This window comes from Pelophylax lessonae, assembly GCF_965119305.1.
Source record: "Pelophylax lessonae genome assembly, chromosome: 9".
Lineage (NCBI taxonomy): Eukaryota > Metazoa > Chordata > Amphibia > Anura > Ranidae > Pelophylax > Pelophylax lessonae.
The window spans coordinates 210,625,278-210,697,366 of record NC_138776.1 but is presented as its reverse complement, the minus strand read 5'-3'; positions in this window follow the sequence as shown (position 1 = coordinate 210,697,366).

Sequence of the window (72,089 nt, the reverse complement as noted above, 5' to 3'; positions counted from 1 at the left end):
TCCCCGCTATTCATGATCCCTGTGATGGGGATCATGGTGCTCTGGTAAGAGGCTCATTTTATCTTCATGTTGGTGACTATTCTGACATCTTGCTTGGAGTGGTGGATTACTTATATGATCACTATTGGGACTGCATGCTCTGAGGAATCTACTCAGCATTATGATTATATGCCAATCTTTTGGACTGGATTAATTTAGGGACTGACGGACAATCTGTCTATATTGTGTTTTTATAGCGCTACATCATCCATTACTATTGTCTGTTTGATCTGATTTTCTAATTCAGGGTCAGATGTCACTTGCTGTATAAATCGATCTTAGTCAGTCAAGTGTATGACACATGCAATGCGCAGCAAGTCTCTGTATATATTAACTGTAAAACTTGGGATTTCCCTTTTGGGTTTTTTTTACTCTTCACTTTGTGTCCAGGTAGGTGTTTTTTATCCCCAAATAAGGAACAGAGAATCTGCAGAGGTCTGCAGAGGTGCCCGTGTAAGAAACAAATGGAAATATGTGAAGTCACCAGCAATCAAAATGAATATGTTTTATATGTTTATTGTGAAGACATCAGTTTTCTATGACTTATGTGAGGCTGTCTTAACAATAAACGTGTAAAATGCATTTATTTAGAGCGCTAGTGACTTTTGTATCTTTGCATATGGTTCTGGCACGGCACCATCCCTGGCCTTCTCTTTGAACACAAATCATTACAAGGTGAAGTACTGTGAGCAATGCAGCTACTATGCAGACTTTATAGACTATGCGTTAGAAACAATATGTTTGGGCAATGTTTTCTTTAGAAGGTATTTATTGGTCAAGGAAATTAAAAATATACCATTGATGCACTTAGTGAAGCTAAGAATAGATACTTCGTCAGAATTGGCATGAAAGAAAAAATAACGAAATAAAAAGCAGCAATAGATATATACTTTAGTTTAAATGCACATTTAAATTGTACAATCCTAAGGTTTTCTTTATCAGAAACAGTAATTGCTTTAAAAGCAGTCCATTAGAAATAACAAAAAAAAGAACCTTAAATAAACCTTAACCTACCAGAACAGTCAAAATGGTATTTCATCTCATAAGTAGTGTTGAGCGAACACGGACTGTATTATTCGTGTTCGTACCGAATAATTGGATTTTTTTTACCCGAACACGGACACGGACACTTTACTGTATGTTCGGGTAAAAATCCGTGTTCGGTCGTTTTATTTCCGGGTTTTGCATGCTTTGGCGCTCTTTTCATGGCGGGCTTTCAACAGCCAATCAACAATCGTTTAACTGGTGTGCCTTAAGCCATCCCAGCCATGCCTGCAAATGTCTTAGTAGCTGTGATTGGCCGTCTGAAGCATGTGACCAAGTCTTTATAAGTTCGAGGCAGCCGCCGCAGCAGCGTCATTCTGCTGCTTAGCTAAGGGACAGAGCACACATCAATGTGCTGGCTGCTGATTAGGGAAAGATAGGCAGGAAAAAACCATTTGTGTCCGGATAGAATTGAGGGACAGGTCGGAGTGTTTAGGCAGGGCGAGTTGTAGGCATTTTAGGGATAGAGTCTGCTGAATTATAGGGTCAGTGTCTTCTACAAACTACAATCGATATTGCTGTGTGGGGGGTGGGGTGAATCTGCACTCAATCCTGATCTACGATCTCTTCTCAATCCTGTTAGGGACAGAGTCTGCTGAATTTTAGGGAAACTGTGTTCTACAAACTACAATCGATATTGCTGTGTGGTGTGGGATTGGAGATAGGCAGGTGTCAGTGATCCACATCCATTTTTCTGTGTGTGAGCTGCAGTGAACACAATCTTTTTGGGCTGCAGTGAACACAATCTTTTTGGGCTGCAGTGAACACAATCTTTTTGGGGTGCAGTGAACAAAATCTTTTTGGGGTGCAGTGAACACAATCCTTTTTGGTGTGCAGTGAACACAATCTTTGTGGGGTGCAGTGAACAAAATCCTTTGTGGGGTGCAGTGAACACAATCTTTTTGGGGTGCAGTGAACAAAATCCTTTTTGGGGTGCAGTGAACAACATCCTTTTTGGGGTGCAGTGAACACAATCTTTTTGGGCTGCAGTGAACACAATCTTTTTGGGGTGCAGTGAACAAAATATTTTTGGGGTGCAGTGAACACAATCCTTTTTGGTGTGCAGTGAACACAATCTTTGTGGGGTGCAGTGAACAAAATCCTTTGTGGGGTGCAGTGAACACAATCTTTTTGGGGTGCAGTGAACAAAATCCTTTTTGGGGTGCAGTGAACAACATCCTTTTTGGGGTGCAGTGAACACAATCTTTTTGGGGTGCAGTGAACAAAATCCTTTGTGGGGTGCAGTGAACACAATCTTTTTGGGGTGCAGTGAACACAATCTTTTTGGGGTGGAGTGAACAACATCCTTTTTGGGGTGCAGTGAACAAAATCCTTTTTGGGGTGCAGTGAACAAAATCATTTTTGGGGTGCAGTGAACACAATCTTTTTGGGGTGCAGTGAACACAATCTTTGTGGGGTGCAGTGAACACAATCTTTTTGGGGTGGAGTGAACAACATCCTTTTTGGGGTGCAGTGAACAACATCCTTTTTGGGGTGCAGTGAACACAATCTTTTTGGGGTGCAGTGAACACAATCTTTGTGGGGTACAGTGAACAGAATCTTTGTGGGGTGCAGTGAACACAATCTTTGGGGGGTACAGTGAACACAATCTTTTTGGGGTGCAGTGAACACAATCTTTGTGGGGTGCAGTGAACACAATCTTTTTGGGGTGGAGTGAACAAAATCATTTTTGGGGTGCAGTGAACAACATCCTTTTTGGGGTGCAGTGATCAAAATCCTTTTTGGGGTGCAGTGAACACAATCTTTTTGGGGTGCAGTGAACAAAATCCTTTGTGGGGTGCAGTGAACAGAATCTTTGTGGGGTGCAGTGAACAGAATCTTTGTGGGGTGCAGTGAACACAATCTTTGGGGGGGTACAGTGAACACAATCTTTTTGGGGTGCAGTGAACAGAATCTTTGTGGGGTGCAGTGAACACAATCTTTGGGGGGTACAGTGAACACAATCTTTTTGGGGTGCAGTGAACACAATCTTTGGGGGGTACAGTGAACACAATCTTTTTGGGGTGCAGTGAACACAATCTTTGTGGGGTGCAGTGAACACAATCTTTGGGGGGGTACAGTGAACACAATCTTTTTGGGGTGCAGTGAACAACATCCTTTTAGGGTGCAGTGAACACAATCTTTGTGGGGTGCAGTGAACAACATCCTTTTAGGGTGCAGTGAACACAATCTTTGTGGGGTACAGTGAACAGAATCTTTGTGGGGTGCAGTGAACACAATCTTTGGGGGGTACAGTGAACACAATCTTTGTGAGGTGCAGTGAACACAATCTTTGTGGGGTGCAGTGAACACAATCATTGTGGGGTGCAGTGAACTCAATCTTTGTGGGGTACAGTGAACACAATCTCATACTTCTGAAGATTTGAGGGTGCTGCCTGTTCCATACTCCCCCTACTCCTCATCTAGCCTTTTAGGGGTACAAACAATAGTAATTGGGGCCTAGTGTGGTTGTGTACGTGTGATATACATACACTTTTTTTGGATCATATTTTCTATTCCGCTATTTAATCAAAAACCTTTGGGGATCAGTTAAATTGGGGGATAGTCTGTGTTGGTACGTGTGAGAGAGATCCACCTTTCCAAGTTGTTGGGGTTCATCTCATACTTCTGAAGGTTTGAGGGTGCTGCCTGTTCCATACTCCCCCTACTCCTAGCCTTTTAGGGGTACAAACAATAGTAATTGGGGCCTAGTGTGGTTGTGTACGTGTGATATACATACACTTTTTTTGGATCATATTTTCTATTCCGCTATTTAATCAAAAACCTTTGGGGATCAGTTAAATTGGGGGATAGTCTGTGTTGGTACGTGTGAGAGAGATCCACCTTTCCAAGTTGTTGGGGTTCATCTCATACTTCTGAAGGTTTGAGGGTGCTGCCTGTTCCATACCCCCCCTACTCCTCATCTAGCCTTTTAGGGGTACAAACAATAGTAATTGGGGCCTAGTGTGGTTGTGTACGTGTGATATACATACACTTTTTTTGGATCATATTTTCTATTCCGCTATTTAATCAAAAACCTTTGGGGATCAGTTAAATTGGGGGATAGTCTGTGTTGGTACGTGTGAGAGAGATCCACCTTTCCAAGTTGTTGGGGTTCATCTCATACTTCTGAAGGTTTGAGGGTGCTGCCTGTTCCATACTCCCCCTACTCCTAGCCTTTTAGGGGTACAAACAATAGTAATTGGGGCCTAGTGTGGTTGTGTACGTGTGATATACATACACTTTTTTTGGATCATATTTTCTATTCCGCTATTTAATCAAAAACCTTTGGGGATCAGTTAAATTGGGGGATAGTCTGTGTTGGTACGTGTGAGAGAGATCCACCTTTCCAAGTTGTTGGGGTTCATCTCATACTTCTGAAGGTTTGAGGGTGCTGCCTGTTCCATACTCCCCCTACTCCTAGCCTTTTAGGGGTACAAACAATAGTAATTGGGGCCTAGTGTGGTTGTGTACGTGTGATATACATACACTTTTTTTGGATCATATTTTCTATTCCGCTATTTAATCAAAAACCTTTGGGGATCAGTTAAATTGGGGGATAGTCTGTGTTGGTACGTGTGAGAGAGATCCACCTTTCCAAGTTGTTGGGGTTCATCTCATACTTCTGAAGGTTTGAGGGTGCTGCCTGTTCCATACTCCCCCTACTCCTAGCCTTTTAGGGGTACAAACAATAGTAATTGGGGCCTAGTGTGGTTGTGTACGTGTGATATACATACACTTTTTTTGGATCATATTTTCTATTCCGCTATTTAATCAAAAACCTTTGGGGATCAGTTAAATTGGGGGATAGTCTGTGTTGGTACGTGTGAGAGAGATCCACCTTTCCAAGTTGTTGGGGTTCATCTCATACTTCTGAAGGTTTGAGGGTGCTGCCTGTTCCATACTCCCCCTACTCCTCATCTAGCCTTTTAGGGGTACAAACAATAGTAATTGGGGCCTAGTGTGGTTGTGTACGTGTGATATACATACACTTTTTTTGGATCATATTTTCTATTCCGCTATTTAATCAAAAACCTTTGGGGATCAGTTAAATTGGGGGATAGTCTGTGTTGGTACGTGTGAGAGAGATCCACCTTTCCAAGTTGTTGGGGTTCATCTCATACTTCTGAAGGTTTGAGGGTGCTGCCTGTTCCATACTCCCCCTACTCCTAGCCTTTTAGGGGTACAAACAATAGTAATTGGGGCCTAGTGTGGTTGTGTACGTGTGATATACATACACTTTTTTTGGATCATATTTTCTATTCCGCTATTTAATCAAAAACCTTTGGGGATCAGTTAAATTGGGGGATAGTCTGTGTTGGTACGTGTGAGAGAGATCCACCTTTCCAAGTTGTTGGGGTTCATCTCATACTTCTGAAGGTCTGAGGGTGCTGCCTGTTCCATACTCCCCCTACTCCTAGCCTTTTAGGGGTACAAACAATAGTAATTGGGGCCTAGTGTGGTTGTGTACGTGTGATATACATACACTTTTTTTGGATCATATTTTCTATTCCGCTATTTAATCAAAAACCTTTGGGGATCAGTTAAATTGGGGGATAGTCTGTGTTGGTACGTGTGAGAGAGATCCACCTTTCCAAGTTGTTGGGGTTCATCTCATACTTCTGAAGGTTTGAGGGTGCTGCCTGTTCCATACTCCCCCTACTCCTAGCCTTTTAGGGGTACAAACAATAGTAATTGGGGCCTAGTGTGGTTGTGTACGTGTGATATACATACACTTTTTTTGGATCATATTTTCTATTCCGCTATTTAATCAAAAACCTTTGGGGATCAGTTAAATTGGGGGATAGTCTGTGTTGGTACGTGTGAGAGAGATCCACCTTTCCAAGTTGTTGGGGTTCATCTCATACTTCTGAAGGTTTGAGGGTGCTGCCTGTTCCATACTCCCCCTACTCCTCATCTAGCCTTTTAGGGGTACAAACAATAGTAATTGGGGCCCAGTGTGGTTGTGTACGTGTGATATACATACACTTTTTTTGGATCATATTTTCTATTCCGCTATTTAATCAAAAACCTTTGGGGATCAGTTAAATTGGGGGATAGTCTGTGTTGGTACGTGTGAGAGAGATCCACCTTTCCAAGTTGTTGGGGTTCATCTCATACTTCTGAAGGTTTGAGGGTGCTGCCTGTTCCATACCCCCCCTACTCCTCATCTAGCCTTTTAGGGGTACAAACAATAGTAATTGGGGCCTAGTGTGGTTGTGTACGTGTGATATACATACACTTTTTTTGGATCATATTTTCTATTCCGCTATTTAATCAAAAACCTTTGGGGATCAGTTAAATTGGGGGATAGTCTGTGTTGGTACGTGTGAGAGAGATCCACCTTTCCAAGTTGTTGGGGTTCATCTCATACTTCTGAAGGTTTGAGGGTGCTGCCTGTTCCATACTCCCCCTACTCCTAGCCTTTTAGGGGTACAAACAATAGTAATTGGGGCCTAGTGTGGTTGTGTACGTGTGATATACATACACTTTTTTTGGATCATATTTTCTATTCCGCTATTTAATCAAAAACCTTTGGGGATCAGTTAAATTGGGGGATAGTCTGTGTTGGTACGTGTGAGAGAGATCCACCTTTCCAAGTTGTTGGGGTTCATCTCATACTTCTGAAGGTCTGAGGGTGCTGCCTGTTCCATACTCCCCCTACTCCTAGCCTTTTAGGGGTACAAACAATAGTAATTGGGGCCTAGTGTGGTTGTGTACGTGTGATATACATACACTTTTTTTGGATCATATTTTCTATTCCGCTATTTAATCAAAAACCTTTGGGGATCAGTTAAATTGGGGGATAGTCCGTTTGTGCGCACTTTCGGCGTTCTCACCCTGCTGCTGCTCGCCTGGCAGCGCTGCAGCGTAACTTCGGCCTTCCCGCTCACCACCTCATATGTGACGTGCCCACAAGGTGGAACTCCACCTTGCACATGCTGGAAAGACTGTGCGAGCAGCAGCAGGCCATAGTGGAGTTTCAGCTGCAGCACGCACGCGTGAGTCGCTCTGCGGAACAGCACCACTTCACCACCAATAACTGGGCCTCCATGCGAGACCTGTGTGCCTTGTTGCGCTGTTTTGAGTACTCCACCAACATGGCCAGTGGCAATGACGCCGTTCTCAGCTTAACTATCCCACTTCTATGCCTCCTTGAAAAAACAATTCGGGCGATGATGGAAGAGGATGTGGCACAGGATGAGGAGGAGGATGAAGAGGTAACATTTCCAAGGCTTTCAGGGCAGTCATTCGCAAGGGGCTCCGAGGGTGGGTTCCTGCACACGCAAACGCCAGGGACGCAATTGTCCAGCAGGGGCACAGTTCTGGAGGATGAGGAGGATGAGGAGGAGGAGGAGCTGGAGGAGGAGATGGAACCATGTTCACAGCAGGGTGGCACCCAGGCCAGCTCATGGCCATCACTGGTGCGTGGCTGGGGGGATACAGAGGACACGGACGATACACCTCCCACAGAGGACAGCCTTTCGTTGCCTCTGGGCAGCCTGGCACACATGAGCGATTACATGCTGCAGTGTCTCCACAACGACCGCCGAGTTGCCCACATTCTAACTTGTGCTGATTACTGGGTGGCCACGCTGCTGGATCCCCGTTACAAGGACAACGTACCGTCCTTAATTCACTCACTGGAGCGCGATCGCAAGATGCGCGAGTACAAGCGCACGCTGGTAGACGCCATGCTGCTGGCATTCCCATCTGACAGCGGGGCCACAGTGGAAGCACAAGGCAGAGGAGGAGGAGGTCGCCAACGCAACCAGGGCACCGCCAGCACCTCAGAAGGCAGGGTTAGCATGGCCGAAATGTGGAAAAGCTTTGTCAGCACGCCACAACAAACAGCAGCACCAGCAGCTCAGATGGAACGTCTTAGCAGGAGGCAGCATTTTACCAACATGGTGGAGCAGTATGTGTGCACACGCCTACATGTAGTGAATGACGGGTCTGCCCCCTTCAACTTCTGGGTCTCCAAATTGGGCACATGGCCTGAGCTTGCCCTTTACGCCTTGGAGGTGCTGGCGTGCCCTGCAGCCAGTGTATTATCTGAACGGGTATTTAGCACGGCTGGGGGCGTTATAACAGACAAGCGCAGCCGCCTGTCCAGAGACAATGTGGACAAGCTCACGTTCATTAAAATGAACCAGGCATGGATCCCACGGGACTTTTCCGTACCTTATGCAGAATAGCAATGGATACCGACCTTACCCACCCATTGTTCCATTTTTGCTCTTTCTCACTCTTTTGGGGTGTACCCTCATTTAAAATTTTTGAAAAGAAGCAGTGTTGGCTACCTCGTCCTCCTCCTCAGGGCCAGATTAATGTAGGGGCTATTGGAGCTGCAGCTCCAGGCCCCTACCTTTTATATAGGCCCCGGGTTGGCCATATTCACTGTTACCGCTCTTCTGTCACTTGTAAACACAGAAGTCTGGCTTCTATGCTCGCTTCCCCAGGCAGCACCCTCAGAACCTCCCCACACAGCGTGAAGGCCGGACAAGGAGGGACAGTTGGCGATGCATGGATGTGTTTATGGGCTTCAGAGACAGCATCCCATGTTGAATTAGGCATGCATGGCTGCACCCTTCCTCCTCTGGGTGCATGGCAAGGCACGGCCCTTAAGGCCCTTCAAAATCCTCAGCACCAAGCCCATGATGCTGTTAATCCGGCCCTGGTCCTCCTCCACCGCCGCTTCCACCTACACCGCCCATAGGTGTGCGCAGCCTATTGCATTAAGGTGTGCACCCCAAAGTTGAAATACACATGCATGTGTTTGCCAGCAGGGAGAGTAATGTATCGGGGCCATGTACCTGTAGGCAAGGAGAAATAGAGCAGAGCAGGTCCCAGGGAGATCTTTCCCATCTCCTCACTGGCAATGCTATGTGCCCTAGGTGATTAGGGTGTGCCCAGGCACACCCAGCACACCCTGTGCGCACGCCTATGTCACCGCCACATCCACCACCACCTCAACCTCCCTCCTACTCCATATGGGCCTCGTCCTTCAGAGATGAAGAAGAACATTGTTTTATTTTTCTGTTTTTTTTTGTTGTTTTAAGTTATTTCCCTATCCACATTTGTTTGCAGAGCACTTGCCATGCTCTTAATTACGTTTTGCTGCCATTTGCAGCACTCTAGCCCTTTCCTTTGGTGTTTTAGAGCCATTTTAGTGCCTTAAAGTTCGGGTCCCCATTGACTTCAATGGGGTTCGGTGTCCGGGAAAAGTTCGGTAAAAGTCCGGGACACGGACCCGGACTTTTTTTTAAAGTTCGGCCGAACCCGTCGAACGCGGACATCTAGGTGTCCGCTCAACCCTACTCATAAGTCATCTTTTTTAATGTTTGAATCTGAATGGCCAAATAACCGTCTGTCAAAGTCCCCATTTTTTTGTCCCATACTCCTTTGTGAGAAAACAAGATAGAATATGATTGGTTGTTTTGGGCAAATTAGATTGTCTAAAGTAACTGTGTAAAGTACATTTTCCCCTTGTTTCTTGCAAGCCTGCCAGGAAGCAGTCACCTGTACAGGATAATTATCTGTGACTGGGGCATTCTGTGTCCTGCAGCTGCATGTATACAGTACATGTCTCTTGTATATATATGTGTTGCTGTGGGGCTGGTAGTCTGAACACTCCCAAGCTCATCACTAGTCTTAAAAAAAAAAATTAAACAACATTTTTAAATTTATATGCAGTAAATTACATCTATATGCCTGTTTACCCAAGTGCGTACATAAAGGGATACAGGCATATAGACATAAATAAGAGTGCTGGCTGAATGGGGTTCCCTCTCACTGCCTCCTGTGCTTTTAGGAAGGGGGTTTGGAAAGGGGGGGTGATCACAGGGGGGGTTGGTTCCAATAATTGTGTCACTCACTCCCTTCTAGCACTTTGGTTACCCCCGCTTCAGTTTTTAACCCCCTCCCTTACCCCCGCTTCAGTTTTTAACCCCCTCCCCCTTGAAGCTCTGATCCCATTGTATGCACCCCCCACCACCCCTGTAGTGCTTTCAGCTTCCTTCCTCTCCTCTCCCACTGGTGGCTGTGGGGAACAGGAGGAAAGGATTGGATTCAGGATGTAGAGCAGGGGGCAGGTAATATGTGATATTTACTGGCCCCGTCCTTTCCAGAATGAACACAGTGAGTGATCAGGACCGATTGCTCCTGTGTCCATTCATAATGGAAGCAGAGTAAACAGTGTTTACTGTGTTTCAGTTTGTGAATGAATGGTACAGAGCTCTGTACAGATCACTTCCCATTCATTTACTGTCTAGTGCAGCTCAGGCAGCAAAGAAAGGACTTGAAGCATCTCTGTCCTTAATTCCTTTTTCTGTCTAAAATGTGAGAATTCAGGGTTGCTTAGATCCCTGATATTTCACCAAAGCCCAGCCTCCCACCCAATGAAAAAAATGTAAAAAATAAAATGTAAAAAAAAAGTATTAAACAACATAATTAAAGTGGAACTTTTGGTCCTCTTCACACAGGCAATCCGATCAGGTCTGAATGTCAGTTTTTCAGATTGTCCATTGACCCCTATGGCCTGCTGAAGACTAAAGAGGCTGGGATCCATCCTCTTCCATCTAGGCTGATTGGATCTGAGGGCAGGCTGGTGTAAATGGACATCAGAGTTTGTTTACTCCCAGCCATCCGTAGCAGTGCAGGCTCTGTCCTTGTTGGTTATGCATAAACTGAGGGACACAGATGCCTCATCTGCCTGCTTTTCTTTGATCAGCAAGGGCTCTGTCTGGTGATCTCTATCAAGAGCAGGGAGCATCAACATGCAAGGAAAAGGGCAATAATAATATATTGATTTGAATAATATTATAAAATATGCAAAATAGAACACTTTGAGAGCCAGAAGAAAAAATGACTTGTGTATATGCATACACATCTTTATGCAAAGTCTTTGCACATGGTTTTTTACTTTTTTACTGTCAACAAGATCCTGAGTATAAAACATATTTAGGATGTCCATGTGCAAGGGGCCTAAAAGGCAGATTTAAGTTTGGTACACATGTTTTTTTTTACTATCGGCCCTCTGGGTTGAATGTAACAACAATTCCTGTGTGTACCTAGCTTTACTTTCAGGTGATAAGCTTGTACACACTATCTTTACTTTCAGGTGATAAGCTTGTACACACAAGTGTTAAGTGATTGTTTTATGTAGAAAGTCAATACAGCCTTACAAATCTTTAGTCTTTTTTTTTTTTTTTAAGAGATCAACCACATCAAATTGACATCAATGTCAACCTTCAGCCTTGAAGGTAATCAAACAATTCTAAGTTAAACAATTCCTGGTTAGCATTGTTTTCATATTATCTTCCATATAGAATAAATTGCAGAGTATACTGTGGCATTAGATCAAATTCAATATTTAAACACGTTATTCCAAATCCTTCAGAAGTTATTAGCAAACCTATAGCAAACGTTAAAGACAAATGCATTTTATGTTATCCTATTAAATGAGCTGGGAGGCCCATTCACTGAAAACAGTCCAAGGCACCAAGTACAAGGGTTGCTTGACTTACCGGTTGTGTTTGGATGACTCACAGTGCTTGCATACAATATGATGAGCTGTGTGCTTCATGTAAGATTCTATCGTCGTCTATCATTCTATCGTGTAAGATTTGATTCCTCGTCAGGGACATGGTAACCAAGCCCCAGACGACGTCAACCTATGACTAAACGCGTCAGACGGTGCCAGACGTGATGACACCACGCCCCCTTTGCCGGCTTCTTAATGGTTTTATGCATGCGGGATGCCGCCGTTTCTGCCTATATCAGCAATTCATAGCGTTTGGGTATGCCTGATTGACCTTCTAATATGTGAGTGCATCTGTTTCAATAAACTTGTTCATCATTTTATTCAGTATCACGCTATGTGTTTCTATTATCCCTTTTTACCCATATGGCTTTCATGCATCCTTATATGAGTATATTGCACCTGATTCCCTGAGGATTGGCACCTGGAGTTCCTATATACTCCTGTGTCAAGCGCTTTGTGGCCTTTCCATTAGGTTGGATGGCCATGGGTCTCTGGTAAGCTGCCAATTGGTGTGTTTTTCATCCCGCGGGTGATCTCCTTTCCATCTACTGTGTGAAGAGTTTGGACAATTTTCTACATGCTGGAACTTGTGGTTCCTCCAATATTTACACACTTTTCCTGTGTATTCCTTTCTGATTTAAGGACTATTATATGGACTTTTTTTTATTCATTGTTATGCACATTATACTGGTTTCAGATATTTTATTGTTAGCGCTACAGGTATTATGCACAAATAATTTACTTTTGTTCTAATTCAGGACAAATTATCGCACAACTTTGTTATTTAATGTAACTTTTTTCCAGATTTTATTTTAAAGAGGCTGTGTAGAAAAATGGTAGATCTTTAAGTATCAGTTCCATGAATAGAGATGTGTGTTTTTTTTTAAATTATTAATGCCTATGTTTACCTTCTTCAATCACCATCACTTACTGGTCCCAAATTTACTTTACCTTGTCACCAAGAATTATACATTGTAATGCAATCACAAGGCAGGAACAAAGAAGGCTGCACTGGACATTTACAGTAGATGTAAACTTTACATCTATGGACATTTGTTAAAACACTGTATATAATAAAGAATAACCTTTTTTCAAGTAAAAAAACTTGATTTCACCTTTTTCTCAGTGCTGTTGATCTGCTGTCGCCCTTCCTGTGTACATGCATGCAGTTCAGTGATGGCTACATGGCGTTTCTTCATTATCTCTGGGGGGTGGTAACAGTGGACCATGCCTGCATAATGTGGGCTGAATGACCACTTGTAATTTCAGTCAAACGGCCATGTAACAGGGTGCCAACAAAGGAGCAAAAATTAGAGACAGGACTGCACAAAGACCTTTATGGCACGATGAGCAGGAATTTTTTCAATGAAAATTATATTTACAAATAATAAAAATTAATTTTGAAGTTGCTTTACAATGTGAAGTCCATATGAGATTTTGGTTAATGGGTAACATCTACTTTAAAAAAATGAAGTGACGAGGATCAGCACATGCAGTCTGTTCATTTTAACTTTGCCTCGCAATCAGAGAAATTCTGAAAATTGCAGTTGTAGCAGTGCCTTGAGGACCCTTTCTGGGTCCCTCTGGATTACCCTTAGCAACTGCATGCCCCCTTGAGGACTGCTGAATTCTTAACCTTTCTGGGTCCCTCTGGGTTACCGTTAGCAACTGCATGCAGAAACTTAACACTTTACTTTCCGGCTTAGTCAATGAACAGTCTAGGGGTTTTGGTTGTTTTTATTGTTTTATTATAAATAGGGATGGGAGAAGGGATAGAGTGGGATACTCCAGAACTGAACAATTCACAGTTGATGAAGACTCCTGTTTGAGGATGCAGCAAAGCTGCTGATTCACCTTGCTACTAGATGAATTTAAGGTAAAGTCTCTGTCATGAAACTTAATTGAGCAACTATCTTCAGGGTACTCGCCTAGCACTCCCTTTCATTCCACCAACTGACATCCGTTCTCTGACTACTCTACTCCGGGGTGGCCCCCTCACAGGTCAGGCCCTTAGACATGATCCCCTGTACTCATAATACTGTTTTTCCAGGTTCTCCAATGTCTCAACCCCTCTAGTCAGCTCTCCTGGACCTCTGGGTTCAGCTCCTTCCTTCTGGTTCACCAGGCTGACTGCCTGTGACCACATGCCACCAATGCAGAGGAGGAGACAGCCATAGCCCTCCCTCCGGGACTCTGCTCACCAGAGAAAGACCCCGAGCACATGTGTTCCTGGCTTTTATACCACATCCCAAAATGCACCGAGACAACCAGTCTGTGCAAATCACTGAGGCTGTTTCAAAGCCTGTGTACCCATTGGTCAGGTTTTCTCCACTGTCCAATATGCCTCCCTATTGGACCAGTGAAAAACACTCCCCTAAACCAGATGAAGCACACACTGAGCACCATGAGCAGACATTACTCACAGATCCTGCTCTCTGTTAAGCAGAAAGCAATATAGAATTTGCCTGTTGCTCCTCTGATATGCAGACAGAGCCAAAACTATACTCACACTCTAGCACCTACGTAGGAGGGTGCTACACAGTATTGGTATGTAAGCAAACCTACTAACACATATTGAAAGATTTAATACCAAGGTAAAAAATTGCATATTCAACCATTAGCAGCCACTTGAATATTACATGCTAACCCTTTACACACATTCTGTAAAATCATTCGATTGTGTTAGTAAAAAAGAGTGTACACTCTGTAATATTTAGAGCATTTTTGTTTGCACAGATTGTAAATTACAAAAGTACTTCCCGCAGTTTTCTGTTTAGCTGGCTCTGTGATAATTAACTTTTCAGATTTTCTCAGGTGAGCAGGTTGGATGAACATTTAGATCAGAAACAGAAAGGAAACAGTATAAAATAGTAAATGCTGGGTAAATCTACCTGGGCATGTCCCATGTTAAATTGTTTGTTTTAAATGTTTTCCCCTTTGGCTTAATGCTATTTAGATTCCTCTTGGCACCCTTGAACTTTTTTGTCAGATAATTAATTAAAGGAGCATCTAATTAACCTAACTCTGAACTTCTGTAAAATCATTAGCCATTGCAGGAAACCCTTCAGGGAAACTGTTTTCTTCATATTGTGGGCAAAATGAGTCAGAATTGTTTTATTTTCTAGCAGTAAAATAGGATAAGATGTAGTATATAGTTTTCTGCAGTAAATCATAAATCAAAGTTGTGTGATAAAGACCCCTCCCTGGGCACTTAACAGAAAACAGTGTATCTATATATTTAATGTATTTTATATATACTGTAATATGACTAAACCTTTAAAATATAGTATTACCAATTATACTGCACTTTTTAAAATTGGTAATTCTATGTAAATCACTTGTCAGTATGTAAAATTTTTTTTGCTATCCTCTTAAAAATGTAAACTGCATGGCCATTTTAAGATACCGGTTTGTAGGTCCTGGCATATACCAAATCATTTTCACAATCAGGGTACACACAGTAAAGTATCGTGTGAATCCCACCACAGTTTCTGGCAACCCGCTATAGACATGATCATATTAGATACCTAAATCCATATTAAAAATCTGTTTACTAAACCACTCTAGCTTGTAAAAAAATACTTGGAGCAGACATATAAAGCAACGAATTCTTTCATTCACAATTCATTTATTACAGGTATAGATTTTTGGTGTATGTTGTGATTAATACACTCTTAAGCCTCGTACACATGCAACTAATTTCCACCGACCGGTCGTCCGTCTTTTGTCCAGAGTGCGTGTCCGTTGGTTGGAATGTGCTCTAGACTGCACACAAATTTTCCCGTACGACAGAATTCTACTTCAGAAGTGATGTCATGTGTTGGATTGCTTTCTATGTGTTCTTTCATCTCTGAGCATGCCTAATCTTGCTCATAAGATTTTTCCCCGTCAAAATCTGTACTAATGAGACGAAAATCGGATGTGTGTTGACGGAGGACAAACATTTTAATGCCTGCACATCAGGATTTTGTCAGCCGAAAAGTTGGAGTCGGCTGTCGAAAGCACCATACTAACAATCCGAAAATCGGCAGATCGGTCGTCGGACGAAATTTCCCTTCCGAATTTCTTATTGTGTGTACGGGGCTTTAGGTTCCACCATGTAAAACATTTGTCTAGCTCTACAACAGGATCCAACTGAAAGTAATTGTCACTGGAGCAAGTTAGCTAAGCATTTAACCATTTAAACACACACAGGAGCTGTTTTAAGGGAAACACACACAGCTTGTGGCATCTGTAGTTGCAATCCTGACCTTTAGATACAGTCAGGTCCATAAATATTGGGACATCGACACAATTCTAATCTTTTTGACTCTATACACCAACACAATGGATTTGAAATGAAAGAAACAAGATTTGCTTTAACTGCAGACTTTCAGCTTTAATTTGAGAGTATTTACATCCAAATCAGGATGAACGGTGTAGGACTTACAACAGTTTGTATATGTGCCTCCCACTTTTTAAGGGACAATATTCACTGATAGTGACAGCTCTTTGGATCTCATATTGAGAGTTGACAGCAACAGATTCCAAATGCAAATAGCACACTTGAAATTAACTCTGGACCTTTTATCTGCTCCTTGTAAATGGGATAATGAGGGACTAACACACACCTGGCCATGGAACAGCTGAGCAGCCAATTGTCCCATTACTTTTGGTCCCTTAAAAAGTGGGAGGCACATAAACAAACTGTTTTAATTCTTACACCGTTCACCTGATTTGGGTGTAAATACACTCAAATTAAAGCTGGAAGTTTGCAGTTAAAGCACATCTTGTTTGTTTTATTTCAAATCCATTGTGGTGGTGTATAGAGCCAAAAAGATTAGAATTGTGTTGATGTCCCAATATTTATGGACCTGACTGTATGTCTGTAACACTTGCTGCTGCTATGCTCAGACAGGAATGTAACAGAGTTTGAAACCACAAAACCCCTTTACAGAACCAAAATGGTAAAGTTTCCTTTATTTCTGATAAGAAAAAGTAAATGTTTAGTTAAAGGATTTTTAAGTATTGTTCTAATAGAAGAAAAGAAAAACACAATTAGTAAAATATTTACAAAACAGGCAATAAGAAGCACTAAACTATATGGAGGTAAAAGGGAAAAAACACTTAACAGTTGTTAATGTTTGGTTCCATGTAGAGTACAAATCACTTGCAAGGTGAGTCCAGTCTGATGCATTAGGGTCACTGGTTCTCAACACAACTCACCCGCTATCCTTAGTAGTTATGATTTCTACAAGAGTTGCAGCACCCAAATGCAGCCATCCATTCTATTACTTGTAGAGGGCATTTACAGAATAAACACAAGCAATCAAGGCTCTGAGAGATATGCTGAAGAGTGTCAAATGGTTTTATTTTGCTCCATCTGGGCACTCATTTACTGCCAATAATATTTAAATCTGACATGGCAACACAATCCGACAACCAGCATATTTTAGCTCAGAATAAAATTGTGATTTGTTAGAGATCAAATATGATATGCATCTTATACATATTTCGCTGAGGGAATCTAATGCATTTTATAGTCTTCTAAACCTTGTAATTTAAGCGAGTTTGGAGTCTAACTGATCGGCATCTTCCCATTCTATTACTGTAACAACTTTTTATGAAGCTAACTCCATGACTATAAGAGTTATTGAATAGAAATATAGTTGAGAGTTTAGATGTGTACTGTACAGTATGAAAGTGATGTTTCAGGTCAAATAAAACCAGACTTACAGATGTGTATTGTTTTACTGAACTATTTATAATAGCTTTATTACAGCCATTGATTATCTAGCTCATTAAAAGCTTTTTTTTGCAAACTTAGCTATTGAAGGTTAGATGACATATCTGCAGTGGGGCTCCCAGTCTGTAATTGGGGCTTCAGCATTATTACATGCAATGCAGGGCTATTAGCACTGTATTGTATGTGGTGGGGATGAGCATGTGACCACAGCCCAAAACATACTAAAGAGGAGGCTGCGGGGAACTGGTCAAACAGACTGAGGGACCAGCCAGTCAGGAGTTGAGAGTAAAGTGAGTTTTTTTCCCCTATCTGTGCACCACTAGACTAAATGGGCACTTAACCCTTGCAGTGTGGTGGGCCCCACACTTTGTCACACTTGAACCTGACTTTAAGGAGATTTTTTTTTTTTGTCCACTGCAAAATTCTTCTTAAAAAATAGACATTGCAATTTTTTAACTATTTTTTTTCTAACTGATGAGCATTAAAGATTCGTGTTGAAAGCTATTTATACCAGGCTTACTGCCTTTTGGGAACAAGCCCTGTAAACATTGCGTAATGAACTGTAGAAAGATGATATGAAAGATTACACAACAGGCCTATATAAAGCAAATGGACTGAATTATGAATATTATTAATTACACTGTCCAGCCTTAAAATAAGACACTGGTTAAGATCTGTTGAGTAACACATTTAGAACAATATAGCTGTAAACTACATACATAATATAAACAAGATGTTGAACAATATGCAAAGCTGGCATATTTTTTAAGTTTTTTTTTCTTTTGCTGCAGAAGTATGTTTTTCAACTGCCTTATCTCCATGACTAGTGTAGCCCATCTTAGACCTCAATAATTCACATGATAGCAGGTGCTGATGCTATTTTGGAAGAGGATATTCAATTTTTAATTGGAGTTGGTGACCTAGCACAAGAAAGGTTATTTCTCCTTCCATAGTGGATTAAAAGAAAAGAAGAAAAACAGCAAATAAGGTTATCTCAAAGCAAGGAACTGAGGCCCAAAAGGATTCATGCTGAAAACTGTATCCTCCCCAGAGAGATTGTCTCTTATGTTATAAATTATCTAGTTTATGTGAAGCTTTACTTGTATTTTTGAAGACAGCAGTTACTCTGACACAATTACCTTTAAGCTTGCTGTACTGTGAACAGCTGTCACGCAAAAGGTAAAGTTAGAAATAAGTTGGCTAATTTAACAGAGATTGGGCTGACAGAGGAGCTTTAGGCACCACGCCCCAATACTATAAAAAAAAAAAAATGTTTTTATAGAGACTCCATGGAGCATTTAGGGTGCTAAATAAAAAAGTACAAACTTCAAAAACCAAAATAATACTTATTTTTTATTTACATTTGTTACAATTATTAGTGATATGCAGAGATGTACAGAGATGTATAGTAACTAAATAGAACTACTTCACTACTGTACTTAAGTACCGAAAGGCGGTATCTGTACTTTCCTAGAGTAGAATTTTTTTCTCCTACTTCAATGATTTCAATACTTCTACTCCGATATTTTTTTTTTGTGCTGCATAATTACTTGTTACAATTATAAAAATTACCACTGCCAGAACAGTAGATGGCAGGTTTCATGAAGTTCAAAACATGTGTATTATCAGCACATACGAAAATAAAAGCTACTGTATGTATAAATAAAATCTGCATTTAAAATAATAAAAAAACAATATGATGTTCAAACTTTTGACTTCTTTAATAACTACATAACACAGTACTTGTACTTTTACTTTCAGTACTTGAGTAGCAATTTTTTTTTTCAAAACTACTGGTACTTTTACTTTCAGTAATTAAGTAGCAACATTTTTTAAAAAAGTACAAAAAATGTTGAATACTTTAGTACTTCTACTCAAGTCACTTTTTGATCATGCACTTCCACTTCTACTCAAGTCACTTTTTGATCATGCACTTCCACTTCTACTCAAGTCACTTTTTGATCGAGCACTTGTACTTACTCAAGTATGGGTTTCGAGTACTTTATACAACTCTGGTGATATGACACATTTTTTGTTTTAACAGATACATAATACCATATACAGATCAATAATTCACACAATTCCTTTTATGAATAGACTCTGTCTATTATCAACTCTTTCATACAGCTAATGTTTTAGTCAATTTGAAGGGTAGTTTCCACTGGCAGAGGAGGAGTAGTGCATTTCGTACTTTTACTTCTTCAAGGAATGAGGGAAAAGAAATGTATTTAATTACATCTCACTATTTTTGATGCTGGTATAGACAAACAAGAGGCTGGCTCCATGCCCTCAAAAAGGAGGAAAGAGCCCATTGGGATAACCCATAAGAGATCACAATCAGTGAAAATCTATGTCCAGGTTCTCTATTGAAATTTAGAGTGGTTTTAAAGCCTTAAACCCCCCCCCCCCCCGGCTCCCTAATATTTACCTGATTGTGATCGTGATCCAGCACTGTGCATGACAGTCTTGGCTCTCCTGGGTCTCTCTCTCTCCTCACTGGCTGAGACACAGCAGTGAAAGCTATTGGCTCTTGCTACAGTCAGTCACAGCCAGTGAGAAGGGAGTGGGGGATTGGGCCAAGCCACGCTCTATAAGTCTTATGGACATACAGGACCGGCTCAGGAGTGAGCATACATGAGCTCTGGGGAAATTTGGGGGGCTGAGGAGCATTGGCAGGGAACCCAAGAAGAGGATCTGGGCTGCACTGCTTTAGAACCACTTTATTAAATATTAACTCTAATCAGCCTATCTAGTTCTTTAATCATATGTCCTGCATCATTTAAACTTCCATCTGGTCAAACGCCTTTACTAGTAGAGGATGCTACACTGCACTGCAACATATGTTCACAGTAAAAGGCTGTTATAGGAGCTCCACTTAGGCTGGCCATACACTATACAATTTTCTTGTTCAACTTTCCATGTAATATAGGGTCAAGCCTAAATACTTTCAATTTGTATGCAATCAGGCAGGCCCTTGCACTACATAGTTTAAGGTAAATCTAAAGGTAATTGAATAAGAAAATTGTATAGTGTATGGCCAGCCTTAGTGTCAAACATCAAGAAATCATTGATGGCAAACCAATGCACAAACTGGAGCATTTCAGTGGTATTCCAGATTATACTTTTATACTGGTCATTAGCTTAACCCTTTAGTGTCTTTGGATACATTTATTTCTTAAAAGTGAAGCAGCAAGTTGTCAAATGACAGGAAGATGGCTGACAAAACACTTCTGAAATATATTTTAAAAAGTCAATGTTGCAAACCGGGGATTAAAAGTTTTTACAGTCTTTACAAACAAGGGAAAACACATTAGTTAAATAATGAGTTAACCTTTGTAAAAAAAAAAAATAAAATAATAATATATGCACATTTTTTTCAGGTAAAGAAATATGCATGTGGTATTTTTTTTACGAGCAGCCTGCAAAGCATTGCACCCACAATTAGCAGATCGGGGACTACAATGTATCCCATACTCATTCTCATGGGGGGCCTTGTTAAAGGGGGCTTCCAGATTATGATAAGCCCCCTGCCCACAGACCCCCCCCCACAACCACAGCCCAGGGTGGTTGGTAAGAGACCCTTGTCCCCATCAACATTCACAAGGTGATTTGGAATAGGGGGCAGATCCCCCTTGCCCCAAAGCACCTTGCCATGTTAAGGGCATGTGGCCTGGTATGGTTTAGGAGGGGCACTTGCTCGTCCCCTCCCCCTTTCCTGGCCTGTCAGGCTGCATGCTCTGATAAGGAAACGAGAAAAAATAGTGGGGTGATAAATGCGCTGTCACGTATGTATCCGAGTGGGAGGATTCCTCTAATATGCAGCAGCTCGTTATAAATGAATAAATAAATAAATAATGACTCTGAGATTCGGATTCAATCCGATTCTATATGCAGCCAACTCTAGTATTAATCACTAAATACCAATACAATAAGGAAGACACAATGAGTCGGCGCACGACAGAAGAGATCTCAGAAAAGACTCTGACCAAGTCTACCAATGTCAGAATCGCAGCGAGACGTCTTAAGATATAGGAAGATGCTGAAGAAAAAAGGGGGTCTCACTACTTATAATATATAGACAGACCAGATAATTAAATCAGAAGTCAGCAGGCATACGAAACATATATGATCCAACTCTTGCAAACTAATCCGATTCCTTTAAAATCCTTAAAAAATCCCTATATCTGTCTGAGGTGTATGAAGGTGGGAAGTAAATCCTACTTGTAGACAACTTTCTTCAGGTCAATCTATAAACAAAGGAGGTATAAGACGACATATATAATGTGAATCTTTAAAAACATCCAAATCCGATTCCTTGACACTAATTAAAAATTCTAAAATATTAATTCCCAGTAAAAACGCCTCCTTTTCTAAAAACGACACATAAAGATAAAATGACCTTGATAATCGCAACAGCCAACTGAATCGCAGTAATAGTTTGCTAATTCACAAATGGTGCATGTGTGACCAAATAAATATATATATATAAAGTGCTATGATGAATCAATAAATAATATAAAATAATCAAATATCAATAAATATCTAAAAGGTGTATAACAAATACGTGTGTAATCCTGATAAATAATTTAAAGTGCATATATCAATCTGGTGCAGTGATCAAAAATAAATATATATCAATAAAAGATGTGCTAAAGAGAAATGATCATACCAATGATAACACAAGGAAAAGAATATGGGGTTAAACGATCTTGTGTTGATGATTTCTCTGATTACCTCCGAGATATAAGGCAGAGACAGTCACCCATAGCCCATCCCTTGAGAAAGTCACAGAATCTGTGACGCAACCGGTCGGGAGGCTTTGGGTGACATTAGCTTCCGGTTGGACGGTCGTAACCGGAAGTACCCGGGAATCAACACCGCAAGAGTGCGGCAACATTATATCGTCTCTGCCTATACCATTAATTTTAAATGTGAGTGTATTTCTTTGCTTTACATAATAAAGACAGTTTTTACATACTTCACGATTGGGGATTATTCTCTTTTTTCTGGGACACACTGGTACCGTTTGGAGATAATCTGGAACCGATAACTGTGGAGTACAGAGTGGAGGTTGGAGTATCCCTTGCTGAAGAACCCAGCAGTACACCCCTAGGGGAGAGACCAGCTTAAAACGCCTATTAAGGCGCAGTGAGGTGAGCGGCCACTGCGCCTATACTATCACGGCTCACTCTGGATCACAGCGCGGGATATTCACAATAGTGCCTTAGAAAATCACTAATTGTCACCTATTAATTGTGCACGGATGAACTTTATTTTTATCACTGCACCAACTGTATTCACCGCACACGGATCATCATTTGCACAAAGATTTGTTTATATATATATATATACCTTTTATGCACATGGACTGTTGAGTGCACATAGAATTATTGATATATATTTATTTTTGATTACTGCACCAGATTGATATATGCACTTTAAATTATTTATCAGGATTACACACGAATTTGTTATACACCTTTTAGATATTTATTGATATTTGATTATTTTATATTATTTATTGATTCATCATAGCACTTTATATATATATATATATATATATATATTTATTTGGTCACACATGCACCATTTGTGAATTAGCAAACTATTACTGCGATTCAGTTGGCTGTTGCGATTATCAAGGTCATTTTATCTTTATGTGTCGTTTTTAGAAAAGAAGGCGTTTTTACTGGGAATTAATATTTTAGAATTTTTAATTAGTGTCAAGGAATCGGATTTGCATGTTTTTAAAGATTCACATTATATATGTCGTCTTATACCTCCTTTGTTTATAGATTGACCTGAAGAAAGTTGTCTACAAGTAGGATTTACTTCCCACCTTCATACACCTCAGACAGATATAGGGATTTTTTAAGGATTTTAAAGGAATCGGATTAGTTTGCAAGAGTTGGATCATATATGTTTCGTATACCTGCTGACTTCTGATTTAATTATCTGGTCTGTCTATATATTATAAGTAGTGAGACCCCCTTTTTTCTTCAGCATCTTCCTATATCTTAAGACGTCTCGCTGCGATTCTGACATTGGTAGACTTGGTCAGAGTCTTTTCTGAGATCTCTTCTGTCGTGCGCCGACTCATTGTGTCTTCCTTAATGCTCTGATAAGAGTCTTGTATGGATTTTTGGGGGGAACCACGCCATTTTTTTATGTTGACATTGGGGTTCCCCTCAAAATCTATACAAGACCCAAAGGACCCATGCACCATTTTTTTTACCTTTTTCTATTGGTGGAAAAGTTTTTCTTTTTATTTAGCTGTAGGAAGTCCGTTCATAGTCGGTGGCTCATCTGTTGCTAAGGGCGCTCCTTAACGTTTTCCCACCCGGCCATTGTACATAAACAGCCAGGTGGGCCTTTCATCATTCTAATGGACGTTCCTGTATGTCCCTCAGAACGAGTGACTGCAGCATGGCCCCGAGGCTGTGCTGCAGTGCGATCATGTGATCACAGGACACAGCCAAAATGGGATCAGGATATGGGTGCTGTGATTGGCCCTCCTGATCACATGACAGATGTGTCCAAACACAGCCATCACAGTGTAAACATGTCTCTGTGTCAGTCCTCCCCACTGAGCTCAGTGAGAGCCCAGTGCGTGAGGGGAGGAGTGGAGGAATCTACAAGGTCTGTGACAGCTCTGTGTGTAAGGATGATTTTACACACACAGAGCAGTCACAGGTCCCCCCCATAAACAGTACACAAAGTACCACTGTCCCCATACACTTCTGTCACAGTGCCCCCATAAAACATCTGTACCAGTGCACAAAACATCTGTCAGTGTCCCATCACATCTGTATCAGTGCACAAAACAAGTGCAATAGTGTACCATTGTGACATCAACATCTGTCATTGTCTACCGGTGGCCGATCAACATCTGCCATAGTGTATGAGTGCACAAAAACATCTGTCAGTGTACAAGTGTCCCAGCAATGAATAAATAAAAGATGTAAAAGTGGATGGTGCGCTAAATCCAAGTAAATATGAACAACTCAATGTGCATAAATAAATATAACCAAAACCATAATAGTAAAAAGTCCCAAAACACAACGTGATGTAACTCCTCAAATTATATATTCTGGTGATACACAAATGTTGACAAATGGGGATAGATTCAAATGGTGACTTTGAAATCCCTCCACCTGGTCAAATTCCTCCTTACCGGACGGATATAAAGTAAGTGCCAATCATTGAAAGATTTCAAAAACCAATTTCCTGTGCCCACACAAAGGAAATAGTGCTCTTCACCGTGCATAGAATAGCTAGCACGGCCTCTTACCAAAACGGTGTGTAAACAGCACTCTGCAAACTCCTGGGGATCGTCAAAATGTCTCTTTCCAGGTGGATCAGTACGATCAGTTGGCAGGATTCAGCAGGGTTATTATCATCAACTCCAGCATGGACATGTAAAATAATAACCACTAATAGTGCATTACCCTTTTAAAACATTTATTATATATGCAAATGCACTTACATGTAAGCTGACTTGATATCGCATGAAACAATCAATTAACTTGCCTACTAGGCCTATTTTTGACATTTGGTGTTTATAAGCAAAAATCAGTTGTTTTTGCTAGAAAACTACTTAGAACCCCCAAACATTATATATATATATTTTTTTTAGCAGAGACCCTAGAGAATAAAATGGAGATTATTGTAATATTTTTTATCACACCGTATTTGCGCAGCGGTCTTCCAAACGCAATTGTTTTGGAAAAAAATCACTTTTTTTAATTAAAAAATAAGAATCCAGTAAAGTAAGCCCAATTTTTTTCCATAATGTGAAAGATAATGTTACGCCGAGTAAATAGATACCCAACATGTCATGCTTCAAAATTGCGCACGCTCACGGAATGGTGACAAACTTTGGTACTTAAAAATCCCCATAGGCGACACTTTAAAATTTTCTACAGGTTGCCATCTTAGAGTTACAGAGGAGGTCTAGGGCTCAAATTATTGCTCTCCCTCTAACAATCGCGGCGATACCTCACATGTGTGGTTTGAACACCGTTTACATATGTGGGCGGGGTTTCCGCGTGCGTTCGCTTCTGCGCGCGAGCTAACGGGGACAGGGCGCTTTAATTTTTTTTTTTTTACTATTTATTTTATTTATTATTTTTTATTTTTACACCGTTTTTTTTTTTTTTTTTTAAATTGATCATTTTTATTTCTAATACAAGGAATGTAAACATTACTTGTAATAGAAATAGGCACGACAGGACCTCTTTTTTGTGAGATCTGGGGTCAAAAAGTCCTCAGATCTCACAAGTACACTAATAAAGATAGAAAGGAAAAAAAAAAAGGGATCTTTAAGCCGGTCGTTTGCCGTCGCTCCGGTCCTCCAAGACAATAGAGTCGAGTGAGGGCAAGCTTGCCCTCACTCGACATCCTGTATGTGAGGATCCGGGACCCGATTGTTTTCCCCGCTGCCGGCGGGTCCGGTAAGCGGGGAAAAGGACCGGGACGCGGCGGGAGGGGGGGGCACCCCTTCTGCCATCCCGAAGGGTGATCTCGCGGCGAATCCGCCACTGGGACCACCCTTATCGGAAAGCCGATCGCCTGCAGTTTAAAAAAATACCAGGGTTATGGAAGCTATCTGCTGCCATAACACCGGTATTAAGCTTTAGACTCAGGACGTATATATACTATGGGCCGGTAGGGAGGTGGTTAAAGCAGTGAGGGAATTCCTATGGTGCTCGTGTCCGGCTGCAGCACGGACTCCGAGCGATGTGGTGACGGCACGCCTCCTTGCTGATACATTTGCTTACATTTCGCTGATACGTGTCAGCAAGGAGGCGTGCCGTCACCACGTCGCTCGGAGTCCGTGCTGCAGCCGGACACGAGCACCATAGGAATTCCCTCACTGCTTTAATTGATTGTTTTATGCAATATCAAGTCAGCTTACATGTAAGTGCATTTGCATATATAATGTTTTAAAAGGGTAATGCACTATTAGTGGTTATTACTTTACATGTCCATGCTGGAGTTGATGATAATAACCCTGCTGAATCCTGCCAACTGATCGTACTGATCCACCTGGAAAGAGACATTTTGACCATCCCCAGGAGTTTGCAGAGTGCTGTTTACACACCGTTTTGGTAAGAGGCCATGCTGGCTATTCTATCCACGTTGAAGAGCACTATTTCCTTTGTGTGGGCACAGGAAATTGGTTTTTGAAATCTTTCAATGATTGGCACTTACTTTATATCCGGTAAGGAAAAGCACACTTTTCTTTTTTACACACAATGAATAAATAAAACACTTAAAGGGCTGCCCCCCCCCCTTTTGCGTGCGAAGGTGAACGCACACATTGATCCAGTACGCATACATAAACAGCAATAGCACCACACATGTGAGGTATCACCTCGAATGTCAGAGCAAAAGCAGTAATTCTACGACCAGACCCCTTGTGTAACTCTAAACTTGTAACCAATAAAGGCTTATAAAGAAGAAGTTTGGTACCATTTCACAAGCGTGCGCAATTTTAAAGTGTGATATGTTTGGTGTCTATTTAACCAGTACAACACCATAATTTATATTTTAACAAAAATGTGGGTAATACATTATCTCTGTTTGCATGCGTTAGTGTAAAAAACGGATGCACAAGTGTGACATAAAAATGAGAAAAAACCCACCATTATATTCTCTAGGGCCTCTGCAACAAAAATATATAATGTTTTGGGGTTCTATGTCATTTTCTAGCAAAAAATACAGATTTTTACTTGTAAACAAAAAGTGTCAGAATAAGGTCTGGTCTTAAAGTGGATAATGGCTGAAGGAACTCCTTGGAGTTTGCGCTTCTCTATGTGGCCAGGCTGTGAAAAAGTTTTACACCTGTGGTATCGCCATACTCAGGACGAGTAGAAGAATGTGTTTTGGGGTGTAGTTGCAAGTATGCCTTTGCTGTGTGTAAGAAATAACTGGTTAATATGACATCTTTGTGAAAACAATTTATATTTTCTTAATTTTCCAAAGGTATGTGGAAAAAATTAAAGTTTCAAAAAAACTATTCATGCCTCTTACTAAATACCTTGGACTGTCTATTTTCCAAAAAGAGGTAATTTGGGGAATTTTTGCAATGTATTAACATGTAAGGCCCCTTTCACACACTCCGTCCATTGGAAGGACTCCGTTTTTCTCAGCGGGGGATCGATCCGCCGATCCCCCGCTGAGCAGGAGGATGACAGCTGTGTCTCCGCTCTGTGTGCGGAGACACAGCTGTCAGTTCCCCATGCATCTCTATGGGGGATATCGGATGGGAACGGACCGTCGATCTCATCCGATCCGATCTGCTGGACGGATGGAAAATAGGATTTCCATCCGTCCAGATTTGACGGATCGGATCGGATGTCAGCGGACATGTCTTCCCTGACATCCGATGCCCCATAGGGATGCATGGGGGGACCATTCAGATCCACCAAAAAAACAGACAGGCAGATCAGAACAGTCCGCCTGTGTGAAAGAGCCCTTAGGGCCTCAAGAAATGAGAGAGGACATCAGTACATCAGGCGTGATCGATTTTAGATGATTGGTACTATAGCTTGTTGGCTCTATAAGTTTCACACAGACCAAATAATATACACTGATTTGAGTTATTTTTTACCAAAGAAATGTAGCATGTAAATGTTTGTCAAAATTAATGAAGAGTAATTACTTATTTGCAAAATGTTATAACAAAAACGAAGAAAAACCCATTTTTTTCCGAAAATTTTCGGTCTTTTTCATTTAAAAAAATAAAAACCCTGGTGGTGGATAAATACCACCAAAAGAAAGCCCTGTTTGTGTGAAAAAAAAAGATAAAAAATGTAATTTGGGTACAGTGTTGCATGAATGAGTAATTCTCATTCAAAGTGTGAGAGCACTGAAAGCTATAAATTGGCCTGGGTAGAAAGAGGTAAAAGTGCCCAGTATTGAGGTGGTTAATAATCAGCTATTCACTGTGCCCTAATTGGGCAAAGCTTTGCCCAATCAGGGCTCAGAATACACAGTGCAGCGTGCAGTGTATTGTGGGGCGCTCATCTGGTTAACATCCCGCTGAACGCCATGCAAATTCTGGGGTTCGGTGAATGGGTGAAAGGGCGATGTTCGGGCCAAACTTATGCTCAGTCCGAACTGCTTACCCAATGCTATTTAAAAGGATGCATTAAGATTTTGTTAAATCTTCCCACAGAACCTTATATCAACCAGATCAGTGATATGAGGAAGATGTCCCCATCAACATGGTACATACATTAAGGTTCCCCCATCATGATAAGGACATGTGGCCTGGCAGGGTTTAGGAATTCACACTCAGGCTAAATGCTTGGATAAGGGTCTGTTGTACATTTGCGGAGGGATTCCACACCAATTTTTTTTTTTTTGTTCTCTTAACATCCTTACCAAACCCTTATCCTAGATGGCATTGACAGGATTCATGAAATTCTTTAACCGCTTGCCGACCGCAGCACGACTATTTACGTCGGCAGTCAGCCCCTCACAGGCAGAGCAACGTAGGGCTACGTCGCTAGCCTGTGAGGGTCTAGGGAGCGAGCGCGCGACGCCGGAGGCGCGCTCCCACTCCCGCACGGTCACGGACCCCCCCATGCGTGTGACCGGAGGACCCGATGTCCGCCAGTCACTCGCGATCATCCGTTAGAGCGGGAGAAAGGCAGGCGGCTAATGTAAACAAGCCGCCTGTCATTCTCCCCTGTGTATGAATGGTGATCATATGGTTCTACTATGTAGGACCGTTGATCACTGTTCATACACCTCAAGCCACAGCCAATCACAGTTAGAATCACGCCCCTAGGGACACACATAACCCCTCCCTCAAAAAAGTTAACCCCTTCACTGCCAGTGTCATTTTACAGTATAGTACAGTATAGTAACAGTGCATATGTATAGCACTGATTACTGCAGTAATGTCACTGGTAACCCCAAAAGTGTCAAAAATGTCAGTCAAGGGTCCGATCTGTCCGCCGCAATGTCGCAGTACCGCAAAAAAAATCGCAGATCGCCGCCATTACGCGTTACAAAAAAAAACAACAAAAAATGATAAAAATCTTTCCCTTAGTTAGTAAACGCGATAACTTTTGTGCAAACCAATCAAAATACGCTTTTTGCGATTTTTTTTTTTTTTTTACCAAACATATGTAGCAGAAAACAAATTGGCCTAAAATGTTAAAAATAGGCCTATTTTGGTTATGCAGAAATCAGGAACCGGCCCTGTTCCTAACACATATTTCCAGCATGTATAATGTATCATAACATACGAAGCAATACATTAACCCTATGACAAGCAGCATCACTCTAAAATACCTAAAATACCAAATATGTGCTCAGGTACAGTCAAAAAAAGGTTTGGTTCTTAGCACTTGCTGCAGAGGCAGACATGCAGGCTCAATCCCAAACTAGACTGTGTGTGTGTCTATTGACACACACCGTGTGGCTCAGCCCCACCCCATGCTCCCTTGTCACAGGATTTGATTGAAAGCAGCAGGAGCCAATGGCTCCCACCGTTCTCACTGAGCCCTTTGAGAAGCAAGTGAGCAGGAACTAGATTGGGCTAGGGCAAGTATTTGGAGGGGTTGGGGGAGTGCTGTTGGGAGCTGATCATAAAAGGTTTTTTTTCCTTAATGAAGAGAATGCATTAAGGTAAAAAAAACCTTTAGCTTTTACAACCACTGATTTTCAAAGGCCTGCAAATAACTACTTGACCTCTGGAAGGTTTTACCCCCTTCCTGACCAGGCCTTTTTTTGGTGTTTGGCATTACGTTATTTTACCTGGTAATTGTGCAGTCATGCAATGCTGTACTCAAACAAAACTTAGGTATGTTTTTTTTTCACACAAATAGAGCTTTCTTTTGGTGGTATCTGATCACTACTGGGATTTTAATTTTTTGTGATGTAAATGAAAAAAGACCGAACATTTTGAAAAAAACTATATTTACTTCCTGACTGCCTAGCACATTTGTTGAGGTGCTAAAATGCCAGGGCAGTACAAAACCCCTCCAAACTACCCCTTTTTGGAATGTAGACACCCCAAGGAATGTGTTGAGAGGCATGTTGAGCCCATGGAAAATTTAGTTTTTTTGCCACAAGGTTTTTTAAAAATTATTTTTTTTTGTACAAATTTGTTATTTAATTGATATATCACTCACACATGCCATGAGTTTATGTGGAATTACACCCCAAAATACATCCTGCTGCTTCTCCTGAGTATGGGGATACCACATGTGTAAGACATTTTGAGAGCCTAACCGTGTACTTGTGCCAAAAACCAATGACCTCCTTCAGGATTTCAAAGGACGTACATCTCTTTTTTTACTTCCTCACTACCTATCACAGTTTCGGAGGCGCTGAAATGCCAAGATAACACAACCCCCCCCCCCCCTCCCATGGCCCAGTTTTGAAAAGCAGACACCCCAAGGAATTTGCTGAGAGGCATGTTGAGCCCATGGGTTATTTTATTTTTTGCCACAAGTTTCTACAAACTTTTTTTTTTTTATGCAAAGTTGTCACTTAAATGATATATTGTTCACACATGCCATGGGTATATGTGGAATTACACCCCAAAATGCATTCTGCTGCTTCTCCTGAGAACATGTGTGAGACTTTTTGGGAGCCTAGCCACGTCCAGTTGGTGAAAACCAGAAACTTGTGGCAAATAGTAAACTATTCCATGAGCTCAACATGCCTCATAGCAAATCACTTGGGGTCTCTACTTTCCAAAAAGGGGTTATTTGTTTTTTTTTGCTATCTTTTGGCATTTCAGGGCCTCCAAAACTGTGATAGGTAGTCAAGAAGTGTAATAAGGAGATAATGCCCTTTAACCACTTAAGCCCCGGAAGATTTTACCCCCTTCCTGACCAGGCCCTACTTTGTGATACGGCACTGCGTGACTTTAATGGACAATTGCACGGTCGTGCAACGCTGTACCCAAATGAAATTGATGTCCTTTTTTTCCCACAAATAGAGCTTTCTTTTGGTGATATTTAATCACCTGTGCGATTTTTACTTTTTGCGCTATAAACAAAAAAAGAGCGTAAATTTTGAAAAAATAACAATATTTTTCACATTTTTTTAATATGAAATTCCCCAAAAAAATGTAAAAATCTAAATTTTTTAACATTTAGGCCAATTTGTTTTGTGCTACATATGTTTGGTAAAAAAATTTGCAAAAAGCGTATTTTGATTGGTTTGCGCAAAAGTTATTGCGTTTACTAACTAAGGGAAAGATTTTTGTCATTTTTATTGGTTTTTTTTTTAATGAATAATGGCGGCGATCTGCGATTTTTTTTTTTGCGGGACTGCGACATTGCGGCGGACAGATCGGACCCTTGACTGACATTTTTGACACTTTTGGGGGTACCAGTGACATTACTACAGTAATCAGTGCTATACATATGCACTGTTACTGTAAAAATGACATTGGCAGGGAAGGGGTTAACTTTATAAGGCATCAAGGGGTTAAGTGTGCTTCTTACTATAAAGGGGTGTGGCTAGTGATGTAACCACAGAGACATACGATCCTACATAGCAGGATCGTATGATCTCTGCAGTTAGATCAGGGAGAATGACAGGCGGCTTTGTTTACATCAGCCGCCTGCCTTTCTCCCTCTCCACGGGGAGATCGCAAGTGACCAGCGGACATCGGGTTCGCCGGTCACACACGCGGACATGTTAAGGAACGAGCGGGGGCGGGAGCGTGCCTCCGGCGGGGCGTGCTCGCCCCCTAGACTACGTCACTAGACTATGTCACTAGTACTACATAACTTTGCCTGTACGGGGCTGACCGCCGCAGTAAATGTACTTGGGGCGGTCGGCAAATGGTTAAAAGTCTTAATGTGCTTTTTGGATTTTGGGGTCCTGTAAGTGGCTAGACTGCCAAAAAGTCTCTCACATGTGATATCCCAACACACAGGATAAGCAGCAGAATGTATTTTGGGGTGTAATTAAACATATACCTATGGCATTTGTGAGAAATATATAATTTACTGTAAGTAACAACTTTGTGTAGAAAATATATATATTTTTTATATGTCATTTTCCAGAACCTTGTGGCAAACAATAAAAGGTGTCTACTTTCAAAAAAGGAATGTTGTGCTATCTTAGCATTTAAGGGCCTCTGAAACTGTGATAAGTAGAAAGAAAGTGTAATGAGGAAATAACGCCCTACAAAAGCCTGAAGGGGCTCATTTAATTTTGGGAACCTGTACGCAGCTAGGCTGTCAAAAAGTCTCTCACATGTGGTATCCACATACTCAGAAGTAGCAGAATGTATTTTGGGGTGTAATTTCACATATACCAATGGCATGTGAGAGCAATATATCATTTAAGTGACAATTTTGTGTAATAAAAAAAATATATATATTTTTCCAGCAATTTGTGGCAAAAAATAAAATATTACATTGGCTCAACATGACTCTTAGCAAATACCTTGGGTCGTCTACTTTCCAAAAAAGGGTCATTTGGAGATGTATGAACTGTCCTGTCATTTTATGCCCAACATTAGAAGCTTATGCCACACATCACCAATCCTCTAAACTCTTGAAGACCAAGCCTTTTCAGACACATTTTGTTTACATGAAAAAATTATAATTTTTTTTGCTAGAAAATGACTTTGAGCCCAATTGTTTGGTAAAATATTAAAGATGATCTTATGCCAAGTGAATAAATACCAAACATAACATGCTTTAAAATTGTGCACGCCCATGCAGTGGTGACAAACTACATACATTTTTAAAAGCCTTTACAGGTTACCACTTTAGATTTATACAGGAGGTCTAGTGCTAGAATTACTGCCTTCCATCTGACATTCGTGGTGCATTTGATGTTTACATACGACACAAGACCGATACTTGCATTCGCCTTTGTGTGTGAGCACGGGGGGACAGGGGTGCTTTAATTTTTTTTTTTTTTTTTTATTATTTATTTGTATTTGATTTTTACACTGTCCCTTCATTTTTATTAATACTATTTATTGTTATCACAGGGAATGTTAATATCCCCTGTGATAGCAATAGGTAGTGACAGGTACTCTTTTCTAAAAAATCTGGGGTCTATTAGACTCTAGATCTCTTCTCTGCATTTAAAGCATCTGATCACACCATGATATATGTGTTCAGATGCATTTAAAGCATCTGATCACACCATGATATATGTGTTCAGATGCTTTCCCAATTTAAAAATAGTGCTGTTTATATCCAGCAAATCTGAAGAGATGAAATGCTCATAGCTTCTGGTTTAAAGATGCCATAGAGATGATTAGAGCCATTCGGGTCTCCGAACAGCTCTATGGTCAGCTGGCAGAACCAACAGCATCATTCTAGGATTCTCCAGTGGGACAGGAGTGCCAGAGAAAACCATTGAAGGTGGCAAGAGGGGGAAAACATCTCCTCCCACTGCTTCTAAATTCAATATAGCAGCTAATTAGCCACTAGGATCACTTTTACATAAAAGCTGACCGCTGGCTAAAAAAAACAATACCAAGATGATGCCAACACCTGCAGGCATCATCCCAGTATAACCACTCTGTACATTGCTGGTTCTTGTTGGGCATAAATGTAATGTTCTTTTTTTTCATGCAGCCTGTGGGCTGAATGAAAAAAATAGAACCTAACAAATTCCTCATTTCACATTGTTTGATGTGGATAAAGAAATCTCTGCTAAAATAAGTTAAAAAATAGATATGCCAAAGCATAGGGGTGACCTCCCCAGGCCCCATGCTTTAAAATATACGTAGGTTCTTTTTTTTAACTGTGGATGAGAGAAATCTCCTCCTACAACACTGCAATCACTGACGTATGTATTCTGAAAACACACCCTGCTGCTGTCAGAATAAACAGATCAGTGCTGCAGCTGAATGGCTTTCCTGCAAGGCAAAGAACAGTAAACAATAAAACACAGTAACCATAAAATATTAACTCAATAAAACAACAACTTTTTATATAAAATAAAATAAAAATACATATATATGTTGAAACATAGAAGTGATCTGCCCACTGACCACCCCAGATGTTCCTGCAAAGCAAACAATAGTTAAAATTAAAAAACAGTACATTAACTCATACTATAAAATAACAAGAGCAGACAACGCTTCAGTTTTGTGTGTATCAAAAGTGACAGCGATCTACGGACACTGCACTTGTTGAGGGGGTGAAGGGGCTAAACGCAGGTGCTGGCAAGTGCTGGGGCTGATACTGCTAACACTGCATTTTTGAGGGACACTCATATAGTTCTGAGATATTTCAAAGATATTGATCCGGTCAGATACTATACTAGTAATGGAGGTTTATAGTGTGTGTGTGGGTGTTACTGGCAAGCAAACATTAAATCTGATAATGAATATGTGGCGGCCAATCTGACACTATCTGGGATTGATGCTAACTGACGTTAACGCTATCTGGCATCATTCATGATACTAATACAGTGATCAGAAAAAATACAGAAGCCACTTTAAGCACCCTTTGATACACAGAGGGGATTCTGGCAAACTCATTGCACAAAAGAGCAGACCTTTGCTGTAATGTCAAATGTCACTTCTTTTTCTATTTTTTTGTCAGCCAAGAAAAATGAAAAAAACCAAAGGTAAATTTAAATAGGAGAACTTATTACAAAGTAAAACCACAAGATATGTTTAATTTGTGTGTCCAACTCTGGCTGAATTAAGATAGTTAGGCAGGTAGAATATAGGCATGCTTAATTAAATTTTGATTTTCTTGGAAACCAAGAAGTCTGATTCTTTTATGTTAACATTTCTCTTTGTTTAACTAGCTCTAACAACTTTGTGGGAATACTGGGAGTATTGTATAGTGTGGACATAGGATAAGTCAAACAACTAAAGAATACAGGAAGGTTAAATTAATAAAAGCAAATATACTGTGCACTGCAATCGCACTTCAAGTGCATTTACTCTAGATCTGAGTGGAAGCCAGTGGTGGCTGGTGCTCAAAATTTTTTGGGGGGCGCAAACAGAAAAATGAGTGACCAGCGTGCCCCCAATCAATGCAGAGTGCCACAGCATGCCCCCAATCAATGCAGAGTGTCACAGAATGCCCCCATCAATGCAGAGTGCCACAGCATGCCCCCAATCAATGCAGAGTGCCACAGCATGCCCCCCAATCAATGCAGAGTGCCACAGCGTGTCCCCAATCAATGCAGAATGCCACAGCGTGCCCCCAATCAATGCAGAGTGCCACAGCATGGCCCAATCAATGCAGAGTGCCACATCATGCCCCCAATCAATGCAGAGTGCCACAGCATGCCCCCAATCAATGCAGGGTGCCACAGCGTGCCCCCAATCAATGTAGAGTGCCACAGCATGCCCCCGATCAATGCAGAGTGCCACAGCATTCCCCCGATCAATGCAGAGTGCCACAGCATGCCCCCGATCAATGCAGAATGCCACAGCGTGCCCCCCAATCAATGCAGAGCACCACAGCATGCCCCCAATCATTGCAGATTGCCAAAGCATGCCCCCATCAATGCAGAGACCAGCGTGCGTGCCCCCTTCAATGAAGTGTGGGCTCCCCCCCGGAGACCAATGCACTTACCTGGCGGCGGCTTTTCTTCAGTCCCGGCTTTTCTTCTCCTCACTCTGTCCCCCGGCGCGTCTCCTGCAGTCCTCCCGCTCCCGCCTCCTCCTCGGCCAATGGCAGGGGTTTGCCTTGCAGCCAATCAGGAAGTGCGTATCGGATGCGCTTCCTGATTGGCCAGGAGGAGGATTGGTGTGGCAATAGCGAATTTTCATTCGCTATTGTCACACAATGGGTGGGCTCGGGACGCACTGCTCTGTGCCCCGAGCCCACCCTTTGCATAAACCTATTAGAGCCTCTGGCTCTAATCAGGTGATGTAAAAAAAAAATAAACCATTAAGCTCCATGGATGGGGGGACAGCACCCCTGCGCCCCATACACACCGGCCGCCACTGGTGGAAGCTCTTAAATTAGGAGATGCTCTTCTGATTTCTATCATCCAATCATGTACATGCAAAAAAATGCTGTTTTTTTTTTTTTCTTTTATTCTTCATGTAATTAGGTATTCTTTTCAAAGTGAAGCTTAACTTCATTTGCTAAGCTCTGGAGCAAGTGCACTTGAAGTGCACAGTATATTTTACTTTAGTAAATCAACCCCATAGTGTGACAAACAAACTTTGCCAATTGTGGATAGAGTATATCTGCCTCATTCGATTTTGTGGTTCATGAAGTAAATGGGTGGCAGTGAAAGGTTTATAGAAGGCTGCAGGAGGATAATCACTGATTGCTGAGGAAGCCCGGAATCCCTTCCACGCTGGCTGAGTCTGCCTGGGTATCCACCCATACAGTAGAGGATCTCTCCACTGATTTCCACTTAGCAGGTGGCTAATGTAAAATTGGACACAGAAACAGGCTTCTGTTCTCTATGGGACTGTTGGCTGGAAATGGACTGCCTGTCTGTTTCCATCCAAATGTCATCCGATCGGCCGGACAGATGGGAAACAGATCCCCCTCCATCTGTTTTTAGTGAACAGGATCAGATGCCGGCAGGTGTCAGTGGACACATGTCCGCTGACATCCATCGCTCCATTGAGAGCAATTGATGGTCTGACTGGGTCTGCCTGAAAAACTGACAGGTGGACCCGCTCAGTATGTCAGTGTGCAAGTGCCCTAAACCTACTTTCTGCAAGCTTTCCACTTGGGAAGCTGAACAACACAATTAGTGGAGGATGTGGGGAATCGCTCTACCGATCCTTGCTAAAAGGCAAGTTTATCGGTTATGCTCATACCTCCCACTTTTTTGAGATGGGAATAAGGGACACCTGCTAGCAAAAGTATGTAGGCATAGAGCATACCCCCTACTTAAAGGAGAGATATAAAAAAATAATTAGGTAAACCCACAAGTGTTTTTTTACAACTACTATTCCTTTGTACTGGCTTTTGAAATTTACAAATGCTGATATTTGGAAATTGGATAAAAGGTTTAACGCTGGAAAACACTTTTTGAAAGATAAAAAGTACATTTTATATACAACTATATACAGTCAGGTCCATAAATATTGGGACATCGAAACAATTCTAATCTTTTTGGCTCTATAATGGATTTGAAATAAAACAAACAAGATGTGCTTTAACTGCCGACTTTCAGCTTTAATTTGAGGGTATTTAAATTCATATTAGGTGAAAGGTGTAGGAATTACAACAGTTTGTATATGTGCCTCCCACTTTTTAAGGGACCAAAAGTAATGGGACAATTGGTTGTTCAGCTGTTCTATGGCCAGGTGTGTGTTATTCCCTCATTACCCCATTTACAAGGAGCAGATACAAGGTCCAAAGTGTGCTATTTGCATTTGGAATCTGTTGCTCTCAACTCTCAATATGAGATCCAAAGAGCTGTCACTATCAGTGAAGCAAGCCATCATTAGGCTAAAAAAACAAAACAAACCCATCATAGAGATAGCAAAAACATTAGGTGTGGCCAAATCAACTGTTTGGAACATCCTTAAAAATATAAATAAAGAATGTGCTGCGCTATAATATAGTGATGAGTGAAATCACTAGAAGTGTTGATAAATGACGTGGTGTTTATGTGAAAAACCTGAAATTAATCAGTAGATCCTAATATATTATCAATACACAGTGCATAAAAAAAACAATAATCCAGTGTGTCATAAGACATATAGTGCAAAATAGAAAAAGGAAATGTAGAGACAAGAGGATATTTTAAATCTCAATTAGATCCCAATAAAGTCCATGTATTTGAAGCACAGAGGAAGTTTCAGGGAAATCAGCCACAAAGTCCCAGGAGATGTATTCACACAACTCCTTGTGAAGATAAGGGAAAAAACACTGATGTGCAAATCACCCAAAGAGATCAAATGGCTGCTTACCAAAAAGATTTGGTCTCTCAAGCTAATGAGAAGACCTAACACAGCTTGTATGCAATACCAGCAATGGCCACAGGATGTCTCCTTACAGGCTTAGAAAGCGATATCCACATGGTAGGGAAAAGACATATAGCAGGGACATAGCGTAACTCCGCATTTAAAAGACATTTATTTCAAATAAAAGACAGATAAAACACTCACATATTTGTTGTATTTTCAAGGCATGTAGCGGTTTTACAAGTATCAACTCCGGGAGGTAACGAACATCTCCCACGCTGTTGGTATCAATAGTAGCCGGCTGTTGGGGGCGTGGTCACGTCACGTCTGTATCACCCGACCGGTTTCGTCACACGTTTGACATCATTTCGTCACCCCTGATGACGTCAAACGTGTGACGAAACCGGTCGGGTGATACAGACGTGACGTGGCCACGCCCCCAACAGCTGGCTACTATTGATACCAACAGTGTGGGAGATGTTCGTTCGCTCCCGGAGTTGATACTTGTAAAACCGCTACATGCCTTGAAAATACAACAAATATGTGAGTGTTTTATCTGTCTTTTATTTGAAATAAATGTCTTTTAAATGCGGAGTTACGCTATGTCCCTGCTATATGTCTTTTCCCTACCATGTGGATATCGCTTTCTAAGCCTGTAAGGAGACATCCTGTGGCCATTGCTGGTATTGCATACAAGCTGTGTTAGGTCTTCTCATTAGCTTGAGAGACCAAATCTTTTTGGTAAGCAGCCATTTGATCTCTTTGGGTGATTTGCACATCAGTGTTTTTTTCCCTTATCTTCACAAGGAGTTGTGTGAATACATCTCCTGGGACTTTGTGGCTGATTTCCCTGAAACTTCCTCTGTGCTTCAAATACATGGACTTTATTGGGATCTAATTGAGATTTAAAATATCCTCTTGTCTCTACATTTCCTTTTTGTATTTTGCACTATATGTCTTATGACACACTGGATTATTGTTTTTTTATGCACTGTGTATTGATAATATATTAGGATCTACTGATTAATTTCAGGTTTTTCACATAAACACCACGTCATTTATCATCACTTCTAGTGATTTCACTCATCACTATATTATAGCGCAGCACATTCTTTATTTATATTTCATTTGGTTTTTTTTTCTATGATTCCTTTGTGCAGCAGCTTTCTTTATAACAATTTTTCACATTAAATGTTTTTAATTAGCGCAGAAAAACCCACTACTTCACAACATCCTTAAAAAGAAAGAATGCACGGGTGAGCTCAGCAACACCAAAAGACCCGGAAAACCACGGAAAACAACTGTGGTGGATGACCGAAGAATTCTTTCCCTGGTGAAGAAAACACCCTTAACAACAGTTGGCCAGATGAAGAACACTCTCCAGGAGGTAGGTGTATGTGTGTCAAAGTCAACAATCAAGAGAAGACTTCACCAGAGTGAATACAGAGGGTTTACCACAAAATGTAAACCATTGGTGAGCCTCAAAACAGGAAGGCCAGATTAGAGTTTGCCAAACATCTAAAAAAGCCTTCACAGTTCTGGAACAACATATGGACAGATGAGACCAAGATCAACTTGTACCAGAGTGATGGGAAGAGCAAAGTATGAAGAAGGAAAGGAACTTCTCATGATTCAAAGCATACCACCTCATCAGTGAAGCATGGTTGTGATAGTGTCATGGCGTGGGCATGTATGGCTGCCAATGGAACTGGTTCTCTTGTATTTATTGATGATGTGACTGCTGAAAAAAGCAGCAGGATGAATTCTGAAGTGTTTCGGGCAATATTATCTGCTCATATTCAGCCAAATGCTTCAGAACTCATTGGATGGCGCTTCACAGTGCAGATGGACAATGACGCGAAGCAGAATGCGAAAGCAACCAAAAAGTTTTTTAAGGGAAAGAAGTTGGAATGTTATGCAATGGCCAAGTCAATCACCTGACCTGAATCCGATTGAGCATGCATTTCACTTGCTGAAGACAAAACTGAAGGGAAAATGCCCCAAGAACAAGCAAGAAACTGAAGACAGTTGCAGTAGAGGCCTGGCAGAGCATCACCAGGGATGAAACCCAATGTCTGGTGATGTCTATGCATTCCAGACTTCAGGCTGTAATTGACTGCAAAGGATTTGCAACAAAGTATTAAAATGTGAACGTTTGGATTATGATTGTTAATCTGTTCTATTACATTTGGTCCCTTAAAAAGTGGGAGGCACATATACAAACTGTTGTAATTCCTACACCGTTCACCTGATTTGGATGTAAATACCCTCAAATTAAAGGTAAAAGTCTTCAGTTAAAGCACATATTGTTTGTTTCATTTCAAATCCATTGTGGTGGTGTATAGAGCCAAAAAGATTAGAATTGTGTCGATGTCACAATATTTATGGACCTGGCTGTAGATCATACAAAATGAGCACACATGAGGGACAGAGGGGCTTTGTTCCAAATCTGGGACAGTCACTCAAAATCAGGGACAGTTGGGAGCTATGTATGCTGTGTACCTGATTTTAAAACTGCATTTAAAATAAAGCGTGAAAGTTTGAGTCAGCAGTGTGTGAAGGGATAGTGGACTGCGTCTATACCACTTACAGGCACGGTGCACTCTGGTATAATTTTGATTCTGCAGCATGGAGGACTTGATAAAAGCATTACTTCAAAGTAACGCTGCACAACAAAAAAACAATAGAATGTTGGTTGCCCAACAGCAACAAGCACAAGAAACCATTCAACTGCTGGCCACACAACAAGGAACCAACAGACAATTGATTGCCCAGCTGGCGAGCACCAAGGCTCAGGTGACTGCTTTTGCCCAGACAATCCAAAGAGACCATCAGACCTTTGCAGAGGTGCTACAGCAACTGCAAGCCTAGATTACAAATGTTTCCACCTCAATACTGGGCACTTTCACCTCCTTCCTGCCCAATCCAATTTTCAGCTTTCAGTACTATCACACTTTGAATGATAATTTCTCAGTCATGCAACACTGTACCCATATGACATTTTTATCATTTTTTCTTTCACTCAAATAGAGCTCTCTTTTGGTGATATTTAATCACCGCTTTATTTATTTTTTTCTTAGTGTATAAATGAAAAAAAAGAGAAAAAAATGTGTAGCGCTGATAGTGGTGATATAAATGTCCGACAACATATAAAGTCCAATCAAAAAAATTAGGAAAGCAATTGAGTGCATAAATGGTGATGAAAAAAATCCAACATGAAGAACTGATGTAAGCTAGTTGTGCAGCAAATCCCCACACCAATGAAGGTAGAAAATCGATTGCGCTCACCAAATGGATGGGACCCCAAATACCTTAAGGCATAGGAGTCAAACAGGCTTAAACGAAATGATGGAGTGTCCCCACACCCACAGGATTCACCGACCACGATGGACAATGTGCAGATCTCCAGCAGATGTAATCAGTCAAAGACTCCACTTCCACAATGGATGGTGTATCAAAAAGAAAGAGGGGGGACATATAGCGTAATATTGCTAAAAACAATTTATTTCTAAAAGTAGCTGATACACTTACAAACATCCATGACAGAAGAGCGTATAAAGTATAAAACAGCTGTGCTGACTAGGTCCTCTTAACATGTTTCGGCATACGTGCCTTTTTCAAAAGATGATCACCATTTATATCACCACTATCAGTGCTACACATTTTTTTCTTCTTTTTATTGTTTATCACTTTTTGGTCTAGTGATTGGTGTTAGCTGCTTTTTTACTCCTTTAAAGTTAGCGCAGTATTTTTGGATTTCACATTTATAAATGAAAAAAGATAAATAAAAAAAAAAAACATGTTTTCCTTGTTTCTGTTACAAAATGTTGCAAATAGGTAATTTATAGGTAATTTTTCTTATTGACTTTTGACCTATTTATACTGTTGCTTTCCTTTGGTAAAATAGCCCAAATCAGTGTATATTATTTAGTCTGTGTGAAAGTTATAGAGTCTACAAGCTATGGTGGCAATCATTGAAAATTGATCACACCTAACATAATGATCTCATTTTTTGAGGCCCTAACATGTCAAGACTGTAGAAATGTTCCCCAAATTACCCCTTTTTGGAAAGTACATAGTCCAATGTATTTAAGAGGTATAGTGAGTTTTTTAAAGCTGTATAATTTTTTTCCCACAACTCTTTAAAATTAAGAAATTAAATAAATGTGTTGTTTTTCACAAAAATGTCATATTAACAAGTGATTTCTCACAAATGGCATAGGCATACTTGCAACTACACCCCAAAGCACATTCTGCTGCTCCTCCTGAGTATGGTGATACCACACACGTGAGACTTTTTTTACAGCCAGTCCCATAGAGAGGCCTAACATCCAAGGAGCACCTTTAGGTATTATCCACTTAAGATCGGGCCTTCTTCTGACACTTTTCGTTTAGAAGTAAAAATCTGTATTTTTGATAGAAAATTACATAGTACACCCAAACATTTTATATAATTTTTAGCAGAGGCCTGGAGAATTAAATTCTGGGTTTTGCTAATTTTTATGTCACTCGGTATTTGCGCAGCAGTTTTTATAATGCAATTTTACACATTATTGAATAAAAAAACAATATCACATTATAATACATACTTTTTGGGAAAATATGGTGTTGTGCTGAGTAAATAGATGCCAAACATTTCACACTTTAAGATTTAGCATGCTTGTGAAATGGTGTCAAACTTTGGTATTTAAAAAAATCTCCATAGGCAACGATTTATAAGCCTTTACAGGTTAACAGTTTAGGGTTACAGAGGAGGTTTGGTGTTAGAATTATTTCTCTCACTCTGATGTTCGTGACAATACCTCACATGTGTGATACAATTGCTGTTTATGTATGTGTGCATTCACCTTTGCACGTGAGCAAGGGGAGATGGGGGTGCTTTAATATTTTTTATTGGTGGGACACTGGCACACTGACAAATGTTTTTGTACACTGGGACACCTGGACAGGGACAGTTGGTGCTTGGTGTACTGTGTGGGGGTGGCTGCAGTCTGTGTGATCTGTGTACATGAACACTAAAATTATCAGCTACACAGAGAATGTGATGGGCTGCAGCATCCCCCTCTCCCCCCGCACTGTTTGAGAGGACCAATCACAGTGCCCATGTCCCAGTCTGTGATATGCTGTGTCCGAGGCACACAGCCATCACAGGATCGCATTGCTGCACAGCCCCAAGGCCATACAAGGCGCATGTTCTGATGGTACATACAGGTATGTCCGGTCAAAATGAAGAAGCTCCCACCCGGCTGTTTATGTGCAGTGGCTGGGTGGGAAGCAGTTAAACAAGGCCCAGCATTGACTCATTGCTGTTTGGTCTACAGCCTCTGTGTGCTTTGTTTCTGATTCCTGTGTCTGACCTCTGATCTTGACCTGTCTTATCTTGATCATGCTTGTCTGCTACCCGCCCTGACATCGGCTTGTCCCTGGATTCTGCTTCTGTCTCCTGTTCTTGCCTGATCTGCCTCACCATTGCTGATACTGGCCTGTGACCCGACTACCCCACTGCCTGCCATTTATGCCTGATCTGCCCAACTGTTACAATCCTCTCTGATCCTGCATCCCAATATTCCGTGAGCCCCAGTGACTAGGCAGTTAAGTGAAGGAAAATAGCCTGGATCAGTGCCGCTGGGTCCCTTCGTTCATCAGAGCATCACCAAATGGCACAGGCTGTGAAACTCTGCTGAACGAAGGGACCCAGCGGCACTGATCCAGGCTATTTTCCTTCACTTAACTGCCTGGTCACTGGGGCTAACGGAATATCCTTTGGCTTTTTGCACTACACAAGATATCCAGGTCACGAAGTCAAAACGCACATCCGGCGGTTGGAACACATTGCGTTCAGGAAGTATACCGCAAACGAGGAAGTTACGGCCCCTATACCATTTTATTGTTTACCCGCTCTCTATATGAGTACTGTTTTTTTATCTAATAAACCAATAATTTTTTTACTTCACTATATGAGGCTCTTCTTCTTGTATATGATCTGGAACTTGCCGTATGGGATGCTGATATCTTATGAGGTTGTATCGATTATATTGATTACACTATGTATATGGGAGAGATGGGAGAGATGATCCAATAGAACCACTGAAGCCACCGGCACCTGGACCCTGTCTGGCAGACGGAACCCCTTATAACATCACGCTGGTTACCCCTGTAGGGGTATTGAGCTCCGGTGAGTGTGGGCACAATTGAAAGGGAGCACCAGTTTCCTCACCCAGCATGTTCCATTTGGATCACCCCGAGATTCACCCATAAACTTTTTTGGAATTTTATCTCACCAATTATTCACCTTATGGACTGATACTGTTTAATTTAATTAATTTTTTGAGTCACTTTATTTCACTCCTTTGGCTGCCCCAAATTGCAAGTTCCTTGCATATACAGTGCCTTGCGAAAGTATTCAGCCCCCTTGAACTTTGCAACCTTTTGCCACATTTCAGGCTTCAAACATAAAGATATACAGTGGGTACGGAAAGTATTCAGACCCCCTTACATTTTTTTACTCTTTGTTATATTGCAGCCATTTGCTAAAATCATTTAAGTTCATTCTTCTTCCTCATGAATGTACACATAGCACCACATACTGACAGAAAAACACAGAATTGTTGACATTGTTGCAGATTTATTAAAAAAGAAAAACTGAAATATCACATGGTCCTAAGTATTCAGACCCTCTGCTCAGTATTTAGTAGAAGCCCCCTTTTGATCTAATACAGCCAGGAGTCTTTTTGGGAAAGATGCAACAAGTCTTTCACACCTGGATTTGGGGATCCTCTGCCATTCCTCCTTGCAGATCCTCTCCAGTTCTGTCAGGTTGGATGGTAAACATTGGTGGACAGCCATTTTTTGGTCTCTCCAGAGATGCTCAATTGGGTTTAAGTCAGGGCTCTGGCTGGGCCATTCAAGAACAGTCACGGAGTTGTTGTGAAGCCACTCCTTCGTTATTTTAGCTGTGTGCTTAGGGTCATTGTCTTGTTGGAAGGTAAACCTTCGACCCAGTCTGAGGTCCAGAGCACTCTGGAGAAGGTTTTTGTCCAGGATATCCCTGTACTTGGCCGCATTCATCTTTCCCTCGATTGCAACCAGTCGTCCTAAGGATCCTGAGTTTGGGTGCACCCTAGGTTTGTCCTGTGGATGAATCTTCAGCTAGCCGGACAATCAATGAAAACCATACACAATAGCTTGGTTCTAATGACTGCGTTTATTTTCAGACATCGTCAAGAATATATAGCCTTAAACCACAAAATTATCTTATCAAACCACAAAATTATCTTATCCAACCCACTACTTAACACACCCTTTCAGCCTATCAATTAGCTAGATCATAAAGTCTCCCCAGAAACATAAAAAGTCGAATATAGTTCAAGATTATAAAAAACATAACATGTTATTGTGACATCAGTTCATAACACCTGTTACCACAAAAAAATCCCCTATTTCTACTCTCGGCATTGTCTGAACATTTTACGGTTACGTAACTTCAGCAAAAACCATCTCAGCTTTTGCAAAACCATCTCTCATACTTAATAATATGTTTAGTAAATTCCTATTCACTGTGTCAATTATTAATTATTGCTAAGAAACTTATTCAAGCTATATTAATGTAAATATATGTTATGCATTATAGCCGATGCTGATATATTGGCAATGTTCTATCAATATATGTATAAAACATCTCTTATAGCTTGCATGTCTTTAACTTGCAGAACATCCTGTCTCTGATTCTAATCTCTAACCGCAGACTAGATATCCGGCGTAAAAAGTGCAAGTGTGATTTATAATCTGAAACACTAAGCAAAGATACATCCAAGAGATATAAAGGGATACTCTAACCTTCTAATATATACTGAGATGACTTATGCTAAGCTGAACACTACAAAATGGCATTTCAAGATACACATTTTCCTCACAATCCCCTCTTTTCCCAATGCCTGGAATCAAATGGATTCCAGGCATTGGGAAGATTATGCAGTTCTCCCTGAAGTCTCTCTCTAGTTGGTGGCCATTAATAATGTCATAATAATCTGATACTTGAACATCTTTAGTTTCTTTGGTGAAGTTGTGGAAATATATACAACATATCTGTTTGTTTTGTGTTTGATCGCACAGACCTGTTACCGTCATCATAAGTCTTTCCTGTCGCTGCCTAATCACTTCCTTTTCCATCCTGATTTTCCCAATTTCTTCATTAATTAATCCTATATGCTTTGTTGTTGTGTTGATCCATTTTTCCATGATGTCGGCAAATGTATCAATCCTAATAAAACTCACCATTGGCATAAATATTTGTTTCGGTATTTAGTGGATATCCATTCAGAAAACAAATTTACATTTTTTGGATGTGTGTTTCCCTGAATCAGAAATGGCCTATTGTCTGGTTTTGCCTGTCCAGTAAACACGTATGTCTCATTCATTAACTGCAATAATGATAACGGCTTTTCTATCATTGGGAATATATTTTCTCCTGAATGCATATGAGAACAAACTCAGCAATCTCCCTTTTCCTGTGACTGTTGTATACCGTATTCATGCATCAGTAGGAAATGATGGGGATTTCTATCCATATCCTGGAAGCCTTGAGGATGTACATTCCCTAGAATAGATGGTAAGGGGTCTATGAACTCTTGTATTGCTAAATTCAAATGCTTTGCTACTTGTTCTGTCTCTCTAAAGTTTGGTTTGGGGAGAATATCTTTCTTATGAGACTGAGGAATTAATCGCTTTGCACAAAGTATTACGACACCTATTATAACAAATATAATAACAATGATAATTCCTAGCTGCACTAGGGCTTATTTCCAACTTTTAAACCATCGAAAACACTGATTCCCAAGGGTTGTCAATGCCAGAATTCTTCTTTAGTTCCACAAAATGGCCAGAGTGACCTTCCTTTGGGGCCAGTATTATTAGGAATGTAAGTACAGCATCCATCTACTTTATCAGTATATGCACAGGTACCACCTTTTACTGCGTGGGTCATATCCAGAGCCATTCTGCTCTGGAATGTCATCTGGGAAGTGGCTTCTAGTTGTTCTGCTATGCCCTTTGCGGCATTCCTTGTAAAGTTAACAAATCTCTGCTGATTATAATAAATACAATTTATCCAATCTACATTTTTATTTATGGTGACAAGGGGAGAGATAAAGGACTCATAACTGGCTTTAACCTGATCTCTTTCCTTGAACTCATTAGGGACCTCTCTTGGGTCCCCGATGGCATCTATATATATATATGGGTCAAAACTTCCTACGGGAGCCTCTCTCTTTTGTTTCCCTGTAGTTACAGTGTTCCCCTTAAGTAGATTTGCACTCCCAATCGTCTCCCGTGTTCCAACCCACTGATCCCCAATAGTCACAATTGTCTCCTCAATCAATATTTGTCCGTGACACATATAAATACAGTTCCTGGGCCTAATCTCCTATCATAAGGCAATATAAAAGTAGCTACTTGTGTGTTAGGGAAATTCTACTAAAATTGTGTCCTTGTGCCATTTATTTGTGTGATGGCTATCTGGGAGGGTGTACTATGGGACAGGGCTCTTTTATTCCTTTTCTGAGGTGTCTTTGATACTATGTCTGGGCTGGTGGCGTTAGGGGTCCCACAAATTCCTCCAAGGGGCCCCAGATCTGCTAGTTGATATATACTGTTAGTTATGATCCAGGTTGTGATGAGCACTAAAAATACTAGTGCCCCCAACAAAATCCACAGCTTGCCAAAGCTCTTTGTTATGAGTACAGTCATTTTGCAACTTTTCAGAGACTATAACACCTGCTTCACTCACTCTTCGAGGATTTCAACACCTGTTTCACCTCCTTTATCTGTGTCTTGGTTCCACCTTGACCTTTTACTCGATTGGCATGGATCCGGGCTTGTTGGTTTTCCACAAGGACAGCGATTCTGGTCACTGCGACTACCTTTGTCTTTTGGTTCAAAAACGAAATCCAGCCTTGGTCCTGTGATGTGGCGGCAGCTTGATCACTACTTCATCTCTCTCCTTCAAGGGATGGCAGGGAATCTGTGAAGAAAAAGAGAAAGGTGCGAGCAACCTTTTCGTTCCACTTGATTCAAAGTTTCAATTACCTTTTTTTTATTTTCTCTACTTCTCTTTACTTGTCCTATTCATCCTTTCCACTATACCTGAACTCTGTGGATGACAATCTATTTTCAGGATTTCAACTAGTTCCTGGTATCCTCTTTGATATGAAAGCTGGCCCATTAGTAGAACTAATTCAAAGCAAGCATCCTTATCCAGGAATAATCTCCCGATTGAGAATGTGTGCCACTGTGTGGGCATCTCCCTTTTGTGGTCCTAAAAGCTTCTACTCATCTGCTGAACATGTCCACGATTAACTCTTGTTTCTACCCTGTGTTGGGCTTATGTGTGAAAACATTTTGTAGATGTTCATGTTTGGCCTTATGTGTTTGGTTGTATTGTTCCTAATACAGTTGATGCACCTGGAAAAATATGCTTTCACTAATTTAGGCCGGTAAATGCAGGAAAAAAAACTTCAGTAATACTTCATATGTTCTTTCCCACCCCCTACTCCTATTCCACGATACTAGGCAATAGACAGTGGGGCGGCGCTAGCTGTGGGGATCCTGTTGTGGTGAAACACACCCTTTAATACCAGTAGCCCATTCAAAACTGGGGCCTACCTAGGGCAAATGATGTAGCCATCCCTATTACCATCTCACAAGATGCTATATGCTATGTTCTGAGTCACTTCAGGCATGCCTTTAGACCTGGACTGCAACCATCTTTGGACAAAAACTTTAGGGCAAATTCCACTCCCATACTCCTGGGCAAGTACACCTGTCATGGTCTTACAATTGTCCCTTGCATAAACACAAAACATTTTTCCATGATTTGGGAGGCCCAGTGCAGGCGCTACAACTATAGCATTTTCAGATACATAAACACATTCAACAATTCTTGTGACATTTCTGGACCTGTGGTTTGTCTCAAAATGTTATTATAGATAGGAGCAGTCCGGATCCATAACAAGCAATGATCCTGTGGGCGGGCAAGACCCACTGTGGGCTGGCAAGACCCACTAGAGCAGCAGCTCTTATGTGACTGACTCTACTATCACCCTCTGTGAGAACAAAACCAAGGTAAACAACACTCTCCTGACACCACTGTCATAATTCCTGTGACACTTTGTGTCCACATACATGTACATTTCTTCAATAAACTCACTCGCTCTGACTGGCCTCCACAGAGTGACTACATATGTCATATACATATTGTAGCGGGACTGACCCATGAGCAGGTGCCCATCCCCTCTTGCATGGTCTGGGGAACTTATAGAGCGGACAAGCGAACTGCTCTACACCAGGTCAGTTACCTGGACTGAAAAACAAGAAACAAAGATGGCTGTGTCTCCTCGTCCAATAGGACGCTAAAAAAAAACGTTTCTTAAACCAATCACTGTAAAGTGGGTAGCATCAGATGGTATGGCTGTCAGTAGAGATGGCACATCAGATACCACTTGCATGCTATGATCAGATAAAGAACTAAAAAACTTTTTGGCTTAGTGCCAATTTTCCCAAAACGTATTTATTTATTTTTATTTTTATTTTTTTGCTTTGTGCCATTCTAACAAAAATCTGGCCAGAGGTTCCCCTCTTTCAATAGAGGATACCCATAAAATATAATTTAAAAACTATAATCAGATAAAAAGTTAATCTGATTTGAAACTTTTGGCTCTGTGCCAACAGGGTCCAATGGTTACACTAATTGCAGTAACTTTTCCTGTCCAAAAATTAAATTCCATAACTCTAACAGGAATAGAGATATGACATTTGAACGCTTTCTTGGCAAGTAGCCAATTTTCAAAATTTTGCAGGAAGGCTCCCCTTCACATAGGGGACAATTTGCAAAAATGTAATTTTTCATTATCTCTAATTCTATAAAAAATAACTTCAAAATATCCTGCCGACAACGGCAATATATGTTTTGCCTAATAAAATAGTGTTTTTATTCACTATTATTACTGTTCACAGAGGTTGCTATGCTATATACACAATGTATAAATTGCAAAACTCAAAAAAACTTCTATAAAAATAATTGTATATGTGTGGGAATGCTGAGACCATTCATTTGCAGAAGTGACCCCCTCCCTAGGAATGTGTCAACTTCAAGCTCAACATTGCAGCTTCAAACAATTATGTATGTCCAGTTTGGAAAATGAATATTCAGAACAACAAAAAACAGGGGCGTAGTGTTATCTTGTGAGGTAATACTATTTTGAATGTACCTTCGGCCAAGAATCTATCTAATGTATACCTAACATGGAATCAATCCTACATCCAGGGGACTTATGGCCCATACCCCTGGATCCCGATGTCACTGTAAATACACTCACTGTTGTGATGTTGTTGTAAGGCTGTTGTGAGGTTGTTCAATTGTGGGGGGACCTAGTTTGAATATTTTCTACTTTGCCTCTGAATTCCCCTTTCTTCTGCTTCTTTGATAACACCCTTGAAAATGCGTGCTGACAGGCTGTTTTCCTTTCAGCAGATCAAAAACAGCCAGCTGCATTTTTTCCTAATATGGCTTTTTGAAAACCATCCATGTCTTTATCAGCCCAGTATGAAACCTTAGCATGTACTGGGACTTTAAAATTACTGATAAATGTCTGAATCATGAGGCTGTGCCACTCCTGGGTGACACTTAAACCGGCCTCATAAGTCCATACATTTCTAAACCTTGTCCAAAACTCCAGGACAGTTTCACCTGACTTCTACTTACAAGCAATTGCTGTGGGTAATGAGGACCTACTCTTAAAAGCCCTAGTTAACTATTTATTATTCCTTTAATGCCTTTTCCCATTTCTTACAACATTGCATCACATACATTTCATCCCAGGCACCCGGAGGGGATAATTGTATTTTGGGTGAAGCCCCACCATTTTTTTAACCTCCGCCCAGTCCCCTTCATTGCGAGGACCTATAGCGCTGAGCCGCGTAATTCCCAATTGCGGACCGCGCTCATATATGTTCGCTCAAAATGGATCAGTAACTGTAATCCCACAGGTGCCTGATACAAAGAGTAACGGTGTGGGTCTGGTCTCCGGCTCACCATCCGGATCCTTTCCCAAATCGTTACCCATGACTTTTTAAATTAAATCTAAAACAAGCTCTATATATTCTTTCAAACAATAGCACAATGCGGATAAAGAATAGCATCAGTTGTATAATTAGCGTTATGTTAGTGATAAGCTTGAGCAAGCACAATAAATACTTAATACATAAATACTTTAAAATACTCTTACAATGTGTCTAGAATTTCTTTGACAATGTGGGCACCACAATCTATGAGTTTGATAAGAAGTATTCACAAATACCACTATTTGTACCATTCAACCAATATTGTCCCAAATCTGACTGTACAGTTATGTTTCACAATTGATTCAATCCACAGACAATCCAAGTAAGTTAAAAACAAACATATACTTTTCGATATATTAGTTTCACTTACTGTGCGTATATTCCTTTTCCTTTATATATCTTATTTCACCTTTATACATGTATTTCCTTGTACTTCCTTGTACTTCCTGTACTTCCTGTACTTCCTTGTACTTCATATAAATTCCTTGAGTGATCCTTAAACTCAATAAGTCCTGCCAACACCAAACTAGACTAGCTCTTCGTTTGGAAAATGCCCTGCCAACGCCAAACGAGACTATTTCTCCATTTGGATAATCCCTGCCAACGTACGACGCGTGTTACTATAAGACACCGTCCCCTGCCAGCCATGCTGCGTGTTGTCCAGGAGAACGCCCCTCCTGAAAACCTACAGAACACAGTGTACTAATCTGTGCCTGTCACAGCCATGCAAAAACTAAACTAGCCTGCTAACACTAACCTACCAATAACCTGCCAACACTAATAATAGTACCGGGTTCTACCGTATCCGGGAAAGTAACACCTCAACCAGCATAAAAAAATGGAAGAAATATCACTTACCCGAATAGTCAGCACCCCACTTCTACTGGTACCATTCTGTAAGGATCCTGAGTTTGGGTGCACCCTAGGTTTGTCCTGCGGATGAATCTTCAGCTAGCCGGACAATCAATGAAAACCATACACAATAGCTTGGTTCTAATGACTGCGTTTATTTTCAGACATCGTCAAGAATATATAGCCTTAAACCACAAAATTATCTTATCAAACCACAAAATTATCTTATCCAACCCACTACTTAACACACCCTTTCAGCCAATCAATTAGCTAGATCATAAAGTCTCCCCAGAAACATAAAAAGTCGAATATAGTTCAAGATTATAAAAAACATAACATGTTATTGTGACATCAGTTCATAACACCTGTTACCACAAAAAAATCCCCTATTTCTACTCTCGGCATTGTCTGAACATTTTACGGTTACGTAACTTCAGCAAAAACCATCTCAGCTTTTGCAAAACCATCTCTCATACTTAATAATATGTTTAGTAAATTCCTATTCACTGTGTCAATTATTAATTATTGCTAAGAAACTTATTCAAGCTATATTAATGTAAATATATGTTATGCATTATAGCCGATGCTGATATATTGGCAATGTTCTATCAATATATGTATAAAACATCTCTTATAGCTTGCATGTCTTTAACTTGCAGAACATCCTGTCTCTGATTCTAATCTCTAACCGCAGACTAGATATCCGGCGTAAAAAGTGCAAGTGTGATTTATAATCTGAAACACTAAGCAAAGATACATCCAAGAGATATAAAGGGATACTCTAACCTTCTAATATATACTGAGATGACTTATGCTAAGCTGAACACTACAAAATGGCATTTCAAGATACACATTTTCCTCACAGCAACCAGTCGTCCTGTCCCTGCAGCTGAAAAACACCCCCACAGCATGATGCTGCCACCACCATGCTTCACTGTTGGGACTGTATTGGACAGGTGATGAGCAGTGCCTGGTTTTCTCCACACATACCGCTTAGAATTAAGGCCAAAAAGTTATATTTTGGTCTCATCAGACCAGAGAATCTTATTTCTCACCATCTTGGAGTCCTTCAGGTGTGTTTTAGCAAACTCCATGCAGGCTTTCATGTGTCTTACACTGAGGAGAGGCTTCCGTCGGGCCACTCTGCCATAAAGCCCCGACTGGTGGAGGGCTGCAGTGATGGTTGACTTTCTACAACTTTCTCCCATCTCCTGACTGCATCTCTGGAGCTCAGCCACAGTGATCTTTGGGTTCTTCTTTACCTCTCTCACCAAGGCTCTTCTCCCCCAATAGCTCAGTTTGGCCGGACGGCCAGCTCTAGGAAGGGTTCTGGTTGTCCCAAACGTCTTCCATTTGAGGATTATGGAGGCCACTGTGCTCTTAGGAACCTTAAGTTCAGCAGAAATCTTTTTGTAACCTTGGCCAGATCTGTGCCTTGCCACAATTCTGTCTCTGAGCTCTTCAGACAGTTCCTTTGACCTCATGATTCTCATTTGCTCTGACATGCATTGTGATCTGGAAGGTATTATATAGACAGGTGTGTGGCTTTCCTAATCAAGTCCAATCAATATAATCAAACACAGCTGGACTCAAATGAAGGTGTAGAACCATCTCAAGGATGATCAGAAGAAATGGAAAGCACCTGAGTTAAATATATGAGTGTCACAGCAAAGGGTCTGAATACTTAGGACCATGTGATATTTCAGTTTTTCTCTTTTAATAAATCTGCAACAATGTCAACAATTCTGTGTTTTTCTGTCAGTATGGGGTGCTATGTGTACATTCATGAGGAAGAAGAATGAACTTAAATGATTTTAGCAAATGGCTGCAATATAACAAAGAGTGAAAAATGTAAGGGGGTCTGAATACTTTCCGTACCCACTGTAAAACTTTAGTTTTTTGTGAAGAATCAACAACAAGTGGGACACAATCATGAAGTGGAACAAAACTTATTGGATATTTCAAACTTTTTTAACAAATGAAAAACTGAAAAATTGGGCGTGCAAAATTATTCAGCCCCTTTATTTTCAGTGCAGCAAGCTCTCTCCAGAAGTTCAGTGAGGATCTCTGAATGATCCAATTTTGACCTAAATGACTAATGATGATTAATAGAATTCACCTGTGTGTAATCAAGTCTCCGTATAAATGCACCTGTACTGTGATAGCAAATAGGAAAATTCCCCTGATTGTGGGACTTTATAGGCACTCATATAATGTAATTATGCATAACAGTATCAATTTAGTGAAAAAAAAAAATTTTATTGAAAAAAATATACAAAAACATATAAAATATGGCAAGCTAAGTATAATACATCATATCAACAAGCAGATAGTGACCACATGACCCCAGGGTAATAACCCGACGCGTTTCGGAGTGACAGTGATTACTTCTTCTTCAGGGGTGACCTTGGATAGTGGTATATTCTACTGTGATGATTTGAGACTATAGGCCTGCCAGATGCTTATTAAAACCAAGTGATCAGACTGCTTGAGCCAGTCACCGAAAATGCTGTGTAGGAGTGTCAGGAAGAATTCATTTAGTTGCACGTAATCCCGATGGATAAGAATTTGATGTTGTGTGCTAACCAGCCTTGTTCAGGCTGAGAGGGGACAGCTGAAACCCACAATTGGGGGATCCTTGTGAGTATTTGGGAACACCAAGATAGTGCAAATGAACGGCTTCCTGTGTTCACGGCGAGTGAGCAATGCACTGTACTGTGATAGTCTCAGAGGTCTGTTTAAAGCGCAGAGAGCATCATGAAGAACAAGGAACACACCAGGCAGGTCCGAGATACGGTTGTGGAGAAGTTTAAAGCCGGATTTGGATACAAAAAGATTCCCCAAAGCTTTAAACATCCCAAGGAGCACTGTGCAAGCGATAATATTGAAATGGAAAGAGTATCAGACCACTGCAAATCTACGAAGACCTGGCTGTCCCTCTAAACTTTCAGCTGATACAAGAAGAAGACTGATCAGAGATGCAGCCAAGAGGCCCATGATCACTCTGGATGAACTTCAGAGATCTACAGCTGAGGTGGGAGACTCTGTCCATAGGACAACAATCAGTCGTATACTGCACAAATCTGGCCTTTATGGAAGAGTGGCAAGAAGAAAGCCATTTCTTAAAGATATCCATAAAAGTGTTGTTTAAAGTTTGACACAAGCCACCTGGGAGACACACCAAACATGTGGAAGAAGGTGCTCTGGTTAGATGAAACCAAAATTGAACTTTTTGGCAACAATGCAAAGCGTTATGTTTGGTGTAAAAGCAACACAGCTCATCACCCTGAACACACCATCCCCACTGTCAAACATGGTGGTGGCAGCATCATGGTTTGGGCCTGCTTTTCTTCAGCAGGGACAGGGAAGATGGTTAAAATTGATGGGAAGATGGATGAAGCCAAATACAGGACCATTCTGGAAGAAAACCTGATGGAGTCTGCAAAAGACCTGAAAATGGGATGGAGATTTGTCTTCCAACAAGACAATGATCCAAAACATAAAGCAAAATCTACAATGGAATGGTTCACAAATAAACATATCCAGGTGTTAGAATGGCCAAGTCAAAGTCCAGACCTGAATCCAATCGAGAATCTGTGGAAAGAACTGAAAACTGCTGTTCACAAACGCTCTCCATCCAACCTCACTGAGCTCGAGCTTTTTTTCAAGGAGGAATGGACACAAATATCAGTCTCTCGATGTGCAAAACTGATAGAGACATACCCCAAGTGACTTACAGCTGTAATCGCAGAAAAAGGTGGCACTACAAAGTATTAACTTAAGGGGGCTGAATAATTTTGCATGCCCAATTTTTCAGTTTTTTATTTGTTAATAAAAAAGTTTGAAATATCCAATAAATTTTGTTCCACTTCATGATTGTGTCCCACTTGTTGTTGATTCTTCAAAAAAATTACAGTTTTATATCTTTATGTTTGAAGCCTGAAATGTGACAAAATGTTGCAAAGTTCAAGGGGGCCGAATACTTTCACAAGGCACTGTATATTGGGTTAGGCTGCACTAAGTCACTTTATATTTATTTAATTTGTGGTTTCTATGTAAAATCATATATTGGACCAATTGTCACTACGTCACCTTTTTACATATTTATTGGATACACCAATTTTGTTTAAGTCATATGTTTTGTGTTCACCCACATTAAGTAACATTTTTCTTAGCAGCTGGTACACTTGCTGACCATTTGCTGAGGTTCTTTGGATATTATTTATTACTCAAAGTTGTCACTTCTCACTGAGCACTTTATATTTATACTATATATTTATTTTTATTGCGTTATATTATCAATTAAATAATCTATTGTTCACACCATGAACCATTATCAAATAAATAATCTATTGTTCACACCATGAACCAACACTTTTATTGCACTGTTTGCACTTTTCAATATTTATTTTTTTATATGTATTAATTGGACATTTATATGTGTGTTTTTTGATCCTCATGACCACAGTCCAGGGAGCAGAACGAAACATGTTAGGGTGTGGCCTGGCCAGAGCACAGGCTGAGGTTGTCTCTCATTACTACCATATGATTCTGTAGATGTGTGGCACCAGGGATCTTTCCTCCCTTCTTTTAACTGGCAGAGGACAGCTGGTTACCCGAGGCAGGCCTGGCAGAGGACAGCTGGTTACCCGAGGCAGGCCAGGCAGAGGACAGCCAGTCACCGAATGCAGGCAGGGCAGAGAACAATAGGTCACCCAAGGCAGGCCAGGCAGTGGACAATAAGTAGCCAGAGGCAGGCTGGACTCCATCGGCAGGCATAGAGGTAGACTGGACCCCATAAGTAGGTATAGGGGCAGGCTGGACCCCATTGCAAGGCATAGAGGAAAGCTGAACCCTGTCGGCGGGCAAGAAGGTAGTCTGCACCCTGTCAACAGGCATAGAGGCAGGCTGGACCCGTTGGCGGGCACAAAGGATGACTGTACCCCATCAGCAGGCAGCATGAAGGAGGAATTGATCCATCAGCAGGCAGCATGGAGGAGGAATGGACCCTATTAGCAGGCAGCATGGAATCTGGAACTGGCTGAATAATGTTTCAAGTTACAATGTTTCAGTAGCCATCCCAAAAATTCAACCTGAAATAAAGTAAAAAAAAAGGAGTGAAAATATTATGGTTCCAAGATGTAGCTGTAAATAATAGTTCAGAACAGAACCAAACCAAAGGCTAAATTTTGCTACGTGCATATCTGCCCTCATCAACTAAAACATGAGCTGTCAGAATGTGTTCTAACAGATTTTCATGGGTGTAATCTTGTGAAACCAGGAGGCAAAAATCCTACTATCCAATGCCAATTCCACACGGCAAATAACCTCCCCTCTAAGCATTTTGACAAAAAAGGAAGCAAATGGCTCACAGTTCCTAGGTGTAGCTGATCTGATCGTAAGTGGGTGTCAGTGTTATGTCAGGAATCAACTGCTGGGATGACCAGATGTAGCTACACACAGAAACTGGGACCAGACCATGTATATATAACTTTAAAGTGAGATTTATTTACAGTGAACAATAACCACACACCAATAGCCATAAACATGAGAAGGCATGAAAATCAAAACTGAACAACCAAAATGCAGAAACCCAACAACTAACTAAATATACAAATATATACAAGTGTGAAATATGCAAGGCAGTGGAAGCCTGAAGGAGCAGATGAGAAGGAGGGAAACAACTTAATGAGACAAGTGCTCCTGTTGTTGTTCTGTGCTGTTCTGTGACTCAGAGTATGTGGTGTCCAGTGAAAGAAAGGGAGAGTCCGCCAGTGTTTTAATCTGTGGTGGACTGGTGCCCCCAGCACCTGGCAGCATTGAGCCAAACTAAAGAGGAAAGCAAACCATCCCTCAGTGCAAGGAGAGAGGCTTACCAGAGGCCAGGACTTAGTGTGTTAAGGCCAGTCATGCGACTGGTAGACAATGAAGTGTGCCTGCTCAAGGTCATGGAAAGTGGCTTCAGGAGAAGCAAATACAGCCATTTGAAGAGAGCCAGCGAAATTCTGTTAGAAAAGTGTGGTGTCCTGTGGCAAGGGTACTACAGGGGTAAAAGTATCGCCTGGAAGGAGGAGCTTCAGATGGGACTTGGTTCAGCGTCCCCACAAAGAGAACTGTGAGTTCCTCCCAGATGGGAGTCACCAGGAGGGAAACACCCTGGAGTAAAAATCTTGTTTGGCTTGCAGACGTTGCCAGAGAGTCCATGGCGCCTGAGAGGGCAGTTGTCATTTCACCCTGTGGTTACATGGGAAAAGTGGCCAAGTAAAGTGCAGCAGAGGACTGGTTCCAAGATTATGCACTCAAAGGAAGATGATAACACCTAATACTGCGGTGGGTAAGACTGCCTTTAATAAAATTATGGCTGGAACTACTAATGTCATGTCAAGAAGGACCAGTTATGGGATTATCCATGATGAGGCGGGAGTGACCCCAGTTAGGGGGACCACTGAATGTGCTCCTGAGAAAGACTTGCCTTTGTGCAGTGCCCTGTACAGTGGGGAAGCAGGGCTTAAAGGCAGGACCACCCTGAGAAGACGTCAGGTGACGAAACCAGTAGGGCGTGGTGTTAGGATGCTGAGACAATACCCCACACTGCTACCTTGTATCCATGCTCGTGGCTTACTACACAGCGACCTGAGCAGCGGAGGAGTTTTATTTATGCAGATTCCTAGTGTCTGGTAGACACCATCTTATGTGAGTGCTTTTATCTTGTTTCTCAATAAAAGAGTTTCATACAATATTGCGCTATTGTTGGCATCCCTTCTTGTGTTTCCTCACATGGTCCATCCTGAGCTGGTATGCATCCTGGGGTGATTAACCATACTATAAGGAGAAAAGGATTCCAGGCTGATCTCTGTTGTGGCTTATGCTTTTATTGCTGGTTTATAACTTTACCAGAAAAATCTCTGGTGAGTTGGATCTAGGCAAATTAATTAAGCACTGTGGGTGGAAGGTTCCTCACTTGTGAACACTGTGAACAGCGTTTGGATGAATAGCACTTTTTTCACATTGTCACTGGATGATTTAAATATGGACTTTGTTTGATAGACTCCTCATAATTTACACTATTTATTTATTGTTGTCACATTAATTTCTAATTTTTGGTATTTATTGTGGTTATTTTATATTGATATAATTTATGCAAAACTTATTGAACTGCACTAGCACTTTTTTAAGAATTATTTATTGCACTTGCACTTCCCCTTTGGAGGATTCATTTTGTCATAACTTGCTTCCCTTCAAAATAATTAATTATTAGAGATAAGTAACAAGCATATAATCCATATATTAATAGCAATCAGCAGCCAACAGCTGCCATAAAAGTAATCATTTTTCTATTTATTTTTTTATTTATTTATTTATTTTTTTGCACCAGCACTTTTTTGATCATTTTTTGATCAGTGCAATATTTTTTTTACATGTGATTCATTAATAATTCATCTACTTCATCTATCCACTTTAAAATAAATGAAGGAGTCCAGTACTTTCATAATAATAGGTAGTACATTGATAAACCTATATAAATTGTGTTAATTTCTTTCTTTATTATAACATACATTTATACCACTGTGTTTGAGAAAGATATAAGGTATTTCCATTATAGTTGGACATAATTATTTATTTAAATATATATATATATGTAGTCTATACTATAACTCTTTGTTATATTGCAGCCATTTGCTAAAATCATTTAAGTTCATTCTTCTTCCTCATGAATGTACACATAGCACCCCATACTGACAGAAAAACACAGAATTGTTGACATTGTTGCTGATTTATTAAAAAAGAAAAACTGAAATATCACATGGTCCTAAGTATTCAGACCCTTTGCTCAGTATTTAGTAGAAGCCCCCTTTTGATCTAATACAGCCAGGAGTCTTTTTGGGAAAGATGCAACAAGTCTTTCACACCTGGATTTGGGGATCCTCTGCCATTCCTCCTTGCAGATCCTCTCCAGTTCTGTCAGGTTGGATGGTAAACGTTGGTGGACAGCCATTTTTAGGTCTCTCCAGAGATGCTCAATTGGGTTTAAGTCAGGGCTCTGGCTGGGCCATTCAAGAACAGTCACGGAGTTGTTGTGAAGCCACTCCTTCGTTATTTTAGCTGTGTGCTTAGGGTCATTGTCTTGTTGGAAGGTAAACCTTCGGCCCAGTCTGAGGTCCAGAGCACTCTGGAGAAGGTTTTTGTCCAGGATATCCCTGTACTTGGCCGCATTCATCTCGATTGCAACCAGTCGTCCTGTCCCTGCAGCTGAAAAACACCCCCACAGAATGATGCTGCCACCACCATGCTTCACTGTTGGGACTGTATTGGACAGGTGATGAGCAGTGCCTGGTTTTCTCCACACATACCGCTTAGAATTAAGGCCAAAAAGTTCTATTTTGGTCTCATCAGACCAGAGTATCTTATTTCTCACCATCTTGGAGTCCTTCAGGTGTTTTTTAGCAAACTCCATGCGGGCTTTCATGTGTCTTACACTGAGGAGAGGCTTCCGTCGGGCCACTCTGCCATAAAACCCCGACTGGTGGAGGGCTGCAGTGATGGTTGACTTTCTACAACTTTCTCCCATCTCCTGACTGCATCTCTGGAGCTCAGCCACAGTGATCTTTGGGTTCTTCTTAACCTCTCTCACCAAGGCTCTTCTCCCCCGATAGCTCAGTTTGGCCGGACGGCCAGCTCTAGGAAGGGTCCTGGTCATCCCAAAAGTCTTCCATTTGAGGATTATGGAGGCCACTGTGCTCTTAGGAACCTTAAGTGCAGCAGAAATCTTTTTGTAACCTTGGCCAGATCTGTGCCTTGCCACAATTCTGTCTCTGAGCTCTTCAGGCAGTTCCTTTGACCTCGTGATTCTCATTTGCTCTGACATGCATTGTGATCTGGAAGGTCTTATATAGACAGGTGTGTGGCTTTCCTAATCAAGTCCAATCAGTATAATCAAACACAACTGGACTCAAATGAAGGTGTAGAACCATCTCAAGGATGATCAGAAGAAATGGAAAGCACCTGAGTTAAATATATGAGTGTCACAGCAAAGGGTCTGAATACTTAAGACCATGTGATATTTCAGTTTTTCTTTTTTAATAAATCTGCAACAATGTCAACAATTCTGTATTCTTCTGTCAGTATGGGGTGCTATGTGTACATTCATGAGGAAGAAGAATGAACTTAAATGATTTTAGCAAATGGCTGCAATATAACAAAGAGTGAAAAATTTAAGGGGGTCTGAATACTTTCCGTACCCACTGTATATATATATTTTTTTTTTACCTTAATTCATAGCTCCAGTGTAAGTTCATCTTGCAGATTTTCTTTAAAGGTAAACTTACCCTTTAAGGTTAAAAGCCTTCTGCCTTTAGAACCATTTTTATAACTGTTTCTGCTGGATTTATGTTTTGGACTCTGGTTCTTAACCCTGCAAGGGAAACGTCTTGTTTTGCTGTCACACTGACCAGTAAACATGGGCAGGAAGCCCTTAAACCTACTTGCTGTATGGATCACCTCTCTGCGAGCTCTGCTCTTGAAGCTGAACTCCACAATAGTTACCAATAAACAACATCTATGTATAAAAAAGGTTGCCATCTGTACAATTTATGATAATATAATGTAACTTGAGTAGCCAGGCAGTAGATAAGTTTGGTTGGTTATACAGGTATCATATTCTTTCTGTTATATATATGATTAAAATCATACAGTACTGAACCGTTTTTTTTTTTTACCCTTCTTATGTTTAACCACTTTACCACTAGAGCATTTTGCTGTCTTACGTCTGGGCCACTTTTTGCGATTCGGCGATGTGCGAATTTAACTGACAATTGCGCGGTCGTGCGACGCCATACCCAAACGAAATTTACGTCCTTTTTTTCCCACAAACAGAGCTTTCTTTTGGTGGTATTTGATCACCTGTGCGATTTTTACTTTTTGCGCTATAAACAAAAAAAGAGCGTAAATTTAGAAAAAACAACAATATTTTTCACATTTTTTTTATATGAAATTCCCCCCAAAAAAATGTAAAAATCAAAATTTTTTAAAATTTTTGGCCAATTTGTTTTCTGCTACCTATGTTTGGTAAAAAAAATTCACAATAAGCGTATTTTGATTGGTTTGCACAAAAGTTATTGCGTTTATGAACAAAGGGAAAGATTTCTGTCATTTTTGGTATTTTTTTTCTTAACGCGTAATGGCGGCGATCTGCGATTTTTTTTGCGGGACTGCGACATTGCGGCGGACAGAACGGACCCTTGACTGACATTTTTGACACTTTTGGGGGTACTAGTGACATTACTGCAGTAATCAGTGCTATATATATGCACTGTTACTGTAAAAATGACACTGGCAGGGAAGGGGTTAATTTTATTGGAGAGGGAGGGGTTAATGTGTGCCTGGTGCTTACTGACGTGTGGGGGGGGGGGGGAGGTGACTGAGTGACACAAGGACAGATCCAGGGTTCAGCTATGCTGAACCCTGCAATCTGACCCTGCCTGTCACTTCAGAGATCCGCCCGCTGTGTTTACACACAGCGGGCGAATCTCCACACTAGATCCCCGACGATCGGGGAAGAGCAGAGGCGATCGCCGCTGCTCCTCCCCTGGCCCGACTCCCGCTGTGACTGAAAACAGCGGGAGCGAGCCTCCGGTGGCGCGCGAGCGCCGCCCACAAGGGGAGTGTCTGACGACGTAGGTCTACGTCGTCAGACGATAACGAGCCACTTTGCCGCAGTAGTACTACGGTACTCAGTGGTAAAGTGGTTAAAATATATGTTATTCATTCCTTACAAATGTAAACCACATAAGTGTTGTTTTTTTTTGGCAGCTTAAGCATCCCACCTACTATAACTACAAATTATATGTATAAATATATAAATTCTGCGGAAGTAAAATCAGATTGTTATATTTGAAAATGAAAAATTGTAATTGTGTTTATTTGTGATAGCTCCAGTCAATTTGGTGTGCTGTTAAAGTAATTAGATCTTTGGAGACTTTGGACATAGATGAGAAATGATAGTAGGCTTTATTTAAAGAGCAATACCCTCCCCAGAAGCATTTGAAAAAAAAAAAAAACAAAGCTTCATTAGCAAAAGCCCTCTGATGCTGAGTGTTAGGATCTTCCTGTTGTCTAGGTCTCAGGTTAATGTGGGACTGAAGTCATGAAGCTTGCTTCTTAATGAGGGATAGAAAACAGTCAAATTCTTCACTTACATTGCAGGTAAATGTCAAGCTATCCTCACAGGTATTTAAAATAAATTGGTAGAAGTGTAAAAACCTGAGCTTTATTTTGCTGCATTTCATCTAATTAACATCTTAGCTGTGGGATGTCTCCTCTAGGGTCCTGTGAATTATTGTTCATCTATATTTTCCTTTTCCATTTTAAGATTAACCATTACAAACACTCATGAAGTGATGTGTATCAGTTTGAAGAGGAGACTTCTGTTAGTCTGTGATAACACCAACTTGCTTTATCTTATCCATAAAACTCACATGTGCTATAAAGAGGAAATGTGAATTGCCCACATGCTATCAGGTAGGGTATCAAAAATTAAAAATCAGTCAATCTTTCATTTCAATCAATAGAACATACCTACATTTCTAAACTTAAAGTGTAATGTCATTTTTTCAGAGAAAATGAAATAATCCTCTTAATGTAAGTTAGATAAAATGCAAGGATTTTACCAAAAATCATGACAGATTCCTGCCTTCTGCTGCTTGCCTAATATATGCATGTAATTTAACACACTTCTACATTTATGTGTCCTGATGGTAGGATCTGACTGCCTCAAATGATTAATCCAGTTGTTGTAAATAGATATGAGTGATTCAACATATATTCATTTTGCTGCAAAATTAGCAATATCACCCTCTAATTTTGCCATGTGGCGCTGCTTAGGCAAAATGTACTGGGCTGTTACACATAATAGATATTCCAGAGCACTGTGCAGTTTATACTACTAATGATGAGCCAAACCTAAATAGATTTGGTTCCTGGGACAGTCACCAAACTTTTTCCATGGTAGCCAAATCTTTCCCATTTTCAAAGCTTACAGGAAATTGATTTTCAAACAAAGAGCATGGGAAATTGTCGGAGGGGGAAAGTGCCAATGCAAAATAATTTGAAAAAATTAGCATCCAGCGGTAAGAGGTTTTTTTTTTCAGGTGGCTTAAAGGGCAACTATGGGAACATACATTTCCTTCAAATAACATACTTGGGAGTGGATGCCCCAAAGTTGTACCTGGTTTTACCGGACATTATGATTCTCTGGGACAGAAGCAGTAAACCAATAGGATTGAACTGTGCTAAAAAAAGTCTTTATTAGGTATTTTTTGGCAAGACAACAGATTTTTTTATGTGTAGTCATCAGTGACACAATAGATCTAAACTCTATTTTATTTTAGACCTATTTTAAAGGTAAACACCTGGAAAAATAATAAAGCTAAAGACATCAAATTGATTTCTATTGCAAAACAGTGGCAAAACATGTTTCATAGTCTAGCTTATAAGAGCCAGAAATATTGCACTAACACACTGCACAACATTTAGGCATTTTTTTCTAGGCCACAATGGAAGAGGGAGAGAATAGGGAGGTTTTATAATAAAAATAAGAATTGCAGTGAATTGTTTTTCTGAGACGAACACAGAAAAAAGAATAGATTTGCTGCACAGTATATATTAAATGTATGCTATCATGCCATGTCCCAGGGAGAAATCAAGCAGACTTAATTTAAAAATAAAAGCTTACAGCACATTTTTTGTCTTTCAGTCTTCTTATCCTTTCAGAACGTCATTAAATGGGGGGGTGTGGCTTCCAAATAGTGCTGAGCAGTCGCATCTGATCCGTGCTCAAGCCGAGGCATAGCTTGATACTGCCCCAGTATGTCTACCAGTTCCTCAAGCTTGTGGACCACAATAAAAAGATGCTTCAGGAGACACCTGGCTACTAAAAGCCCCTCATCTGGGTCCATTAGGCGGTTCCTGCTGGCAGATTGAGCAGATTCCCGTGAGCAGGCCCAATCCCGGAGCAATAGCTTAGTCTCCCTGCATACCACTTTCATCCACTGGAGCTTTCTAGCCTCCTCTTTTGGCTCTGACTGCCAAAATGATCCAGGCTCCAAAATGTCAACCTTAAAGTCTATGCCATTAATGTACTTTGGTTGCATAAAAATTTAAGCTTTATTTAATTTTGAGAACAAGGCCTTACTTTAGCCCTTGCTGTCTTTCTTAGTGCCGGGTCACACTTATACGATGCGGGAAGGCTGCAAATTCGCACCCTTGGCAGTTCACACTGCCATATGCGATATGCTGGGGGTGTCAATGAAATGTTAACGACACCCCCAGTTTGATCGCATATCGCAGTGCGATCTTTACAGTTCGCACAGGATGAATCGCACAAGTGTGAACCACTGTGCGATCCGATCCTGATGCGGCTAAAAAAAAGGGTCAAGTGCAACTTTGCTGCGGGTGCAGTGCGAATTTAGCCATACAAATTGTATGGCTGAATTCGCAACGCACAGCCGATCGCATGTAATGAAGGAGCAGTGCGCTCCGATATTACATGCGATCGCCGCAGCCGCACTAGTGTGAACCGGCACTTAGAAAGCATCATCACTTGCTGGTAAGTAGATTTGTGAGGGAGAAACCAGTAAGACCCAGGAAATAGCTTTCCAGCTGGCCTCATTAACACATGCCCTTTACCTATCAACTGTAAGGGAATTCCTGTGAGATGTCTGGCTAATAGAAATGCGCATGGGCACAGGAATCTCTGAAGAATGGCTACAAAGCGTGCACATGCTTTGCAGGAATGGGCACAGAAATGTGCGCAAATGAACGGGCACTCGCGTGGGAATGTGCGCATACAAACTGGTGCATGCGCAGTTTATTTTGGCGCCAGACAAACTATTTAAAGAAGCTCCTGCCTGTGTTCAAGTGCAGACTGGTCTTCAGCTGTTCCCTGTGTCCTTTGTTTTTTCCAGTGTGTTCTCTCTGTTGCTGACCCATCTTATTCTTGACCTGATCTGGATTCTGCTTACGTCTTGTAGCTTGTTCCTGACTTTTCGGCTCTGCTCATGATTCAGTACTTCACTGCCCTCTTGTTGATGACCCTGGCTAATCCTCTAATCACGGTTCTGTCTCTGATTCTGGCTTCTCAACACATTTGAGTGTCTGCCTGGCTGTCTGCTGTTGCATTTCGGCACCTGAGTGTTCCTGCTGCAAGTCTGCTTAGAGATCTGATCAGCCACACATCCCAGGCCTGCAGCGCAAGTGGAGTTCTTCTTTAACCTCTGCTTGACTATGGTGCACAGCTACTGTTCCTGATCTAATGGTTCTCCTACTCCCTTGGAACCACATCTCCTGCTGCAAGTCCCTCTATCTACAACTATATCTGCATGCACTTGTGATACTCATGTCCCTCGGTGCCCTCTGGTCCACATTCAATGGGGCCTGGGCTGGAGATACAAGAGAAGCCAACCTTATCATTTCAGTCTCCTCTTAGGTATGTGACATCAACTACTTCTCCCATGAAATCAAATCAATTTTAATAGATTCCAGAAAGTGCTAGAACAGTGCTGGAAATTCAAAGCATGATAGAACAGTGCTGGAAATTAAAAGCATGAAGTGATAAAGTTCATTAAAAAGTCAGTGCAGGGGGCGTGGGGACCGCTGAACAGCATGGCCGCATAGAGCCTGAGCTCCGCTCCACACCAGGGAACCAGGGACCATATCAACCCTCCTAACCCCGTCAGAGCCTTGCAGCCGACCCGCCCGACATCTACTCTCCCCGCTGCCCCCTCTTCTTCCCTACAATGCAGCGCTCGTCCAGCAAAGATGGCGGCCAGAAATCTAATTCAAAGCCTCTCAACCAAAAAATTACAGGAGGCAGGCATTTCCTGGATTGATGACTTCTAAATGACAAACCAAAACCCCTTTCCATTCTAGCCTCCCAATTCGACCTGCCCAAAGCGGCGACCTTCACCTACTCTCATATCGCCTCTTTCCTCCAAAAACATCCTCCACCATCAGTTATGCTTGAACCCACAGCATGGAAATACCTCACAGATGCAAACCCCACAAACAGAGGCATATCCCTCTTCTACAACATCTTACAACAGAAAACTTCCCATTGTATTAACCATTGGGAAACCTCCCAAAAACTGGTATCTAGATGGTATAGAACTCCCTCCCTTCTGGCAAAATTCTACCCTTCCCTCTCCCCGATGTGTTGGAGAGATTGCGGATCTCATGGTACCCTCATACACATCTTCTGGGCCTGTAAAAACCTCACCAGTTACTAAAATAAACTCTTTACTATCATAGCTGATATCGCCGGAACAATATCCCACCCCGATCCAGCCCTGGCTCTGCTACTGCCTGGTATTGTACCCCCCTGAATTTAGACAGTAGTAGCCCACATCCTAACTTCTACGAAGTTAGTCATAGCCAGACACTGAAAAGTAATCTCACTCCAAAACCTTCAGAGGTATTTGACCAGGTTAACCTCAACTCCCACTATGAAAAACACCTTGCTCTCAGATTAGGCACTTACTCTGCTTTTGCCAAACATTGGAATTCTTGACTCATCTGGTATCATCCACCATAAGTACCACTCCTGTTGCCCTGTATATCCAAGTAATAACAGTCTCTCTTATCTTGCCTGCTAGCCAGACACACGTTGAACTGGACGTCCTATTCCCAGTTCTAATTCCCTATGTCTCTCTATTCAATTGTTTATTGATGCAATCCTTGAGTATCTGTTTAAACCTGCAGTTACAATGTAAAATATCTTTTGTTTAAGTTTACCAGTGGCTGCGTCCACAACTCTGTTTATTCACACCTCACTTACTGATTACACTGTCATCTGTTATGTTCCTAAAACCAAATAAAAATAATTTAAACCAAAAAGTCAGTACAAAGGTCCCACTTATTATATACATATTATATGACTGCTAATACTGCTGTATCCCAATCGTGCAGGATAGATTATGTGATTATCCCACTCCACAAAGCAATCACCTTAAGAGTCTTACTCACCTAATGGTTATGCCTCACATATAAATGCTCAGCATAAATCACTCAGAACGCATCACTCCCTCTGAAGAGTCCCCCCATACACTGGTATGATTAGTAATCCAGTGGTTCCTCGGATATTGGGCAAATAAAAGGGAACTCACATAGTGTATTACCATAAAAACTTAAAAATTTATGAAGCATCCAATAACTACTCACAAACATAAAGATGTAAAAGGCATATCATATATCCCAGCTAATCAATTAGCAGTGCAATTAGCTACTCACACATCCTCAACAACACCTACAGGATAATGTGTAGTGTCAATACAGATTGCCTTGGGGGGGTGTGGCGACCGCCATGGAAGATGGACGCTAGTGTCTGAAGCTCCGCTCGGCCAACCGGGACTGCAGGGGAACACAGCTTCCTCCGCCACGCTCATCGCTCCTGCCTGGGCTCATTCGCCTCCTCTACACACCCTGATCCACCCGAGATGCCGCGGAGGTAGAAGGAGACCGTAAGCTCTCCAAGATGGAAGGTTTCTTCTTCCCAAAGGCCTCAGGACTCCACCAAAATGGCGGTGACTGCCAACCAGCAATGCCACGAGGCCTCAGGGATGGACTCTCTCCAGCTCCACTGCTAAGGCAAGTAGCCAACCCGGATAGTGGGGATTCCTCTAGGTCTTCCTCACCAGTCTCCCATTCATCCAGAAGCCCTGCCAAAATGAAACCCTGCCGGGAATCCCCCCTAATAGTCGTCAGGGAATCTCTATGGATGTCACTACTCTGCAACCTCCCCACCCACCTCCTCTGCTGACAGCGCAAGCCCCCATTGCTGACTTCCCAACGGGGGGGCCAGCCTGTATCAGACACTGTGCTTAAAAGCATGCTGCTTTCCCTGCGCTCCTCTATCCACTCAGACATGATGCAGTGTATGCAGCAGGTGAAGCAAGATTTACATTATTTAGGGGACAGAGAGGATGTTGTGGAAACCTCATTAAACAAATGCTCTCTATCCTTCAATGAGATGGTGGGTGACCACAATTCCCACTCAGATGACATCACCTGGATTAAAGACAAACTCGCAAACCTGGAGGATAGGTCCAGGAGAAATAATTTGAAATTGCGGGGGGTACCTGAGCCGGTTCAGGCGCAACACCTGTCACAATATGCAAAGGACCTTTTCTCCACCCTGGTCCTCTCGCTGTTGGACGCTGACCTCCTATATGATAGGATCTACAGGAACCCTAAACCATCCTTTATCGCTCAGGACTTACCCAGGGATGTGCTTCTCAGAGTTCACTTTTTCCATGCCAAAGAGAGCATTATGGTGGCGTCCTGCCAGACTTCCAACTTTCCTGGAGAATACTCCCACCTACAGACCCTGCCGGATTTCTCTCGGGACACACACTCCAGAGGCACAAGTCCTTTGCAACTATCATGAAGGCCTTGCGGAATCACAGGATCCTTCATAAATGGAATTATCCAGCCTCCCTCTCTGTCACCCACAACGGGACCACGGTCCTAATCTCTACTTTGGAGGAGGGTATATAGATTCTGCAAAGCTGGGGCATTATCCCAGAATGGCAGGTAGTCTCCAGAAAGAGATCTAACAAGAAGAAAAATACTGGCGGAGCTACAACCGTGACTTAATACACCCTGCAGTCCCTGGCCACGGGAAACCTCTATATACTTATGGCCCCTTTACCGTATTTCAGGCCATGCCTGTACACATACTTTTTTTACTACCCTTTTTCTACAGTTTTCACCGCACGTTGCAGTTTCTCTGACTCTCTACCTGTGCCACAGACTTCTTTCGGTCCACTGCCCTGGAACTTCTCGGACCCCTTTCGATGCAACCCGTTTAACGACCAGTACATTTTCTTCCCGACATGACTATTAAGTGTCTCTCCTTAAATGTCAATGGACTAAATCACCCTGCGAAGAGGTTCTCCCTTTGGAAAGAGGCTCGGTGCAGCAATACAGATGTCATCGGCATTCAGGAGACCCACTTCCAAGCCCACCACCATTCCAAATGTGTTCTTCTAGACTTTCCGTACTCTTTCTATGCCAACGCACCAGACAAGAAGAGAGGCGTGCTGATTGCTATTAAGCGTTCAGTTGCGTTTAAGCTTAAGGAACATGTTGCAGAGGTCGACGGACGCTTTCTGGTTGTCAAAGGGGACTTCAATGGCATGCCATTGACGCTAGTGGTGGTCTATTCCCCCTAACACCCACCAGAGATGCTTCCTCCAAAGACTTCTCTAATCCTTCTCTCACTCCCTATACGGTAACTTGCTAATGGGCGATGATTTTAATATGGTTGTCAACCCACGGCTGGACTCTACTTCTCCCACTGGGGGCCTACAATGCTCTCTCGAATCGTTACTTTACAAAGAACAACTGTACGATGCCTGGTCGTGTCAGCACGCATCTGAGAAAGATTTCACTTTCCACTCCTCCAGGCACCATTCATATTCACAAATTGATATGTTTCTTCTTGACTTGTGCTTACTGTGCAAAACCTCCTTCATGGCCATCAGAAACATCACTTGGTCTGACCACGCCGCTGTGGAGATGGTCCTGGAGGAGGGTGTCCCCAGGGAGAGGATGTCAGTATGGCAATGTGACACTATAATCCTACAGGATCCTTCTACTAGCCAAAAGGTCCTCACATGCCTAAATTATTTCTTTACGCTCAATGAGAATTCTGTCTCTGACCCGTGCGTTTTGTGGGAGGCACATAAGGCCTACATGCAGGGTATCTGCATACAACAACGCTCTAGAGCGAAGAGGCAATAAAACCTCAGACTCTCTTCCCTTCTGTCACAAATTAAGGATCTGGAGTCCTCCCGCAAACGGAACTCCACGGCGGCTTTGACAGAAGCTCTTGACCAGCTGAGGAAGTCTTTATGCACCCTTCTTTTAGAACAATATGATTACCATCTCAAAAGGTTGAAACTGAATTCTTACGCTCATGCCAGTCAGGCTGGCAAGCTTCTAGCTAACAAGCTTTGGAAGAGACAGGCCACGACCCGCATTGCCCATCTCCAACAATCTGACACTGGAGACTTCCTTTCCCATCCCAAGGATATTGCAAACGAATTTGCAAGTTTTTACAGCTCCCTATATAACCTTAAAGATGATGGCAACACTCCACAACCCACGACTGATACTATCCAATCCTTTCTGGACAGTATTAACCTGCCCAGACTTTAAAATACCCAACTTGACATCCTTAACGCCCTCATAACTCCCACGGAAATCACTAGAACCATACTATCTCTTCCCAATGGAAAAACACCAGGCCCTGATGGCTTTCCTAACGAATGCTATAGACTGTTCCACCATGCTCTCAGTCCCCATCTAGCTAAGATCTATGAGAAGGCCACAGCATCCTCGGAATTCCCCCAAACTATGCTATACGCCTATGTGACCACGATTTCCTGAACCGGGAAAGGACCCTGCCCAACTGTCCAATTACCGCCCTATTTCGGTGTTGAACAGCGATGTAAAAATTTACGCCAAGGTTCTGGCTGCCTGCTTGCAAACGGTCCTACCACACCTGATCAAACGTGACCAAATGGGCTATATCCCGGGCTACCAGACCACAGAAGCCAATAGATGCCTGATAAACTTAATCCATCATGTGAATGAACATCGAACGCCTTCTCTGCTCCTGACCCTGGACCAAAGAAGATTCGATAGGATCAATTTGCTCTATATGCGCTTAATGCTGGCCAAGTTTGGCTTCTCAGGACGAATATTTCAGCCATCATGTCCCTTTACTCCTGCCCCTCGGCGTAAGTACATACATCCGGCACGATGTCCTCACCCTTTAATATATCAAATGGCACCCAACAAGGATGTCCCCTCTTCCCGTCAATATTTAACCTGGCAATTGAACTCCTAGCTGAGGCCAT